The sequence below is a fragment of the Lactuca virosa genome, chromosome 7 (assembly GCF_052849685.1).
Source record: "Lactuca virosa cultivar CGN04683 chromosome 7, Lactuca_virosa_CGN04683_v6, whole genome shotgun sequence".
NCBI classification, from domain to species: Eukaryota; Viridiplantae; Streptophyta; class Magnoliopsida; order Asterales; family Asteraceae; genus Lactuca; species Lactuca virosa.
Window position 1 is genome coordinate 76,457,254 of NC_136432.1, and position 59,344 is coordinate 76,516,597.

General features: G+C 37.3%; 6 protein-coding genes across 6 annotated transcripts in view; 4 read left to right on the plus strand and 2 right to left on the minus strand.

The window, feature by feature from the left end:
- The first annotated feature begins 13,080 nt into the window (after nucleotides 1-13,080).
- LOC145125574 (uncharacterized) lies at nucleotides 13,081-16,271 on the plus strand. The gene is made up of 7 exons (XM_079061017.1): nucleotides 13,081-13,573; nucleotides 13,876-14,382; nucleotides 14,461-14,568; nucleotides 14,685-14,780; nucleotides 14,888-14,923; nucleotides 15,052-15,449; nucleotides 15,534-16,271. Exons 1-7 carry the CDS (start codon nucleotides 13,084-13,086, stop codon nucleotides 16,122-16,124), a joined length of 2,226 nt encoding a protein of 741 aa, XP_078917143.1. The 5' UTR covers nucleotides 13,081-13,083; the 3' UTR covers nucleotides 16,125-16,271.
- An 11,033-nt stretch (nucleotides 16,272-27,304) lies between these two features.
- LOC145126792 (uncharacterized) lies at nucleotides 27,305-30,045 on the minus strand. Its single transcript, XM_079062091.1, has 3 exons — nucleotides 28,227-30,045; nucleotides 27,931-28,109; nucleotides 27,305-27,562 (listed from the first exon to the last, which is right to left on the minus strand). The coding sequence occupies exons 1-3, from the start codon at nucleotides 30,043-30,045 to the stop codon at nucleotides 27,305-27,307; spliced, it is 2,256 nt and encodes a 751-aa protein (XP_078918217.1).
- A 7,177-nt stretch (nucleotides 30,046-37,222) lies between these two features.
- On the plus strand, nucleotides 37,223-40,586 carry LOC145125691 (uncharacterized). The gene is made up of 7 exons (XM_079061115.1): nucleotides 37,223-37,721; nucleotides 38,079-38,600; nucleotides 38,679-38,789; nucleotides 38,924-38,992; nucleotides 39,085-39,132; nucleotides 39,243-39,675; nucleotides 39,785-40,586. The coding sequence occupies exons 1-6, from the start codon at nucleotides 37,241-37,243 to the stop codon at nucleotides 39,590-39,592; spliced, it is 1,581 nt and encodes a 526-aa protein (XP_078917241.1). The 5' UTR covers nucleotides 37,223-37,240; the 3' UTR covers nucleotides 39,593-39,675; nucleotides 39,785-40,586.
- Nucleotides 40,587-42,243: 1,657 nt separating this feature from the next.
- On the plus strand, nucleotides 42,244-42,975 carry LOC145126793 (uncharacterized). Its single transcript, XM_079062093.1, has one exon. The coding sequence runs from the start codon at nucleotides 42,244-42,246 to the stop codon at nucleotides 42,973-42,975; it is 732 nt and encodes a 243-aa protein (XP_078918219.1).
- Nucleotides 42,976-57,609: 14,634 nt separating this feature from the next.
- On the minus strand, nucleotides 57,610-58,095 carry LOC145126794 (uncharacterized). Its single transcript, XM_079062094.1, has one exon. The coding sequence runs from the start codon at nucleotides 58,093-58,095 to the stop codon at nucleotides 57,610-57,612; it is 486 nt and encodes a 161-aa protein (XP_078918220.1).
- A 164-nt stretch (nucleotides 58,096-58,259) lies between these two features.
- LOC145126795 (uncharacterized) overlaps nucleotides 58,260-59,344 on the plus strand; it is a 1,475-nt gene continuing 390 nt past the window's right edge. The window contains exons 1-3 of the mRNA XM_079062095.1: nucleotides 58,260-58,316; nucleotides 58,511-58,921; nucleotides 59,025-59,344. The exon at nucleotides 59,025-59,344 is cut by the window's right edge and continues 202 nt beyond it. Coding sequence (XP_078918221.1) covers nucleotides 58,260-58,316; nucleotides 58,511-58,921; nucleotides 59,025-59,344 — 788 coding nt within the window. The remainder of the gene's footprint in view (nucleotides 58,317-58,510; nucleotides 58,922-59,024) is intronic.

The window sequence follows — 59,344 nt, forward strand, 5'->3', positions numbered from 1 at the left end:
AAATAATTATAATTTAATTAAAATGATTTATTTAGGAAATAATAATTTTATTATTTTCTAAATAATTTAATTTAATTAAATGTATTTTTAATAAAATCAAAATAAAAATAATATATAAAAATCATGTTTTTTTAAAATAAAAATAAAAAGAATTTAAATTAATTAATGAGGTTTAATTAAAATAGATTATTGGGAATTAATTATTTAATTTCTAAAAAAATTATATTAATTAAATTAATTTAATTTAATTTAATTCACAAAAAGAAAAAAAAAATATAAAAGGAAAATTTTTGGAATGAGCCCAAACCCGGAGCCCAAACCCAGAAACCCAAAAGCTCGCGACCCAGATCCGGAGATCCGAGCCCGATCCGGAGACCGCCCCGCAATCCAGATGCTCTCACAGTGAAACCCGGCTCCGACCCGGGTTGGATCCGCGCTTTTATCCGCACGTGACGTCATCAATGACGTCGTCCGATCCATATCCGCTTTGATCCGGCTCCGACCCGCCCCATTGCCGCCCCGTTTCTACTCACAGAAGATCCGCGTCTCGACCCAACTCGGACCCGATCTGGACCCGCGAAAAATGGCCCTAAACGACGCCGTTTTGATGCCAGCTCCAAGTGATTGTGCCATGTGCTGAACCTACGGGTTTTCCTATCTTTTAAACACTTTCCAACCAATTTTAACCACTTTTTCACCACTTTTCCTATTTTAAACTCAAATTCTTTCCAACAAAAACCAAATAATTCCATCTTTTTAATTCTTTTGAATTCTTTTTCATAAGATTTAGATTGGATCTTAGGTCCAATCTAAAAGCTTAATATTCCTAGCTTTATTTCATTCTTTTTGATATTTAATTTTCCAAAAATTCACTATAAATACCACCTCAAAATCACCATTTCAAACACACCTCTTACCTCTAAGACACCTCTTACCTCTAAGACACCTCTTACATTCTTACACACCCTCTTATACCTCTTATACCAACCTACTTTCATACCACCACCTTCTTTAGGAAATTTCTATATTTTTTTGGAAGCATTTTAGTCTTCCAAATTCTTTTCTTTTTCCAAGAATTCAAGCCATCAAAGATTCAAGACTTTTCAAGATTCAAGATCAAGACATCAAGAATTCAAGAATACAAATATGAGTTTGTATAAGTCTACAATGCGCGGCTAAATCCTCTCGTGATCGCAACCGGGAGTAGGTTTTAATTCTTACTTATTGTATTATTTTTGGGTGTGAACATTTGAATTTGTTGAATATTATTTGTGGATTTTGTTTATGTTTTTAACATTATAAAATCGTTACACTTATTTTATTCATTTATCAATTAATTATTCCAAGTTTAAAATAATTTTAAGTGATCTCCCCACCGTGCCAAATCATCCAATAGCGGTGTGTAGGACGGAGGGTGCGGTTACACTTATTTTCTATTTTGGACTTAGACTTTAATTGAATCGACTATGAAAAATTAATAACACTCATTTCTAATTCATATAATTATTAATTCTGAAACCGGAAGCGATCATTTTTTTTAATTGAATTAAAATCATATATTTTTTGTTTGTCATCATATTTATAAATCTCAAATTAATCATTATTTCTTTATCGTTAAATCAAAATAGTAACTAAACTATTAACCATAAGCTCCTCTGGATCCGACCCTTACTTACCACTCGCTAGATTAGTGGAAATAAGGTTTATTTTTGACGCGACAACGACCGCTCGTCAAAGAACAAGATGCCTTAAACTACAAAAAGGCATTGTTTCCTCTTTGGACAAGAGAAACGCTCATCAAAGAGGCAATAGAGTTTCCAAGCGTATACTGGCTGGAACCTGTCGCTTCTTTTGATTGTGAAAATTCAAGGGAATTGCAGTTCGACATGCCTATAACACGAAAGGCATTTACATTTCATTGCTTTGATTCGACTGTTCAGGTTCCTTTCCCTCATCCTAAAGTTGATCGCGAACTTATCGATTTTTATTTGAAGTTCGGTCAGCCTCAGTACCTGACATGGAGTGCACAGAAGATTATTACTGTCAAGGTGCTGAAACCTTCATCTGCCGGGAAGTTTATCAATGTCAGTTTCAAAATAACCCGAGGTTCAGGAAACTCGGTTTCGGTTATATCCCTGGCAGATCTTCCAAATTTGAATGCTCATGATTGGATCTTGTTGTTTAACATTCTGCTCACCAATCCGAAAGAATATGAGCCGATCCTGGATCATTTGAAGAGGATGTTGGCCTCCTATATCCATGAAGTAGCTGCAATGGATCAGGAGATAGCTAAAGTTATGAATAAGAAACCCACAGTAAAGCCAACAGCAAAACCTGGAGATGTGAATAAAATGAAGATGGGCAAATTGATTCTACACATCTTACAGTAATGTTCACAAGAGACAAAGCCAATCGTTTTCTTTTCGCTCTTGTTGACAAACATCTGTTCTCAACAGACTGCTTAGAGCATATTATTAGTATCATCCATCGGTGCAAGCAGAACTCTGAGGCAGATAAGAAGAACTTCACGGACATGTTTCAGTGGTATATCACGTTTCGTCATACTCTTTTGGCCATCATACCGAAGGTGTTCAAGACCATCAAGAAGTCTTCTATAACTCAACCGAACTGAGATTTCGGCTCCATTGACGCAAAGGGGGAGATTGTTGGGTATTGTTATGTTGCGTCATGGGCTTAGTTTTGTATACCCGGATTGGGCCTGTCCATCCGTGATTATTATAGGGTTTAGCTATAAATAGTGCATACATGTATGCCTTAGAAACTAATGTGATTATAGTGATTATTGCTTTGTAACCCTAAACACCTCTACAGTCGAAGTTCTTAATCGAGCTCTTCTGAGGTGTTAAAGTTTAATCATTCGACATCAGTTAAACCATTCCTGTGTTCTTCATTACGTCTTTAATTGTTTATCTGCTTAGAATCTATCGATCCTATTAGAACTTTGTTCTAACACTTTGGCTGATCGTACACATCGCTTGATTATTTTCAAAAACACTTTGAAAATAGTTTTTAAAACATTTTTCCTTAGTTTGAGACTAGATTCACACGAGTGTTTCTCCAATTCACTCAAACCAAGGCTCTGATACCAACTTGTAACATCCATAAAAATCACAATAAATTTAAACTTTAAAATTCAATCTAAATTCATAAAATGTTTACAAAATAGTTTTCAAAACATTTTCCAACATCAGAGTCTCCCAAAATCATAAGTCATAAACAAGAGGATGTGCACGGTCACGCCTTTACCTTTTTGTGGTCATCCGAAGTACCTGAAACATAACCCAAAACTGTAAGCCAACGCTTACCGAGTTATCCCAAGTACCACCACATAAACATAATAACAATCAACATGTATACATAGCCTTCAGCCTGACTGGAACGCCGTACTAACCTACAGACTATCTGGAATGCTCACAGAACCTTTAGCATGACCGGAATGCCTCACCGGGCCTTCAACTTATCTGGACTGTTCTCTGGGCCTTCGGCCTGACTGGTACGCCTCTCAGGCCTGCAGTCGATATGATATGCCCTGGGTCTCTTGGCCTTTAGTCTACACTGGTCCACCTCAACCCAACCACACACAACATGTCGACATATACATAACAGATAAACATACACATAACCAGTCAACAAACAATTAGCCAGATCTTACAGATCACTCAACATAACATCATCCTATATACCAGGATACCGATCTAACAGATCACCACAGTACGATAAGATACTATCACATAGCAAGATATCTAATCCAATGGACAGGCCTTGGTGCCTTCGACCCGTTAGTACAATGAGGAAAACTCACCTCTCAAAATGGACAAAAGTGTTGGATTAGGTGTCTAAGCCCATAACTATAATTGGTATGTACTTGAATTGATAGTAGCACAGTCCTTTTGGGTTGCCCTCAACCTAGCAACTGGACAAGGAAATTATGAAAGGAGAGATATTAATTTATAAGATTAATAAATTAATATATATATAAATGATTTATTAATATGTTAATGGATTAATATATTAATTAGAAATCATTATGTTTAATTAATTGTTAGCCAGAAATTAATCAGAATTGATTTTGGGGTTAAAAGAATTAATTATAAAGTGCAGGGACTAGTTTGCAATTAACTGATAGTTGAATGGAAGGATCCAGAACTCCCTTGGAAGGGGGTGGACGAAAACCCTAGGGGAAACCCTAGAGAATTCGTCCAAGGGGTCCAAGATAAGGCATTGGGTCTTGCTTAGGCCCTAAGCAAAGGATAACTAGGGTTTTCCCTAAACCCTAGTTCCCTCAACTATTTAAGGAGCCTCCTGGCTCACATTTTAGGGTACTCATTCTTTGGAAGAATACCTTGGCCGAAATTGCATACTCCCTCCCCTCTCTCTTCTTCTACTTTCCTTCTTGCTAGTCATTGGGTGTGATTCCATTAGAGGCATTACATTTATGGTGCTAAGCTTCCAAGAAGATCAAGATCAAGATCAAGAGGATTATCAATTGTTTGCTATAACAATTGAAAGGTATGTAAACCCTAAACCCTAGTTTGTTAATTTTGAAATTAGCCTCTCTCCTCTAGGGTTCTTATTTTTCAATTCAAAGTTGTATGTTCAATAGTTAAAACATAGATCCAAAGTAGGTTGCATGTGAACTTAGGAATTGTTTTCTAGTTTATTTGTTTTACCTAAAACCCATCAAAAAGTTGAGGAGGTCTCGATTCCGAATCTCAGCTCTAACCATCACCTATTCCAACCAAATGACCAATCTCAATCAAAATCCCAAAATTCCCAAAATACCCTTAAGTCAAACTTGGTCAAAGTCAAACTGGTTAAACCAACTGAGTCAACCCAGCCGAGTCAACCCAATCGAGTCAACTCAGTCGAGTCATCACAGAGTGAGTACGTGGGGCGTACTCCCTTGGTATGCTGGGCGTACTTGCATGTTGACCACCATCGGGGTGGTTAACCACATACGCAGGGCGTACTCCAGGTATGCGGGGCGTACTCCTAGCAGTCCAAAACTCTTATTAAGTTCTTAATCTCTTAAGCACTCACGTCCATTTTTCAGATCCATGGCTAAAATACCCTCAGGAGTCATAAAGTTTCCAAATTTATAACTTTAAATTTCCATTAAGTTCTTAAGTCAACTTCTTAATCCATTAAGACCTTCTAAACGATGCATGGAGCAAAACCAACCACTAGGAATCCGTTTTATGACTCAAGACCATCCCAACGGTCTAAAAGACAGCTTAATGGGTCAAGAACATGCTATGTTGATGAATCATCATTTTGGGACCAAAAAGTGACTTAAAAGAGCAAAACCTAGATCTACAAGATGGAGTGGTAAAGATGCAAGCTTTATACCTTCAAGATGTTGCAAACCAAGAAGAAATCCCAGATCCAAAGTCCTCTCAACTCCAAGATCTTGTCACCACCTTCTTCTCACTTCAAAACCACTCCAAAACTCTCTTAAAGGCTCAAAATTTGCTCTCTCTTGATCTAGAGTTGCTTGAAGGTTGAAATCATAGAAGTAGGCTGGATAAGAAGAGGATATGAGTCCATAAGGTTGCATAAATATGAGCTAAAGCCCTAAAATTAGGGTTTGCATGCATTCCACGTACGCCCTGCATACGAAGTGTACGCCTAGTGTACTATGGCGCCCCTTAGTACGCTTAATGTACACAGGTATGCACAACATACTCATCCAGTTCCCAATCTTTTACCAAAATGCCACTATGGGACCTTTTTCCACTCTTTCTTAACTTAGGAACCAAAAATGTAATATAATAAAATTATATAGAGTCCAAAATTAGAAGTACCTCATCATCGAGATGTTACATCTCTCTTTTGGAAAGAACATTAGGTGTTGTAGAATTGTCATGTTTGTTATGAAAGTTGGTGGGTCGATAAAAACACAAAGGGCAAGAAACTTGCTCATAAGGTGTTACGATACTTTCCCTTGACTCCTAGACTACGTTGTTTGTACTTTTCCGGATACATAGCTAAAAATATGATTTGGCATAATATCGGGTGGTCCAAAGATGGTTTGATGCATTATACCATTGATGGATTTTCATGGAAAGATTTTGATAATAAGTACCCTAACTTCACAAACGAACCTAGAAACGTTCACCTAGGGCTTGCATCTGACGGGTTTAATCGATTAGGTAACATGAGTACGACTTATCACATGGCCGGTTGTACTCACCACATACAATCTGCCACCATGTCTATGTATGCAAGAGTCGTCATTTATGTTGATCTTGTTGATTCCTGTTCCTAAATCACCCAGTAAGGACATGATGTCTTCCTTAGGCCGTTGGTGGAAGAGCTTAAGAGTTTATGGTATATAGGAGTACGGACTAAAAACGCAGTAACAAACACAATCTTCACAATGAAAGAGATGTTGTTATGTACAATAAATGATTTTCCCGCTCGCAGCAGTCTATCAGGTTGGAGCAGACAAGGATACAAAGCATGCCCAACGTGCAACAAAGACACTTTTTCATTTCGTGTATGAAACAAAGTCGTATATGTCGGGCATCGTCGCTTCCTTGATGAAAACCATCCATGGAGAAAGAGTTTGGACTTTAACGGGCAACATAAAACAAGCACTGCTCCAAAACATTTTAGTGAATAAGATAAACAACGTCAACATGATTGTATATTGAGTCGTCTACCGGGAAAACTTCCTGCATTCGGAGGTATTACGATAGAGGTTCGAGCTGAATCCAAACGAAGCATATTCTTCGAACTCGACTATTGGTCTTCTCTACAACTGAAAACACAACATAGATTTTATGAATGTCGAGAAGAATATGGGCAAGAGTTTCTTGGGTACTTCTAATGAACAAAAAGTCTAAAGACACATAAAATGAACGAGACGACTTAGAAAGGATACTAAAAATTTGGAAAACGCAATGGTTATGAAAGAAGGGTGACAAGTTCCGTAAACCCCATGCAAAGTACTCATTTCACTCCCTCTGATCGAAACTATTTTGTTAGTTTATAAAAGATGTGAAATTTCAGGATGGATTTGGATCTAACATTGGCAAAAACATGACAAATGACAATACAAACATTACTGGCCTGAAAGCTAATGACTATCATATTCCTATGTGATGTTTGATACCGATTGGATTTATAGGGTTTTTGGCCAAAAATACTTACACACAATTAGTAGAGTTTTGTACGTTTTTAAGCAAGTTCGCTCCAGAATACTAAAGGTGGAGGATATGAGGAAAGCGAAGGCTGACGTTATTTCCATCTTGTGCAAGTTAGAATTGATCTATCCTCCAGCTTTATTTGATATTATGGTTAATTTCTTTTGCATTTACCTAATGAAACGCTTTGCGTAGGCCCAATATATATGAGGTAGATGTATCCGTTTGAAAGGTCTATGAAAAAACTAAAAAACTATTACATGAATAGGGCGAGGCTAGAAGGTTCTACAACTGAAGGTTATGTTGTCGAAGAAGCTTTAACATTCTGTTCAATGTACCTTCAAGAAATTGACACTAAATTCAATCGCCCTGAAAGAAACGCGAATGTCATTGTTGGAAAACAAAGTTTTGGGTGTTTGAGTCTAAATGTCGACTGACTAGCGCAAAACAAATCAAACATATTTCTCCTACGAAAAAACTTTACATCGAATGGCTTTTACTAAATTCAATCGATACGTGTGAAGAAATAGATACATGTGGAGAAATCAAACATTATATGAAGTAAGTGTTCCCATCTTGATCTTTTCATTAATTTTTTAAATGTTTTTTCCCCTTACTAAATCTATATCTTTCTGTCATTAATGTAGCGAATTCAAGTCAACACAACCCCATTATAAAAACCAAATTTCCAGATTGGTTTCTCAAGATGGTAGTATAACACACATGTATGTTTGATCAATAACAAATAAAGATTATATAACACATGTTAATCTATATTTGGTAGGTCTTTTGGATGCAAACAAAAAATTCTCCAGATTTGACAAAGAGTTGTATGCTCTTTCAATGGATGAGTGGTTAAATGCCTCTACTTACTCTTCTTGCATAGTAATTGGTGATAAGTTTATGGTAGTTGGTCGTGACGCCCAACACACAACATAAAACTCTGAGGTTTTAGTGGTGGAAGTAAATAAAGAGATTTATTATGGTCAATTAAAAAAGATTATCGAGTTGTATTATCAATGTGGTTTTTTAAATGTACTATTTCGTTGCAAGTGGTTCGATACATCAATGGGGGTTATATATGAAAATAATTTCACCAGTGTCAATCTATATTTGGGATCTACCTTTGAACGATGCCCGTGTCGAAAACATTTACAATGGATCTGTCCAAAGTCTTGAGAATGGCTTACATGAAAATTTGGACGTTGTTCATAATAACTCTTCATCTAATTTTACAATTGAAATCGAGTTCTACCAATATGTTGAAAATGATCCTACTTATGATGTTGAGGGCGAGAATGAAATTGAAGTTAATCCACCAACGGGTATTGTAAATGATTTGTCTGAGGGTGAAACTGAGTATGACGAGAATGATCCTAATTATGACACTGAAACATCTTGTAACACTTGTGTTCCGAGGTATTTTCATTTTTAGCTTGGTGTATTAATTATTTTGCAATTTCGGTCCTTACACGGGGCGTAGCTTGCATCTACTCAAGGTGTAGCTAAGAGGCTTGGGTGTGGGCATTGCATGCAGTACGCAGGGTGTATATCTGTTGAGCTCAAACCCTATTTTTTTAGGGTTAAGACCCTATTTAAAGGCCTTATGACCCTTAAGGCCTCCTTTATCATCAGCCTCCACTCCCTCTTTTTGTCATTTCGAAAACCTAATCCTTGAGATCTTGTTTTGGACCTTTAGAATGTTCTTGCAGCATTGTGGAAGAAGTAGAAGTACATCATTGAGGATTGGTGGACTTGGAGCTTGAAGATCTAGAACTTTCATCACCTTTGCAAGCTTCTGGAGGTATAAAGTTCTCACCTTTATGGTTCTATGATTAGATCTAGGTTAGAGCCTTGATTTGCAAGATTTTGGTCCCATGGTTTTGGTTCTTGTGAGTAAAAGCTACTCCAGAGTTGAAGTTTGTCACTTGATGTTGTTTCTGAGGATCTTGTGTCATAAAAATGAAGTCTTTGTTGCTATTTCTCACTCATACAAGAGTTTGAGGTTATTAAAGAGTGTTATGAACCTAGGGTTTGGTTTTGGGCTCTATAAACCATGAAAAAGCTTAAAGTTGACAACTTTATCAGTCAAGACCTTCCCAAGATTAAAATCTGTAAGTTGGACATTTGGTCGTTAGGTATTAAGAGCATAAAAGTGGAATTTGACATCAGTGGGGTTACACATGGGTTTTGCGCCGTTTCCTTTTTAGTGGTAACTCAATTTGTAGGGCGTAATGATGGGATACACATGACGTACTCTCAGAAGTGCACTTGGTCCATTTTTAGTCAGGTCTAGTTTGGAAAGGGTAGAATGAACTTTTACCCTTAGTGAGAGAGAATATGATTTGGACCTTGATTATGGGATTATTACCCATATTATTAATTAGGGCGGTTTTTGGATATGTTTAGTGTGAGGAGACCTTGTAGCAGCAATGCATGTGTGATTCAGTTATCTTCTGATTGAGGTAAGTCTCCTCATAGTATTTGCGGGTTGAAGGCGCCAATGCCAGCCCATTGGATTATGTTTATAGTATGCTAGTTGTCTTTGTGACTCTTGCATGTATTTGTTTGTATGTTTGGGCGGGGCCCACTATATGTGTTGGGCGGGGCCTATCACATGTTATTAACAGATCTGTACCGGCCGGGGCCCAATGGATGTCAGGCCGGGCCCGATGTATGTATGGTATGTGGTATTTTCAGGAAACTCACTAAGCTTTGTGCTTAGAGTTTATGATTATGGTTTCAGGTACCTCTGGTTCAAAGGGAAAGGGTCTGACATGATCGCACAACATCCACCAGTGTTCTGTATTCTATGATTTTGATTTGTATTCTGATAACTATTTTCTACATTGTCAAACTTGATTGGTTTTTGAAATGAATTATTGATGGTTTTGGTTGACTTAAAAATAAAAAAATTTACTAAGTATTTTTGGGACGTTACAAGTTGGTATGAGAGGCTTGGTTTGAGGGATTCAGGTACACTCTTGGGTGTGTCTGAGCTCAAACTGAGGAATTGGTAAAAAAGAAAAGATTTTCCAAAAGTTTTTTTTATAAAAGAAGAGGTGTGATGCGTGCAATCGGCCGAGCTCAAGTATGTATTTCCCAGAATACCGATACATGTTTATCCGTTTCGGTATGTGTATATGTGTATAGTATGCTAGAGCATGGCTAAGGATCTGCTCAGAATTCTATGATGGAATGCTAGGAGAGATGGCTTTGTATGCCTACTGTATGAGCCTCTGCATGCTAGTATAAATTATAGATGATATGATAGATTGGCATGATTAGGTAGTGCACTGGTTAGAACTCGATGCTTGAATGTTGCTTGCTTTGTGCTTTTAGGAACCACCGTTAATGCCAGTAACTATCAAGTTAATATGCTAGGTTACATGTTACAGAAATTAGATAATTTTAGCATGTTACGTTTTGTAATAATAAAATGAGGCTCACGGTGTACTTATAGTGTAGTGTACTTTGATAAGTAAATTCCATAGAAAAATCATTTGCTAAATAACTTTTTTAATTAATATTCCTTGCTTGAGACTTTTATTATAAATGGATCATTGTTGGATTACTTCTTTTAGAACTGATGTCAGGATTACTTTGGGAGGATGCAATCTTTGTACAATTTTTTTACATCCTTCTTATTTTGATAAATAAGAAGCAAACAACTTTAATTTCCTTTATAAAGAAAATGAGTAAGGTTTTGATGCTTAAAAATCAGGATTTTGGTGTTTTATTGCACCAACTTTTGGGTTGCTATAACACATACATGGTTGGTAATTTTTAATAACAGTCCATTCTATTAAGAAAAACACACTTTAAAAAAAATTACACCCTTCTTATTTTGATAAATCTTCTAAAACGATATAGTTATCCCTAAATTTGGCATGAAATAATAACTTCTCAAAAATTAGTTTATTCCTAAAATAGCAAACAATTTTAATTTCCTTTAGAAATGTAACTCCTTAATTTATAGTTACATGTTTTATATCTATGCATTCTATTCATCAATTGCCTAATTTTAAACTAAATATTTCTAAACCATCAGTGGGACAAAACTAAACAATAATTTTTTTATAGTGTTTGACATGGATAGAACATGGAAAAAAAGAAAATGGACATTTTAATTTGACCAAGCGAAATGAGAATTTGTTAATTTTTAGTCTCACTCACGATGAAACACAGCTCATCCCATCTTCATTTTAACAACAATATCTTCTTCAAGTGGAAATGGGTCTCCATCTCCTACCCCTCTCACTCCAACAACCACTTCCCTACCCTTTCTCTCCCTCTCAGCTCTGGCAACCTTCTACTCCTTTCTCATCTATGTCTCCCCAAAATTTGTCCTGATATTGATATTCACTGATCTCATTCTCATCAATATCAACAAATAAAGGTAGCATCTAAGGACATTGGACACGAGAAGAGAGAATTATTAAATAAATCTTGCCATATAAGAAAACTTATTGGCAAGCTCATGGATAGAGGAAGATGCTAAATAACTTTTTTTAAATGAGGCTTAGGGTGTACTTATATTGCACTTCGATAAATAAATTTCATAGTGAGTTCATTTGACAAATAACATTTTTAATTAATATTATTTGCTTGAAACTTTTATTATATGTGTGGATTACTTCTTTTAGAACAGATGCAAGGATTACTTGGGGAAGATGCAATCTTTAAGTGGATTTGGTGGGCACCACAAATCAGCTACATCTTTCTATTTAAGATATGAAAGAAGATGGTAGGAAATATTGACAGAAACAAAAAAACATAGAAAGAAAAAAAAAGTTAGATTTAGTATTTACACCAGCAGCAATTATATACAGATATTGTATCTACAAGAGACTAATGTTTATTCACAGTGAAAAAAAATGATTTCAGGTCGGTATAAATGAGACTTTAGTGGTACTCCATGTACAATTAGTGTTAATTTTTAATTATAAAAGCAAACACATAAGGACTTATTGTCAATGGAGGGATAGTGAATTAGTGATGAAACTAAATACAAGGATTTAATGCTTTCTCTTATTATAAACCTTATTTTACAAACTTAAAACATATATTGGCACTACAGTTTCATCCCAAAAATTTTCTGCTGAAACAGTTTTTATATATAGTTTAATGTATGAGTATGTATTGTGAAGATTGTCCAGCCTGGTGCAACATGCTGAAAGGGAGTCGAAATGGCATAAAAATGCACAGTTACTTACACAGATGCCAACAAATGATATTTTAAATCTATAACTAATAACTGAATATTACATTGGATCGTAATTTCTTTGTAGTAGATGAAAGCATGTATCTAAATTTTATTATATCTGAAATGAACTAGTTATTTTGGGTTAATCTAGTGTCTAATTTTGTACATTTAAACAGTCAATAAAAGAACTACAACCGACTGAAATAGTCTGTTTTTTTAACAATCAATTAACATGTTTATACAAAGACTGATCTTTTATCTGCACCTATACTACCACTTATGTACTCCACAGTAGAACTCGAGTCAACCAAACAATAAAATATGCTACTTAATTATCCCAGAAAGAGGTTTTGTTATGATTCCCTTTGCCTATGAATGTATGAAGGACTAAGTAGACACACTGATTGTGGAATGGAAGCATATGCAAAGATGGGTTTCACTTGTTCTTTATTTTTCTTTCGTAATAAATATATAACCCTCACGGTACTTGCATTATATTTTGATAAATAAGTTTAATTGTAAAATCGTTTAGTAAATAACTTCTGATATTATAATATTCTTGGCTTGAAACTTTAATATTTGAGGGAAATTACTTGGAGAGGATTCAATCCTAAAGTGGTTTTTGTGGGCACCACAAATCCACTCCATGTTTCTATTTAAATATGTAGGAGATGGAAGCAGAAAAACTGAAAAAGAAATCATATAAAGATGGAACACTCAAGCTATAGCTCTAATCCACACGTCACACTGGAAGTCAGCGAAGAAAACCCATACATATACCCATACCCATACCCATCCCATGTTTGTGCCCCCAATTTTCTTACCTTGAAGCTGAGTGATAGGGATGAGTATGGTATTTGGAAAACACAGATGCTATGTCTGTTAGAGAGTCATGATATGCTTGGTTTCATTGATGGAACACTCGTAAGCCCTTATGAAGCCAGTAGTAGTAGTAGTAGTGTTTCTGGGAAAGAGAAAGTGGTTGACTATCAGACTCATCACAAGCTGTGGAGAAGATCTGATGCCCTTGTGAAGGGTTGGATTCTTGGTTCCCTCTCTAAAGAAACACTTGGGTATGTTCTGGAACGTCTCACAGGAAAACTCTATCAAGAAGATTTCAGTGCAAAAAATGTTTGGGATGAACTGCAGACTATGTACGGTGTTGCTGTTCTTCCACAACTTCCTCCTTTTGGTGAAGGTAAAGTCTATCTCTTGTTTGCTAATGTATCGGTTTATTTGGGTTAGTTAGATAAACTAAAGCATACCCACTACTTATACATTAAAATATGTATAACTTTTACTATATAGTCACAAAAAAGTTGAGTCGACCAAGCACTTGTTCAAACAAGATACAAAGTATACAAAACGGATAAAAGCATAGATAAAAACAAGCTTTTTTTTATCATCCTCCATTAAAATCCGTAATAATGTTTAGATTAGACTAAATCACATCAGATATTTTTCTATATTCTGAGTTTTTTACATTCATAACTAATATAGATACACTTCAAGATCAAGACAGAGCAAAGGATCTCGAGAGATTGTACGGTTATACTCAAAAAGGATATTGGAATGAGATCGAAGACATATTGAGGCAGGAAAGGGTTACAGTGATGGACAAAATCACGAATAATGGCAACACCACGCTCCATGTAGCAGTCGGCACTTCCAAGGACGGGAAATTCTTTGAGAAATTGTTGGAAAGAATACCGCAGAAGACACAACTATTGGATGTGAGAAATTCAGATGGAAGCACGCTGCTTCATGTCGCTGCCATTATTGGCAACACTAAAGCTGCCGACATCTTGGTGGGAATAAACCCAGATTTGTTGTTGGCCAAGGATAACAAGGGTCAGACACCACTGGCCTTGGCTCTTTCTAATATGCATACAGAGACAGCCCAACATCTGCTGCAACACGTCAATACCGATATACAGAAGAATGCTCTGTTTTCTGGCACAACTAGTGATGAGCTTCTAGTTAGTGTTATTTCCTCTAAAGATTTTCGTAAGTGTGCACTCTCAGTAAAAAAAAACAATCCACCCACATAATAACTACGGCTGACTTTGGAATATATATATGTAGGCTTTGCAAGAGAACTGTTGAAGTATTACACAACATTGCATTCTGATACTGTGCTATTGGCTATAGCTCAAAATTTCCCCAAACTCAACAAATTTAAAAAATATATAGGTTTGTTGTTTTTTATTTTTTTTTATTTTCATTCTGCATATATGTTCCTTTACACTGTCAAACTATTTATAACGCTTCTCTACCAAACTTCCTACACACCCCTTTTTATATTGAAGGGTCCTATGATCTACATGAGAAGGTATACAAATTCTGCAAAACTTTTAATGGCGGAGGTACATCATGGGTTTCCAGGTTCATAATCACCCGATGCGGTAGGTCATGAGTTTATCTTTTCTTAAACTCTTAATTAAGTTGTTCATTGATTGCACATTCTGTTACTAAACGATCATTCTAACAAACCTTCTATGGCGTAATGCAGTGCGTGTGCCTTTCCCCCAAATTTTTATGATGTTAGGTAAGATGACCACAAGTACACTCATTGGATTAAAAAAATTGAAGAGAGGGAAAAAGAATTCAATTTTTTTTATTTTAAAATTTAGATGCTCATTTGGATCTATGTTTCTGTGTCTCCATTCATTATAGAGAGGGTTGGAATTCATAAAGATGCAATGAAACTGTTGCGGGATGTAATTATGTTGATTAGGGAGAAAAATCACCCCAGCTCTTACCATCAGTATTACACGAATCCAATTCTTGAAGCCACTAGACAAGATTTACATGAGTTTGTAGAAGTTATTGTCTTTTGGCTCCCTAATGCAATTTTGAGTGCCACCGAAGGTGGTCACAACATTATCCAGTATGCTGTAATAAATTGCTCAGGAAAGGTTTACAACCTACTTTGCCAAATGAACGAACATAGGAACATATATCGGACAATGAAAGACTCTTCTGGGAATAACCTCTTGCACTTGGCTGCAAGATTGGCACCTTCCAACCCAGGGGCAGCTTTTCAAATACAACGTGAACTGCAATGGTTTGAGGTATGAATCTCGATTATTCAAAATTGGAATACCTGATAGTTAACGACCATAACCATTTATCAAATATGTGTAACAACTTTGCAGTTAGTGAAAAGATTCATTTGTCCTCTAAGCATCACGCAAAAGAACTCTTTGAACGAAACACCACAAACAATATTTACTAGAGAACACAAAGAGTTGATGATTGAGGCAGAAAAATGGATGAAGTCCACTGCGAAGTCGTACACGATTACAGCTGCATTAATCATCACCATTATGTTTGCGGCAGGTATTACAGTGCCAGGAGGAAGCAATCAGGACACCGGGATACCAATTTTTACCAACAACATCACCTTTACAGTATTTGCAATATCAGATGCCATTTCATTATCTGCAGCTTTTACATCAATGTTAATATTTTTGTCGATTCTCACTGCACCTTTCTCTGAAAAAGACTTTCTCCTAGAGTTACCTTTCAAGTTACAGGCTGGTTTGTCCACCCTGTTCATCTCAACAACAGCCATGATGGTAGCTTTTGGTGCAACGTTGTACCTTGTGTTTGGCCAAAGGAACACATGGATTCTTATTCCAATAACGGTCTTGGCATACCAACCAATCTCTTCTTTTGCGAACCTGCAGTTCCCTGTCATCTTAGATTTTATTAGTACCGCACGAGGTTATCAAGGTATTTTGTAAGCAAAAAGATTTTCATTTTTATGAACACTTTTTGCCTGATAGTAGAATGATGAATAAATATAGGTGGAAAGTGGTACAAAAGAATGTAGTCATTTAACTTTGTAAAATGATAGTTATTTGAGGTATTTAGGTTGGAGAAACAGTGATTGCTGGGTTATAGCTTGCATATATAATTAAATATCGGAATGATTGTGAACAGGTACTGTATCAGCCCTGTTTTGAAAACAGGTACTGTTTCCAAAAAATATATATACTTAATTAATGTCCCTGTTTTCAGAAAAATATATGTATATATTTGCGTATTAAGAAACTTAAAGAAGTCTAAAGCTTGTATAGAGTTACATGCACGATAGAGGACAGACAATTACAGAGAACATTTAAGAAATGTTTGTCATGGGAAAATGTTAGGAACTAATAAAAAAAAGGATTGAAACTATGTAAGCAAGAACAAAAGTAGCTTACTAGATGCTTACTTCATACCAAAGGTTTTTTAGTCTGCGGTACCAGGTGTTGCCCTTTTTTCTTGAGGTTGAGGGTTTAAATCCCGTCCCGAACATAGGTGGTATTAGGGGTAGTTTAGCAGGAGTATGTAATATTTTCCGTTAACAAAAATAAATATATAAATAAATAAATGCTTACTTCATGCTTACTGTGATATATATTATATATGTATAGTAGCCTTTGTATGTATTTAGCCCATTCGTTTTTCAACCCATATGACCCTTTTATATTGTATTCAATCAATGTGAATGCAATAATCTCATTATTGGAAAATATTTCGTCCACTATGCTATCAAACTAATTCATATCCAACCCTACCCTCTTCCTCACGATCATCTTCACGCCGATCCTCTTCTATTATCAGTTGGAACTTGTTCCTTCTTCTTTTTAACTCCATTTTTCTTTCTGATCTACCATCACTATGATTGGTTCAGGCAAAGCTTCGTCATGAACAAACCAAATGTAATATCCCAAAATTTTGAGATAAACATTTCATTTTTTATTCTACCAAAACATTAATTATAGTTAAAGTCAACATGCAACATCCTTTTTCTAAATATTCAAAAGTACTTTATAAGAAAACAGTTATCAGAGTAAAATCTCAAAATCATCATAGAGTGGAAACATGGGTGGATGCGCTGCAATCAAGCTGGGCCCTTTCCTTTCAAACTGAAAGTATCTAAAATAAAAATTGAAAATCGTAAGCACGAAGCTTAGTGAGTTCCCCAAAATACCACATATGAATCAAACATACTATACAAACATAATGCCAAATATATCTTCGTGCTGGCCTGCCCCCTCAGTCTATTTCAACCGGATACTATCAAGCATATTTAGGTATTGGCCTACCCCTTCCGTCTATTTCAGCCGGACACTGCCAACCATATTTGGGTGTTGGCCTACCCCTTCGGTCTATTTCAACCGGATACTGCCAAACATATTTGGGTACTGGCCTACATCTTCGGTCTATATCAACCAGGCACCGGGTCTATTCACCCCTACTACTACCACATAATATCATAATAGTTGGCCGGCCTTGGTGACTTTGACCCACGGCTACTTCAAAGGAAGACTCATCTCAAACTGTCGAATATCTTAGATAAAAGCTCAGACTGCCGATTTGGAAAACCCCCCACGCCTAGCACCAACAAATAATACCAAATTAATAATTGGTCCACAACCCATAGCTAAGATCCAAGTCCGATTGTTCAACACTTAGGGTAAAAGTCCATTTTACCCTTTCGTCACTTGGCCCAAAATCTGAGGCCCACCAATAGCAACAACAGCCCATTATGGCCCAACTTCCTAATTGGCCGAAAACCCATCTTGGACCTAATCCAAGGAGGCCCAAACTCCTAAAAGATACCCAAATCTCCAAATGGGCCCATGCATCAAAAAGGCCCACATACAAAAAACTAGGGCCCAACAAGGCTCAAAACCCTAAAAACCACATCTGACGTCGTGACCAGCTTTGGTCACGTCGTGAGAACTCACTCAATAAAATTCCAACTTATCACGACTCAACATAGTTAACTCAGTCAAGGGAAAGTCAACAGGGCTGCCCTCATGTCGTGAGAAGCCTTTCTCACATCGTGAGCCCTAAACAGATGACCAGAAACGGGACCAGATGTGGTGGTTGTCGAGGCCAACAAAAATAAATACCCTAAATATTACACGCTAAAATAGTGTATAGTGGTAAAGGGATCGTATCCACGGAGATTGGTTCAATTTTATGACTCTATGATAATCTTGTTGTACAAACACTTGTGAAACTAAAATGAAATAAAATTGGCGGATTTTTGATAATTTGAGATATTTAAAAGAGAACTAGAATTACACTAAGATTTAAATAAACAATTTCAATAAAAATAAAGTTTGATGTAAAATCAATAAGAGAAAGATGGTTGACTTTGGACTTTCATTACTTGAACATTTGGTTAATTAATCATGAGAATACCAAGGTGCAATACTTGTGTTTATAATTTAACTTGGCTATAGCAATTTATAAGCATAACTTGCCTCAACTCTTCTTTTGTATTAAAATGACTAGAAAAGCTCATAGTACATTTCCTAAATCAAAGTCACGAAACTAATGAAGCATGTAGTTTTGTGAAAATCAATTAGCATTAAGTTTTAAGAGTTACCAAATCCAAAGAGTAATCAATTGCTTTCATTACCACTATGGAGAAAATATTTTCTTAGTCTAAATGAAATGAAAACAAACATTTAAACTAATTGTTGCTTGTTAAATTGAAGACCCATTACTTAGCCAAGAATTTAACCAACAAAAATAACATTCATATATCAATATTCATGACTAAAGATATGTAAACATCAAGGAAATTTTCATAGAAAATATAATCATAAACATTAAACAAAAGTTCATGGTGTTCTTCAAAATTACCAAAACATTCAAACAATTACATCAAAGCCAACCAAATGAAAGTCTTAGCCAAGCATGGCTAAGATAAAAGAAATGCAAAAGAGTTTAGAAATACCAAACATTATTCAAAGTGATAGATGGAAGAAAGAAACACCAATCTTCAAACCTTCTTCTAGAGTGTCACCTTTTGTATCTAGGTATGTAAGTGTTCAAGTGTCAAGTGTGTTCTCTTCCATTGTCCTCCCTTTCTTTTATAGTAAGAGGAATGATTATTTGAGGGATGGGCATGAAAAGTATCCCCACTTTCCAGCTAAAAAGACCATTTTCCGGATTCAAAAAGCCACCAAAAGATACCCACTAAGCATCCAATAATAGAGTCAACAAGTCAAAACCCGGATTCAATCCAGCTCATTTCACGCGGGCCGCGGGCTTTCTTACGCGGGCCGCGTGACATTGATGGGTATTTTGGGCTCCTTCATGTATTGGGCTCCCACAGCTAGACTATTGGCCCAGTTCGAGTCTAATCAACTTCTAGCCCATTTTTCTTCAAGTTCTCTTCAATTTGAGCCCAATTTGACTTTTCCAAATCACTCGAGGCTTCCACAAACTCCCGATCATCGATCCTCCATAGCCATCAAGCACTAAATCCCCATTGCCCTTCAAGCCCAATCGCTTTCCAAAAGATCCTGCTCCGCTAGTCTCCTTAAAATCTGCATTTATACTCACGAAACTAGAAAGTACCCGAACGTGGTCATAAAATAACAAAAAGGAAAATATGCATGGAAATTAATTAAAATGCGAATGAAATATGCTAAAATAAACTATAAAAAGAAGTAAATAAAATGAAGCTATCAAATCACCCCAAGGTGAAACCTTACTTCTCCTCAAGTAAGACAAGACTAAAATGAACTCGGGATGAACTATCCTAAGGAAAATAAAAAGAATGGATAGAACCGCGGAACCTGATCAACGTTAGTCAACATGGTCAGAATTGATCTTGCTGCTATCTCACAACTTTTTCATCCGATGACAATGGGACCATAAACCACAGCTAGGACAACTCCTTTAGGTGAGTAAGGAGGGATGAGCAGTCGCAGCCCAATGGAACATGCATACAATGAAGAACATCTGTAGTAGGGAGAAAACAGCTGGATGGGCTCGTGTGGAGCTCTTCTTTTAAGTGTACACTCTGATCTCACGTCTTTCGGCTACTCTCATGTGTAATTGGGTTTAATCGTTCGGGCACCGTTGTAGGAATCGGTTCACTTAGTGTTGGCCCAAACCTCCTGTAGTATCTGACTCGACAGTCTCCCTAACATCACCAATTTGCGAAGAAACAACTCGATCTATATACAATAAAACAAGCCTATACAAATGAATATCAAACGCCGGGTGACCAAAATGTTGGAAAATTTGTTCAATAATTGAACCGGTCACCTATTTAAGATAGTTGCAGCTGGAAATTCGCATGCTATTCTTTTTCTCTTTTTTTTTAAACACATTGAAGGTAATGTATTAACAATCGAAATTTTTAACAAGAAAACCCTTTGACTCAAAATTTGGTTCCCAAAAGTGTGTAAATGGAACCGAAAGGGTAGTAATATAATCTGAATGGTCTAAGTGTGAAAATGACCATGTGTGGAGCATAAAGATGTAATGTAAGCTCCTTTTCAAACTTGCAATTTTTCAAAAGTAATGAAAATGTCCATATGCGGACTAAAAGACTCTCTAAAATCCTAAGAAAATTGCAAAAAGATATGGTGATGTAAAGAGACCGGATATGGATTCTACTAGGGAACAAGCACCAATGCTTCATCCTAACAGTTCAAACATGATCAAGTGTGATCCTCTCAGCGGTAGTGACCGCAAGGCTAAGAACATCCATTGCTATAGTATATCCTACAGTTGTTAGTATTGTATGCATAATTCTTCATGAAAACTACCTGGCCATGATCACTTACCCCTTTAAGCTTCCAACATCTGATCCCAAGTATGAAGTCCTAAACTGCAGCTGGTGGTCCCGATTCGATGGGTGAGATATCAACAAGATCCTGGACCAATAATGATACAATAACTATGAACCTGTTCCATGGCATCCAAGGAGGTGAGAATAAACAGACAACAAAAAATGCATGAATGTTAATGCTCTAAGGTAAATGTTATGCAAAAATAGAAAGTAGAAAAGAAGAAAATAAAATCTTTTTGGAATTTTATAAAAATAAATAAAAAAAAATGAATGCAAATTAGCTTAAAACTAAAATGAAATGCAACCTAAAAAAATGCATGAAAAAGTAAAAGCATAGGGAAATGCCCCACCCCAAACTTAAGAACAAGCATTGTCCTCAATGCTTAAGGAAAGGGCGGAAATGACCTAAATTGGAGGGTCGGGCGGCGGGAAATGCCCGTGGCGATAGTGGTAGTCCCACATATCCTGGACCTGGCGGGAAGTAGGTGGGAATGACTGCTCCAGCCGATCGACACGGGTTGCCACATCTTGGATGGCTCTGGTGTTCTCCTGCGTCTGGGTGTCGATGCGCTGCACCGTGGAGAACATTGAGGCGAATTGTTCAAAGAACGTAGGGGGAAATATTGTGGGACTTCGTGTCCCCCCTGCTGCTGTGGCTGGAATTGAGGCTCGGCAAAATGCTGTGGAGGTTGAAATTGGTCATCTTCATCATCCACAGGAGGAGGGTAGTCGGGTGGAATGACCTATTGTTCGGGGTCGGTTGGTTCGAAAGACCCTATATACTCGTGCGGAAGAATGAGGTATGGTTGATTGTCAAGAATCCACATGGGACCAACTACCGAATCTCGGATGAGTTGCATTCGGCGAAGTGCGTTGCCGTCAAGGCTAGATGGGCCGTGAGCCTTCTCAAATGGGAGAGTAGAGAGATGAAGTTGAAGCGGGGGCCGTAAAGCAATAAGGGTGATCAATCCCCCAATGAAAATGTCTCCTTTGTCCATTGTCATTAGGTTATAACATTTGGTGAAGAAAAAGGAGGCAAAATCCGGCCGTGGGCCATTCTCACGAGTCATGCACCAAAGAAAGAATAATTCCGCCTTTGAGATTTGTCCCACTTCGGCGCGGGCAAAAATGGTGCATGTGAGTACTCGATGCGCTAGGCGCAAACATGGGTGAATTATGGATGAGGCCTTTGAGGAAGACGATGAATATTGCGGCTCGTTTGTAATTTGCTGCCAAAAGTAATGCTCATTGAAGTTCTCAGGCCATGGTTGTTGTTGGTAATATAGGTTGTCCACGGGAGTGCCCATCAGGGCGTTCACGACCCGATGCGGTAGTGATCGTCTCTCGCCGAGCATTTGGAAGGTGACGTTTTCGCTATCGTCTCCGGGATTGAATGTGGCGAGAAATTCCAAGGTAGGTTCAACATAGGTTGCTGCGCGGTTATAGAGGAATTGACCCCACCCGATGTTGTTAAACAAAGCTTGGACTTTGGTCGTTTGACTGAGTTTTTGAGCTGTTGACTGCTTTGACTTTTGTTGACCAAGGGGTTTAATGGGTTGACCAACATTGACCGGGTTTGACCTCTCTTGACCAAAGATTAAAACACCTCCAACACTCTTCTTCTTCATTCTAAACCTAAGAAACTCCACCATTTTCTCTCTAGAAGCTCAAGAACTCCATAACCCACTTCCCACAAAAATCAATTTTCCCGGAGTTCTATCGGTCGGAATCTCGTGAAACCACCGCCATTCTTCACCATTTTTCATCCTCTACAAACCCCACCCAAAATCCGGTCCGATCTGTAGCCGGAATTCCGGGCGCCACCACCACCCACCACCACCTTCTTTCGCGTTTTCCGGCCAACTCCGGCCACCATTGGAGATTCCGAGCACAAGGTTTTGTTTCTCTAATCAAGGCTTTCTAACCATTCCAACCTTTTCCCAAAAAAAAAAAATAATAAAATAAAATAAAACTCACGAAGAATTTCTGACCAATTCGGGGTGCCGCCACTATAGTCGCTGAAAAGTCATCTTGAAGCTCGTTTGTGGGGATTGATTTAGCAATTAAAGCATCATATACAAAGACAAGCTTGGAGTGTGTCTTGGAGAATCTCTTTGGTGGCTCTAATTCCGCTTCCACCATTAATCCCGAGTCTAAGAAAATTGGGTACTTTCACTCCTTTATCTTGATTATTTGCATTAGTTGTTGGAATTGTGTGGTATTTGGTGACATTTGAAGATTATTGTTGATAAAAATTTGTCCCGAGTAAATGTCTAAACGTGCCAAAACGGGGACGGGAGCTACTTCCTCAAAAGGTGGATCAAAAGGAAAATCCAAGGATCCCCCGTTTCGTTTGTTGAATCGTGAGGACCGAAAGACATATGACTTTCTCGTTTCCAACAAACGTCAAGTCAAGTCAACAAAATTCCTCCATAGGGAATCTTTTGATAGTCTTGGGGTGCTCGACGGAGTCCAAGCTTTGTTTAACAACATCGGGTGGGGTCAATTCCTCTATAACCGCGCAGCAACCTATGTTGAACCTACCTTGGAATTTCTCGCCACATTCAATCCCGGAGACGATAGCGAAAACGTCACAATCAAAATGCTCGGCGAGAGACGATCACTACCGCATCGGGTCGTAAACGCCCTGATGGGCACTCCCGTGGACAACCTATATTACCAACAACAACCATGGCTTGGGAACTTCAATGAGCATTACTTTTGGCAGCAAATTACAAACGAGCCGCAATATTCATCGTCTTCCTCAAAGGCGTCATCCATAATTCACCCATGTTTGCGCCTAGCGCATCGAGTACTCACATGCACCATTTTTGCCCGCGCCGAAGTGGGACAAATCTCAAAGGCGGAATTATTCTTTCTTTGGTGCATGACTCGTGAGAATGGCCCACGGCCGGATTTTGCCTCTTTTTTCTTCACCAAATGTTATAACCTAACGACAATGGACAAAAGAGACATTTTCATTGGGGGATTGATCACCCTTATTGCTTCACGGCCCCCGCTTCAACTTCATCTCTCTACTCTCCCATTTGAGAAGGCTCCCGGCCCATCTAGCCTTGACGGCAACGCACTTCGCCGAATGCAACTCATCCGGGATTCGGTAGTTGGTCCCATGTGGATTCTTGACAATCAACCATACCTCATTCTTCCGCACGAGTATATAGGGTCTTTCGAACCAACCGACCCCGAACAATGGGTCATTCCACCCGACTACCTCCGCGTCTATCTGCTCGGATTGTGCTCGAAACCTTCTGATCCAGGCGCGGGTGCTGCTCGGGCCGCGGGTGCTGAACGAGGTGGATTTTTTTTCGTCTACGCAGGCCGCATGCTTTCCTTCATTTACCTTACGCGGGCCGCGGGTCCTTCATAGGTCAATTTTTTTTTTTTTAATATATGGAAGCACATTGCTTTCCAATGGTGCCTTTCTTTAACGTCTTTGGCGAGACGTGCTTCCCTCTTGATTTCAGTATACCGGGGCATCCAATTGGATGACATCTAAGACATTTGCGTTAAAACCTTCATAGAAAGGTTTCAATCGATGCCCATTGACTTTAAAGATTCAACAAACGAAACGGGGGATCCTTGGATTTTCCTTTTGATCCACCTTTTGAGGAAGTAGCTCCCGTCCCCGTTTTGGCACGTTTAGACATTTACTCGGGACAAATTTTTATCAACAATAATCTTCAAATGTCACCAAATACCACACAATTCCAACAACTAATGCAAATAATGAAGATAAAGGAGTGAAAGTACCCAATTTTCTTAGACCCAGGATTAATGGTGGAAGCGGAATTAGAGCCACCAAAGAGATTCTCCAAGACACACCCCAAGCTTGTCTTTGTATATGATGCTTTAATCGCTAAAACAATCCCCACAAACGAGCTTTAAGATGACTTTTCAGCGACTATAGTGGCGGCACCCCGAATTGGTCGGAAATTCTTCGTGAGTTTTTTTTTGGGAAAAGGTTGGAATGGTTAGAAAGCCCTTGATTAGAGAAACAAAACCTTGTGCTCGGAATCTCCAATGGTGGTCGGAGTTGGCCGGAAAACGCGAAAGAAGGTGGTGGTGGGTGGTGGTGGCGCCCGGAATTCCGGCCACAGATCGGACCGGATTTTGGGTGGGGTTTGTAGAGGATGAAAATTGGTGAAGAATGGCGGTGGTTTCATGAGATTCCGACCGGTAGAACTCCGGGAAAATTGATTTTTGTGGGAAGTGGGTTATGGAGTTCTTGAGCTTCTAGAGAGAAAATGGTGGAGTTTCTTAGGTTTAGAATGAAGAAGAAGAGTGTTGGAGGTGTTTTAATCTTTGGTCAAGAGAGGTCAAACCCGGTCAATGTTGGTCAACCCATTAAACCCCTTGGTCAACAAAAGTCAAAGCAGTCAACAGCTCAAAAACTCAGTCAAACGACCAACACGCGGGCAGGGCGCGGGCCGCGTGCTGGCCGCGTCTATCTGCTCGGATTGTGCTCGAAACCTTCTGATCCAGGAGCGGGTGCTGCTCGGGCCGCGGGCTGGCCACGGGTACTGAACGAGGTGGATTTTTTTTCGTCTACGCGGGCCGCATGCTTTCCTTCATTAACCTTACGCGGGCCGCGGGTCCTTCATAGGTCAAAATTTTTTATTTATTTATTTATTTTTATTTTTATTTTTATTTTTATTTTTTATATATATGGAAGCACATTGCTTTCCAATGGTGCCTTTCTTTAACGTCTTTGGCGAGACGTGCTTCCCTCTTGATTTCAGTATACCGGGGCATCCAATTGGATGACATCTAAGACATTTGCGTTAAAACCTTCATAGAAAGGTTTCAATCGATGCCCATTGACTTTAAAGATTTGCCCCGTCTTTTCGCTCTGAATTTCTACCGCTCCATGATCAAATGTTTTTATCACAACAAAAGGTCCAATCCATCTTGACCTTAGCTTGCCTGGAAATAACTTCAATCTTGAATGGTATAGTAGGACCCTATGCCCCGGTTCAAAATGCTTCCGGGTGATGGACTTGTCGTGGAAGAGCTTCGTCTTCTCCTTATAAATCCTTGTGTTTTCATAGGAGTCGTTTCTCAATTCTTCCAGCTCTTGGAGTTGAAGCTTCCTATGTCTCCCCGCTTCATCAATATTGAAATTACATTGCTTGACCGCCCAAAATGCACGGTGCTCCAATTCGACGGGAAGATGACACGGCTTTCCAAAAACCAACCTAAACGGGGACATTCCTATCGGGGTCTTGTAAGCAGTCCGATAGGCCCATAAGGCATCAACAAGCCTCAAACTCCAATCTTTCCTTGTCGGATTCACTGTTTTCTCTAAAATACTCTTCACCTCACGATTTGAGATTTCCGCTTGACCGTTCGTTTGAGGGTGGTAGGCGGTAGAGACACGATGGGTCACTTTGTACTTTTTTAGCAAGGCCTCCATCATCTTATTGCAAAAATGCGTCCCTCGATCACTAATCAAAGCCCTGGGCACACCAAATCTAACAAAAACATTAGATTTTAAAAACTCGATAACCATTTTGGCATCGTCCGATCTTGTGGCTTTGGCTTCAACCCATTTAGAAACATAGTCAACCGCGAGCAAAATATAAATGTTGCCAAATGAGACGGTAAATGGGCCCATGAAATCAATCCCCCATATGTCAAAAATTTCACAAACAAGGATTGGATTTTGGGGCATTTGATTCTTTTGCGAAATGTTTCCCGTCCTTTGGCACCGTTCACAACTTTTGCAAAACAAGTAACAATCGCATGACATGGTTAGCCAAAATAATCCACATTCAAGGATCTTTCTTAAAGTTCGGTTAGGTCCGAAGTGTCCCCCACAAGTAAATTCATGACAGAATTGCAAAATGGATTGGTGCTCTTGTTGGGGTACACATCGCCTAATGATTTGATCGGGACAATGTTTCCACAGATAAGGTTCATCCCACACATAGTATTTTGCATCACTTTTCAGCTTGTCTTTTTGAGCACGTGTGAATGTGTCGGGATACCTCTTCGTGACCAAAAAGTTAACGACATCGGCATACCAAGGAATAGATTGAGTGAGGGAAAAGAGATGCTCATCTGGAAACTCGTCCCGCAACGGAAGAGGAGTTTCATTTGTGATGATCCGGCTTAAGTGGTCGGCAACAAGGTTCTCACATCCTTTCTTGTCTCGGATCTCCAAATCAAATTCTTGCAATAATAAGATCCACCGGATGAGTCTTGGCTTTGCGTCTTTCTTTGTCATTAAGTACTTGAGAGCCGCATGATCCGAATACACTATGACTTTGGTGCCAAGTAGATATTGCCGAAACTTCTCCAAAGCGAACACTATGGCCAAAGCTCCTTCTCCGTGGTAGAGTAATTGCTTTGAGAATTGTCTAGTGTTCTTGATGCATAGTAGATCACGTGGGAGGCCCTCCCACTCTTTTGACCCAAAACGGCGCCTATCGCGTAGTTGCTTGCATCGCACATGATCTCAAAAGGGAGATCCCAATTTGGTGCTTGCATGATGGGGGCGGATGTAAGCAACTCTTTGAGCTTTCCAAAAGCTTCTTTGCACGCCTCATTGAACTCGAAATCAACCTCCTTTTGCAAGAGTTGGCACATTGGTCTTGTTATCTTTGAAAAGTCCTTGATGAATCGTCGGTAGAAACCTGCATGGCCCAAAAAGGAACGAACTTCACGAACACAAGTTGGGTAAGGTAAGCTTTGAATAATATCGATCTTGGCCTTATCTACCTCAATTCCTTTTTAGACACAATGTGACCCAAAATGAGACCTTGACTCACCATGAAATGACATTTCTCAAAGTTTAAAACCAAATTTGTTTCAATGCATCTTTTCAAAATTTTGGTAAGATTGTTCAAACATTCTGGAAATTAGTTTCCATATACCGTAAAGTCATCCATAAAAACCTCAATTATGTTTTCGACATATTCGAAAAAGATACTAACCATGCAACGTTGGAAAGTGGTCGGGGCGTTACACAATCCGAATGGCATTCTACGGTATGCGAAAGTGCCAAATGGACATGTAAAAGTTGTCTTTTCTTGATCTTCCGGTGCCACCGGGATTTGGTGAAAACCGGAGTACCCGTCTAGACAACAATAATGAGATTTCCCGACCAACCTTTCTAACATTTGGTCAATGAAAGGTAATGGAAAATGATCTTTTCTTGTGCTTGCATTGAGTTTGTGGTAGTCAATACATACTCTCCACCCGTTTTGCACACGGGTGGGGACCATCATACTTTTGTCGTTCTCGACCACTGTGATTCCCGTCTTCTTCGGCACGACTTGAACTGGGCTCACCCATTTGCTATCCGATATTGGATAGATTATTCCCGCATCTAGGAGCTTTAAAATCTCTTTCTTGACCACTTCCATCATTGGCGGATTCAACCTTCTTTGCGCGTCTCTACTCGGCTTACATTCATCCTCCATTAAGATTTTGTGCATACAAGTGGAGGGACTCAAACCTTTGATATCTGCGATCGTCCAACCCATTGCCTTTTTATGTTCCTTCAATACCTTGAGGAGCTGTTCTTCTTCACATGGTGTTAGGTGAGTTGAAATGATGACTGGAAGAGTCTCGTTGTTTCCCAAGTACACATACTTCAAATGTTGAGGAAGTACCTTCAATTCTAATTCTGGCGGTTGGACAAGGGAGGGTGGAAATCTTGTGTGAATTTGAGGTAATTCAATTTGCTTCACACTAAATTGGGTGGTCTTCTTGATCTCTAAATTGTTGACTAATCTTTCAATTTCGGGGTCTAGCGAGTAGAGTTTCAACTTCTCGGCTAATTTCGCATAATCAAACCCCTTGCTCAAAACCATCTCCAACATGTCATCATTAGACAGTTCGAACAATTCTTGGGTTAATGGTTCGACAACATCTATAAAGCACAAAGATGAAACATCACTAGGATACCTCATAGCATCATAAATGTTAAAACTTATTGTTTCACCATCAAACTCCATTGTTAAGCTTCCCGCATACACATCAATCTTTGTTCTTGCTGTCTTCAAAAATGGTCTCCCAAGTAAAATTAGGCCTGACTTTGAGGACACTTGTTCATCTAGATCAATCACATAGAAATCCGCCGGGAAGACCAATTGGTTTACTTGCACTAGGACGTCCTCCAAAACACCTCTAGGAAAGACACTTGATTTGTCTGCAAGAGAGATTATGACACCGGTTTCGCTTAAGGGTCCGACATTCAATGATTCATACATTGAATAGGGCATGACATTGATAGAGGCACCAAGATCAAGCATAGCACTACTAAAAGTGATATCTCCAATCTTGCAAGGGACCGTGAACATTCCAGGATCCTTACACTTGGGTGGAAGCTTCCTTTGTAAAACTGCAGATGCATTCTCGTTCATCGAGATTTTCTCATTTCCTTTCAACTTTCTCTTGTTGGTGCAAAGCTCCTTCAAGAACTTTGCATATCTAGGAATTTGTTTGATTACATCGAGTAAAGGAATGTTTACTTCTACCTTTTTGAAGGTGTCCAAAATCTCTTTCTCCTCCATATTTTTCTTTGAAGTTGCAAGTCGGGAGGGAAATGGCGGTTGAGTGGCTATGGGTGTTATTAGAGGGGTAATCTTCTTTGGAACTTCAGATTGTGCATCGTTCTTGGCTATAGGTTCTTCATCGGGAATAACTTCTATTTCTTCCTCTTTATCTCTTGGCTTCTTCTTTGAACTATTCTCTCCGGTTTGTTTGCCACTTCTCAAGGTCACCACATTGACATTCGGGTTCTTTTCGATTTGAGAAGGTAATTTCCCACGAGACTCCAACTTGCTTATGGATGTAACTATATCTCCCATTTGTGCTTCAAGGTTGGAGATACTAGTACTTGTCTCTTTTTGGAATTGTTGGGTACTAGTGGCTAGGGATTTGACAATGTCTTCGAGAGACATTCCGGAGCTACTTGGTTGAGATTGAGAATGTTGTTGATGATGATGTGGAGGGTGCGGTTTGGGTTGATAGCGTGGTTGTTGATGTTGGTAATGAGGTTGAGGTGGTGGATAGGATGGTCTAACCAATGCATTTTGAGGCATTGGTCTTGGGTTGTAGCTCATGTTGGGATTTGGCTTCCAACTTGAATTATATGCATTTTGGTAACCGGATGGCTTGTCGTGGTAGTTTTGGAACTCCCCCGTGGCATTTACATGCTCCGCATCTTCTTGAAGGATGGGACACATATCCGTAGGATGTCCCATTGTTGCACATATTCCACAAACCATCACTTGTGGGGTTTGTCCCATGGCTAGCTTTTGGACGACGGAAGTTAGATCTTTGATTTGAGACTCAAGACTTGATGTTCCCACTTCATTGACTTTGTGTTGTGTATCTCTTTTCATGTCTTGGCGCGGGCCAAAATGTTGACAATTTGCGGCTATGGTGCTAAAAAGTTGTCTTGTTTGTTGTAGAGTTTTACTAAAAACATCACCACCACTTGAGGCATCAACTAGTCTTCTCTCCATTGGCAACAATCCCTCATAGAAGTGTTGAATGAGGAGTTGTTCCGGAATTTGGTGTTGTGGGCAACTATAGCACAAGTTGTTGAACCTCTCCCAATAATCATGAAAAGTCTCACTTTGACCTTGGCGGATTCCACAAATCTCATTTCTAAGACTTGAGACTCTTGAAGCGGGATAGAACTTATCAAGAAAAACTCTTGCCATATCGGTCCATGAGTTGATTGACCCCGGTGGAAGATAGAATAACCAATCTTTTGCTCTATCGGCCAATGAAAAGGGGAATGCCCTTAGCTTGATTTGGTCATCGGTTGACCCTTGTGGCTTCATACTAGTGCAAATAATGTGGAACATCTTCAAGTGCTTATGTGGGTCTTCGTTTTCCAACCCACGAAAAGTCGGGAGGTGATGGACTAAACTTGACTTCAATTCCGAACCTCCTTCCAAAACCGGGTAATTGATGTCGGTTGGAGTTTGTGTAACATCGGTCTCCATCATTTGCCTCAAAGTTCTTTCGGGAACTTCTCCTTCGTCCGTCATTGCGATTGGTTCAATAATGAGTGGATTTTGTTGTAGAGGTGGTGTTTCGAGAATTTCTTGGCGAGGGTCGGGACTAGAATCGGGTTCTATATCACTTAATGAAACGGCTTCAACCTCCGGGTCCCCTTGGGGGTTAGAAGTTTGACCACGTTCAACTCGTTTTTCCTTCGCCAAACGCCTTGCTTCTTTTTCAATTTCCGGGTTGTAAATCAAGTTACCTGTACGTTGAGATCTGGGCATAGAGAAATAAATTGGTTAAATATAAACCAATCCCCGGCAACGGCACCAAAATTTGGTGGTTGTCGAGGCCAACAAAAATAAATACCCTAAATATTACACGCTAAAATAGTGTATAGTGGTAAAGGGATCGTATCCACGGAGATTGGTTCAATTTTATGACTCTCTGATAATCTTGTTGTACAAACACTTGTGAAACTAAAATGAAATAAAATTGGGGGATTTTTGATAATTTGAGATATTTAAAAGAGAACTAGAATTACACTAAGATTTAAATAAACAATTTCAATAAAAATAAAGTTTGATGTAAAATCAATAAGAGAAAGATGGTTGACTTTGGACTTTCATTACTTGAACATTTGATTAATTAATCATGAGAATACCAAGGTGCAATACTTGTGTTTATAATTTAACTTGGCTATAGCAATTTATAAGCATAACTTGCCTCAACTCTTCTTTTGTATTAAAATGACTAGAAAAGCTCATAGTACATTTCCTAAATCAAAGTTACGAAACTAATGAAGCATGTAGTTTTGTGAAAATCAATTAGCATTAAGTTTTAAGAGTTACCAAATCCAAAGAGTAATCAATTGCTTTCATTACCACTATGGAGAAAATATTTTCTTAGTCTAAATGAAATGAAAACAAACATTTAAACTAATTGTTGCTTGTTAAATTGAAGACCCATTACTTAGCCAAGAATTTAACCAACAAAAATAACATTCATATATCAATATTCATGACTAAAGATATGTAAACATCAAGGAAATTTTCATAGAAAATATAATCATAAACATTAAACAAAAGTTCATGGTGTTCTTCAAAATTACCAAAACATTCAAGCAATTACATCAAAGCCAACCAAATGAAAGTATTAGCCAAGCATGGCTAAGATAAAAGAAATGCAAAAGAGTTTAGAAATACCAAACATTATTCAAAGTGATAGATGGAAGAAAGGAACACCAATCTTCAAACCTTCTTCTAGAGTGTCACCTTTTGTATCTAGGTATGTAAGTGTTCAAGTGTCAAGTGTGTTCTCTTCCATTGTCCTCCCTCTCTTTTATAGTAAGAGGAATGATTATTTGAGGGATGGGCATGAAAAGTATCCCCACTTTCCAGCTAAAAAGACCATTTTTCGGATTCAAAAAGCCACCAAAAGATACCTACTAAGCATCCAATAATAGAGTCAACAAGTCAAAACCCGGATTCAATCCAGCTCATTTCACGCGGGCCGCGGGCTTTCTTACGCGGGTCGCGTGACATTGACGGGTATTTTGGGCTCCTTCATGTATTGGGCTCCCACAGCTAGACCATTAGCCCAGTTCGAGTCTAATCAACTTCTAGCCCATTTTTCTTCAAGTTCTCTTCAATTTGAGCACAATTTGACTTTTCCAAATCACTCGAGGCTTCCACAAACTCCCAATCATCGATCCTCCATAGCCATCAAGCACTAAATCCCCATTGCCCTTCAAGCCCAATCGCTTTCCAAAAGATCCCGCTCCGCTAGTCTCCTTAAAATCTGCATTTATACTCACGAAACTAGAAAGTACCCGAAAGTGGTCATAAAATAACAAAAAGGAAAATATACATGGAAATTAATTAAAATGCGAATGAAATATGCTAAAATAAACTATAAAAAGAAGTAAATAAAATGAAGCTATCAAGACGCTTCTCACGTTGTGAGAACAGGCTGAGGCTAAAAAATCAACCTTTAAGTCCTTAATCCATTAAGCCTTCAATCCTACTTCATCCAGAAGCTAACAAGGGCTCTAAAGGCCAATAAAAACGATTACTTGATGGACATGCATGGCCCAAGCATGTCCTAAACGATTACTTTATGGATTCCAAGCATGCAATCCATCATAAACATGCAAAAAGGAGCTTAGAACTTAGATCTAGCAATTTGAGCTCATAAATATTGGATCTTCGACACTTACAATGATCTAAAATGTGCACAAGATGATGATGATGATGAAGCCCTTGTTGAACCAACACTCTAGAACCTCGTCTTCTTCTTCTAGCCACCAAAACACTAAAATTGATCCAAAATCACAAAGATTGATTAGGTTAGGGTTTTATGAGCTAGAGGAAGGTGGAGGATGAGAAATGAACCCTAAAACTGAGTTACGGAGGCTTAAATATGCGGGAAACCCTAAAACTTCGTAGGCTTAGGCTGCAGCGATCCTCACGTCCTGAGCTCATTCCCGGATAGAATCTTCATGCGTCCCTCCTCACCTCGTGAGCGTCCATGCCTCACGTCATGAGGACCCCTTTTTCTCCAAAATCCAACCTTTTGACCCTCCGAAACCTAACTCGATTCATCCAAGGAAACAGATGTTAAAACTCTCCCCCACTTAAATTAGATTTCGTCCTCGAAATCACTCCTTACCACCTCCCAGCCACACCGGACAACTAGGACACCTCTACCACTACCCTTGAAGAATAAGCATTACTACTATGCCCGAAAATCGAAATTGTAAACCCTGTCTGGTCCTGACAGACAGCCCATGGCGAAACACTGACATTACAATTTCACTTTGTAATCCAACTGATCATAACACTTCTATTCTCTGATTATCTTGTTGTTTCCACTGAAAACAGAATCACTGGTCGATCCTTGCTGCTGAAACTTTGCATTTGATAGAAAGCTTAGATAATCCTTCAAGTAAAAGACTCATCCCGAAGTTAACGAATCTAGGAACACAATGAGAAGCAAGAGACACTCTGGGAGTTAAACATTCTAGTGTTGAACAAGACACTGATTCCTTAATTGTCGAACCGATACGTTGCTTCTCTAATTCTGAAGTCCTATAACTTGCTAGACCTACTCACAGGTAAAACCATTCCAAAGCATAATCACAAGGGCCTTTTCTACCATTCGAACTGAAAACATCTCGTTTTGGCCCTGAACCTTCCAACTGATAAACCGTTACACAGATTTGTAAATCCATAACCTTCTAAGTTAAGATCTAGCATATATATATATATATATATATATATATATATATATATATATATATATATATACCATCAACTTCCAACACGATTCTCAACCAAAAATCACCTCACACCTGGTCCATCCACCAGGTTTCTGAGAGTCCAACTGATAAGGCTACCCAATCCTATGCATAACCCTTTGCCACTCACTTGACCACATAGACATCCCACTAAAACCAAGATCCAAAACCTTGACCCAACCGGTCTCTACCAGGTCTCACCTGTACTGCCATAAACATGTGGGCCTTGCCCACGGGTCTCACCTAGTCTATACCAACGAACGGCCCATGCCCGCGAGTCTCACCCCATCGAGAGCTACACAGGCATAACCTCGCCCCAGACCCCAATGGTCCTCTTCCTATAACGGAGAGATGATCTCCGACCCCACTGTCTGCCTTGCCAATGTGTTTTTTTTTTTGGACAGACAGATACTTATAAAAAATGTTATTAAAAGCCTTAACTAGTATTAAGAGTAGTCCCAAGTCCTAACACATACATTTTGAAGAGAAATTTTAAATCAACTTTTAAGCATTAAGCAAGAAATAGCAATGTAATTTCAAACACTAAGCAAAAAAAGCCAACTACTTGGATGTTTAAAAGTGTGTTCCTGTTTCTTGCTTATTGTTTTAAGGGTACATTGCTATTTTTTAATTATTTTTTAGAGGGAAGCACTTATTCAACTCGGTTAGGTTCTTGTCATCTAACTGTACGAACTCAAGTGTCAAACTTGTTACGTTAGCACTGGCATTGGTTTCAAAAGGTCCACAGAAAGCCATGCATTGTTCACCTCTAATTCGTTGATGCAGGTCTTAATCTTCATGAAGCATATTACTACTACATATATGATAAAATATGTACTCACTACTCCACAATAAATTAAATTTCAGTCAAGCAAATTAAGATTTTACCCTTTTTGACTCGTTACCCAACACATGAAACACACCAAAATTGATTTATTTGAAATTTATATAATTCAAATGTCAGTTTCGGAGCTTGACCAACAGAAGAGGCATATACAAAGATGAGTTCACTTGTTCTTTTATTTTATTTTGTAATAGTAAAATGAGGCTCCCAGTACTTATATGCATTTTAGTATATACATTTCATAGTAAAATCATTTGGTAAGTGACTTTTGTAATTACTATTCTTTGCTTGAAATTTTTATTATATGAGGGAATTACTTCTTTTAGAACAGATGTGGGTATTACTTGGGGAGGATGAAATCTTTAAGTGGCTTTTGTGGGCACCACAAATCAGCTCATCTTTCTATTTATGATATGTAAGAGAAAATGGTAGGAATATTGAGAGAAACAAAAAAAGTTAAGAGTTAGTATTTACTCCAGCAAGCAAGTATTGATGCTGTATATACACCAGGCTAGTAGCTTGCAATGAACACAAGATAATGAGAAAAACGATATGAAGTTGGTATAAATTAAACTTTAATTGTACTCCATGTACAATTAAAGTTTATTTTTTAAATATAAAACACATAAGAACTACTGTCCATGGAGGGAGAGTGATAAGTCTAAATACAAAAAATCATGCTTCTCTCCTATATAAAACTTAAAATTACTAACCCAAAACTTATATTGGCACTACAGTTTCATTCCAAAAGTTTGTTGCTGAAACTGTTCTTATATAGTTTGGTTATCAAATAGTTTTTCTCTGTAAGAGAGGACTGATTCCTATCAATCTATAGCAACAGATTAATACTGAAACAGTTCATACACATAATTTGGTGTATGAGTATGTATTATGAAGATTGTCCAGCCTTGTGTAACATACGAACATGATGAAAGGAAGGCCAAATGCCATAAAAATGTAGTCACTTACAAAGATGCCAACAAATGATATTTTAAATATATAACTAATAACCGCCCAGTATTAGTGTATTACATTTGTATAGTAATTTCTTCTAAGTAGATAAAAACATGTATCTAAATTTTATTATATCTAAAATGAACTAGTTCTTTTGGGTGGATCTAGTGTCTAATTTTGTCCATTTAAACAATCAACAAAAACCACAGGGCTTCTAGCCCAGTGGTATCAGGTGTTGTCTTCCTTTGAGGTTGAGTGTTCAAATCTCGTCTGGAACATAGCTACAATTAGGAGCAGTTTAGGATTATATTAGAGTTGTTGTTTCAAAGACTGATCTTATCTGTACCTTATATATCAGTAAGAACTCACTCGAGTCAACCAATTAAACAATAAAATATGTTCCTTACTCTATAAAGATTAAAGAGTTCTTGTTATAATTCCCTTTGCCTATGACTGTATGAAGGACTAAGAACACAGACGGGTGACAAAAATGGAAGGGATGGACTTCACTTGTTCTTTATTTTTATTTTGTAATAAATAGATAACCTTCACGGTATACTTGCATTACATTTTGATGAATAAATTTAATAGTAAAATCGTTTAGTAAATAACTTTTGCAATTATAATATTCTTTGCTTGAATCTTTAATATTTAAGGGAATACTTGTGGAGGATACAATCCTAAAGTGGCATTTGTGGGCACCACAAATCCACTCCATGTCTCCTATTTAAATATCTAAGAGATGGAAGCAGGAGGATTGAAGATAGGAAAAAATTAAAAAACATACAAAGATGGCAAGCTCAAGCTCAAGCTCTAATCAACATGTCACATTGGATGTTGGAGAAGAATACACATACCCATATCCATCAAATCCTGCTGCAGCAGGCTTTATTAGTGTGAAGCTGAGTGGTAGGGACAAATACGGTGTTTGGAAAACACAGATGCTATGTCTCTTAAAGAGTCATGGTATGTTTGGATTCGTTGATGGAACACTTGTAAATAACTTTTGCAATTATAATATTCTTTGCTTGAATCTTTAATATTTAAGGGAATACTTGTGGAGGATACAATCCTAAAGTGGCATTTGTGGGCACCACAAATCCACTCCATGTCTCCTATTTAAATATCTAAGAGATGGAAGCAGGAGGATTGAAGATAGGAAAAAATTAAAAAACATACAAAGATGGCAAGCTCAAGCTCAAGCTCTAATCAACATGTCACATTGGATGTTGGAGAAGAATACACATACCCATATCCATCAAATCCTGCTGCAGCAGGCTTTATTAGTGTGAAGCTGAGTGGTAGGGACAAATACGGTGTTTGGAAAACACAGATGCTATGTCTCTTAAAGAGTCATGGTATGTTTGGATTCGTTGATGGAACACTTGTAAGCCCTCAAACAAGTAGTAGTGTTTACAGGAGGGAGAAAGTGTGTGACCATAACAGTCTTTGGCTGTGGACAAGATCAGATGCTCTTGTGAAAGGTTGGATTCTTGGTTCCCTCTCGGAACAAACACTCATGGATGTTGTGGATCGTCTTACAGAAAAACTTCATTTAGATAGAAATGCAGCAGAAGATTTCAGTGCAAAAGATGTATGGGATGAACTGCAGACTATGTATGCTCCTCCTGCTGTTGTTCCACAACTGCCTCCTGTTGTTGAAGGTACGTACAATCTATCTCTTGTTTGCTAATCTAATCAATCGTTTATTTTTGTTTATCTTTTAGATATACCCAAGCATACTACTAGTAAATTAAATATGTATAGCTTTTACTGTATATATAGTCACTAAAAAGTTGAGTCGACCAAGTATTTATTTAAACAAACAAGGTAAAAGAGATACAGAGTATGACAAAACATATAAACATGTACATGAACAAGGTTTTTTCTTTGTTTTTACTTAATTTCCTTCTTTAGAATCCCCAATATTTGGATTAGAGATTAGATTACACCATCAGAGCACATACTTTGTATCTATCTTTTTCTTTTTTTACCTTCATAACAAAAGTATGCATATATAGATACACTACAAGGTGAAGATGAAGAAGACAGAGCATTGAATCTCCAACGATTGTACAAATATGCTCAAGAAGAATATTGGGATGTGGTTGAAGGGATTTTGAGTCATGGAAGGGTTACCGTGACAGACAAAATCACGAATAATGGCAACACCGTGCTCCATGTAGCAGTCGGTATTTCCAAGAACCCGGAATTGTTAGAGAAATTGTTGGAAAGGATACCCGAGAACACACAATTAATGGAACTGAGAAATTCAGATGGAAGCACACTGCTTCATGTCGCAGCCATTATTGGCAACACCCAAGCTGCTGACATCTTGGTGGCAAGAAACCCAGAGTTGTTGTTGGCCGAGGACAACGAGGGTCAGACACCACTAGCCTTGGCTCTTTCTAATATGCACACCGACACAGCCCGACATCTGTTGCAACATATCAATAATACTGATGACATACAGAAGGATGCCCTGTTTTCTGGCAAAACTGGTGATGAGCTTCTAGTTAGTGTTATTTCCTCTAAAGATTTCCGTAAGTGTTACTGGTTAGTAAAAAACCTACCCATCCGCTTAATTGATAGATCTGACTTTGGACTATGTGTGTGTGTAGGCTTTGCCAGAAAACTATTGAAGCATTACACAACATTGCATTCTGATGCTGTGCTTATGGCTATAGCTCAAAATTTCCCAAGCCAAGTCAATATGTTTGAAAGATATAAAGGTTTGTTGCTTTTTTTTTATCTTAATTAATCTGCGTGTTCCTTTACATTGTCATTTTTTATAACGCGTCTCTAACAAACTTCCTGCACACCACTTTTTATATTGTATGGACTGATCAATTACTTGAAAGAGCAGCCTGCATTTACAGAATTGACAGATCTTCCCCATGGGTTGATAGTTTGATAATCAGCGTAATCATTCTTGGTAAGTCATGAGTTTATCTTTTCTTAAACTTTTAACTTGTTGGTTGCACATTCTATTATTAATCCTAACAAACATCCCATCGCTTGATGCAGTGACTTACCTCATCCTTATGCTTTTGCTGTTTATCCCTGGGATGTTAGGTAAGATGATCAACAAGTACCGTCACTGTATTACAATAAAACAAAAGAGAGAAAAAAAAAGATCTATTTCTTTATTTTGAGATACTCATTTGGATCTATATATATTGCAGTGTGGTTATCAATTAAAGAGAGAGTTGAAACTCATGAAGATGCTATGAGACTGTTGTATAGGGCATCTGATTTGATAAAGGAAAAGAATCACCCCAGCTCTTACCATCACTATTACAAAAATCCGATTCTTGAAGCCACTAGACAAAATGCAAATTCGTTTGTAGAATATATAGTGTTTCTCTTCCCAAATGCAATTTTGAGTGCCAACGAAGACGGTCACAACATTATTCAGTATGCTGTGATAAATCGCTCAGAAAAAGTTTACAACCTCCTTTATCAGATGAGTGAACATAGGAATATATATATGGAACAGTTAGAGATTCTTATGGGAATAACCTGTTGCATCTAGCTGCAAGATTGGCACCTAACAACAAACTGAATCTTATATTGGCGGCAGCTTTACAAATACAACGTGAACTGCAATGGTTTAAGGTATGAATCTCGATGATTCAAAATTGACATACCTCATATTAAAAGACGTGCCATAAGTTTTATCAAGCATGTGTAACAATTAACATATAAACATATTGTAATCTTGTAGGAAGTGGAAAAATTCATCTGTCCTCTAAGCGTAATACAAAAGAACTCTTTCAATGAAACACCACAAATGGTATTTAGTAGATAACACAAGGAGTTGGTGATTGAGGGAGAAAAATGGATGAAGTCCACTGCGGAGTCCTACACGATTACAGCTGCATTAATCATCACCGTTGTGTTTGCGGCAGCTATTACAGTGCCAGGAGGAAACGATCAGAATAAGGGGATACCAATTTTTACCAATCACACCGCTTTCACAGTATTTGCAATATCAGATGCCATATCATTATTTGCAGTTGTTACATCATTGTTAATGTTTTTTGTCGATTCTCACTGCACGTTTTGCTGAACAAGACTTTCTCTTTAAGTTGCCTACAAAGTTGATAATTGGTTTGGCGACCTTGTTCATCTCAACCACAGCCATGATAGTAGCTTTTGCTGCAACATTGTACCTTGTATTTGGCCAAAGCAACTCGAGGATTCTTATTCCAATAGCTGTCTTGACATGCCTACCAATCACCTCTTTTGTTACCCTACAGTTCCCTCTTGTCATAGATTTGATTAGTGCTACATATGGCCGTAGTATTTTTGGTAAGAAAAGTGACTATCCTTTTTATTAATTATTTTTCTTTGATTATAAAATGGCAGACCAGATAGATGTGAAAAGTGGTAAAAAATGTAGTCATTTGAATTTGTAGTATTTAAGTTATTTGATGTATTAGGCTGGAGAAATATTGATTGGGTGACTACGTATCAGAATTATTCTCAGAATTGGGAATTGCATGTACCATTTCCACTTTCCATCACCATACCACTACTACCACAAGAATGTTCATAAACAAAAAGTATGCACAAAATAGGATCATTTTATAGCTGAGTGACATACTTATTGGTTAAAATGTTCTTCATCCTCAATAACAATACATCCCTGAGGACCAATGATGTATTTTTAAAAAACTATGTTGCTATTTTTGTCCAAAGAAAATGCATAAAATTAATGGATTAAATAATAATGTTTAAAAGTATGTTGCTCTTTCTTCCAAAAGGTGTCGAGAAGATGATCATAAAAATTATTTTAAAATATATCCAAAATTGGTATAAAACAACATTGCTATTTCTTGCTTAAGGTTTAAAAGTACTTTGCTATTTCTTCCAAATGGTGTGCTGTGTGCATGTGCTCATAAACATATGTTGTACCCTAGAATTTAGAACAGATTGAAATGGTTTTGAATCGTATGAGTGATTGGAAATCAAAAGATCGACTCTCTAATTGAAGACGTTCCAAGATAATGACCGATTCAACCTAAATCGCTCACGATTTCCGTTCTGATCGATACGTACTGAAACGAACTACAAAGCGCGCCAAATTGCTATCGGTAAGAGAATCGGATCACTTTCCAAACGCGCCAAATAGATGTCCAGTTAGGGCCAATTGATAATCAATCAGTATTTGGGATCGCTAATTTTGTGTTCGGATAGCTATTTGATACACGGTTTGAAAGCCGAACTTGTAATTGGAGGGAATATATCGACCCTTGGAAAAACGCAATGTGTCGACCTCGATTTCTATTCTATCTGAGACAGAGCATTAACATGTACATATATACACCACACATATGCATGGCGAATTTCATCAATCATCATCCAATTTCTATTCATCTGTCCTACTCTTTTTCAATTTGTAATCTGTTTTTTATTTTATGTTTCTGTTTTGAACTTTCGATAACTAAGTGGTGTTCCCGTTTCTGTTTTGGTCATCAAGAACTTTTCTGGTTGGGAGTTTTCATAATTTATGTTGTTTGTAATTTTGTTTCTGTTTGTAATCAACTGAAAGTTCCTGTAATCCTGTTTTTAAATCAAGCAATCAACTCCAAGGTTACTGTTTCTGTTGGATTAATCGGTTAATAGGAAACTTTCCTTATTATAAGATTTCTTTATATTTAGTTTAAATAAGGTATTTTCGGAAACTTGATATGAACGTTGTTTTAGGTTTTGTGTTTGTTTAGGGTTCAATTATGTCTAGCATAAACAGGGTACAAGTTTGAGATGTTTAAAAAAAAGTTTTGTATTCTCGTTTAATTAGAAAAAGCTTAGTACTCAAACAATTTTCTATTGTTCTGTTCTTTCTTCTTTTAGCTGCATACTTGTTTGCTTTTTGTTTATAAGTAAAGCAAGTTCCAAACCTAAGTAATCTTACACATGGTATCAGAGTGGTTTCGTTGTAGGGGGTGTGATTCGAGGTTGATAACAAACAACCCCAGTTTCTCTTAATCGGGCTTGTGAGAGACTAACCGGAGGCGCGGAATAAAGCGACGGGAAGACGTCAAAGCGGGTGGCTTTGATACGGTTCATTTTGCGGGTGACGAAAGACGGTAAAGATGGTCGTGACATTGTCTTGTTGTCTGGTGGAAGAGTGCTCTCAGAAAAATCTTGATTAAAGAGGCCGGGGTTAAGGAGAAAAGGATGTTGTTGGTTAAAGAAGGAGGTTCGATGACATATCAAGTTCTGGTTTTGACTCCAACGAATTATCCGTTGTGGGCGGTCAAATTCAAATCAATTATGGATGCACACGGCATATGGGAGATGGTCGAACCGAATGCATTAGGTGAAACATCGGATCAAAAGAAGTCAAAACAAGCTCTTGCTTTTTTGTTTCAAGCGATACCCGAAGACATGGTGTTGCAAATGGTGAGTTACACCGACCGAAAGCAAGTATGGGGTGGGCTAAAAACACCGTATTTGGGTTTGGATCGGGTGAAAACGGCTCGATTTGCAACGTTAAAAAGAGAGCTTGAAAGTTTGTGCATGAAGGAGGGTGAAACGGTCGATGATTTTGTGACAAAATTATCCGGTTTAGCTTCAAAAGCACGGAGTCTTGGTTACGAGCTTGAAGAAGTTGATTTGGTGAAAAGGTTACTTGATTCGACACCTAAGTCGTTTCTTCAAATCGTGGCTTCAATAGAGCAATGTTTCGAGTTGGATTCAATGTTATTCGATGAAGCGGTTGGTAGATTGAAGGCATACGAGAAGCCTATAAGAGGAACCGAGAAAGTGGAGGACACTCAAGGTGGATTATTGTTGGCTAGTGAGGAGAAATCACATGTTTGTAAGCATTGTGGCAATGGACGTTCATATCGGGATGACTGTGGACGTGACCGGGGAAGAGGTCGGGGGTCCGGGAAGTCGAGATGGTAATTTACGTGTCTGGGATAAAAGTCACGTTAGATGTTACATGTGGTGAGCTTGGTCACTATAAAAATGAGTGTCATAAATGGGAAAATGAAGAAGCGGTTCTAATCGAAGAGGAACCGGGAGTGTTTTGAACGAGTGGCATGATCAAACCGATTAAGGGGGTGATTGTTGGATTAATCGGTTAATAGGAAACTTTCCTTATTATAAGATTTTTTATATCTAGTTTAAATAAGGTATTTTAGGAAACTTGATATAGACGTTGTTTTAGTTTTTGTGTTTGTTTAGGATTCAGTTATGTCTAGTATAAGTAGGGTACAAGTTTCAGATTTTAAAAAAAAAAAGTTTTGTATTCTCGTTTAATTAGAAAAAGCTTAGTACTCAAGCAATTTTCTATTGTTCTGTTCTTTCTTCTTTTAGCTGTATACTTGTTTCCTTTTTGTTTATAAGTGAAGCAAGTTCCAAACCTAAGTAATCTTACAGTTTGGTTGGCAACATCTTTATTCCATTCCATTCCATGATGGAATGAGTGATTGCATTACATGATCTTGTTACCTAAGTCCTAACTAAAAGTTCCTGATTAATCTTTTCTTTTTAAAATGCATAGGAGTCCCGAGTGTGATGGAAATAAAGTTCTTATTTCCCAGCAGGTACATTTTGAACAGAAATTTTAAACCAACTTTAAAACATTAAGCAAGAAAAACCGGCTACTTGGATGTTTAAAACTGTGTAGCTATTTTTTGCTTATTGTTTTAAGAATACATTGCTATTTCTTAATTATTGTTTAAAGTTTGTCTAAAATTCAAAAAGCAGTTGTTGGGGCTTGTTACCGTAAATTTGGATAGATAAAATAGGAAAAATTATGTGTCTTTTTCCAGGACAGAAAATAATTCAGGGGTTTTTACGAATATAACAGAGTTAAATATTTTTCATCGATGCAGGTCTTAATCTTCTTGAAGCATATTCCTACTGCATATATGATTAAATATGCATTCACAACTCCACAATAAATTAAAATTTCAGTCAACCAAATGAAGATTTAATTCTTTTTGACCTGTGTCAACACACCAATATTGGGTTTTATTCGAAATTTCTAAGTGGTGAGAGCTTGACCTACATACAGATAACACATATACAAAGATGGGTTCACTTGTTCTTTTATTTTATTTGGTAATAATGAAATGAGGCTCCGGGTACTTATATGTAATCTAATAAACACATTTCTGCATTTCATAGTAAAATCATTTGGTATGTAACTTTTGTAATTAAATATTCTTTGATTGAAACTTTTATTATGTGTGGGGATTACTTCTTTTAGAACAATGTGGGGTTAACTTGGGCAGGATGCAATCTTTAAGTGGATTTTGTGGGCACCACAAATCAGCTACATCTTTCTTTTTAAGATGTGTAAGAAGATGGTAGGATAGGAATATTCACGGAAACAAAAAAAGGTTAAGAGTTAGTATTTATACCAGCAGGCAAGTACTGATGCTGTATCTACACCAGGCTAGTAGTTTGCAATGATGACTCTATTGGAACACCAGATAATGAAAAAAAAAGATATGAAGTTGGTATAAACCAAACTTTAATGGTACTCCATGTACAATTAAAGATTATTTTTAAATATAAAACACATAAGAATTAGTGTCCATGAAGGGAGGGTGATAAGTCTAATTACAAGAAATTAATGCTTCTCTCCTATTTTAAAACTTAAAATCACTAACCCAAAAGTTATGTTGGCACTACCGTTTCATCCCAGAAGTTTGTTGCTGAAACTGTTCTTATGTATAGTTTGGTTTATCAATTTTTTTTCTTTAAAAGAGGACTGATTCCTATCAATGTATAGCCATAGATTAATACTGAAAAAGTTCTTATATATAGTTTGGTGTATGAGTATGTGTTGTGATGATTGTCCAGCCTTGTGTGTAACATGGTGAAAGGGAAATGCCATAAAAAAATGCACATGCAGTTACTTACAAAGATGCCAATAAATGATATTTGAAATATATAACTAATAAGTGGCCAATATTATTTTTGAATAGTAATTTCTTTTAAGTAGATGAAAGGATGTATCTAAATTTTATCATATATAAAATGAACTAGTTATGTTGGGTTGATCTTGTCTAATTTTTTCCATTTAAATAATCAACAATGACCAAAGCGCTTTACCCCAATGATATCACGTGTTATTTTCCCTTAAGGTTGTCGGTTCAAAAAATATGTGAAATTAAGAATAGTTTGGGACTGGTCTTATTTGCAGTTTATATATCTGTAAGAACTCAAGTCAACCAAAAAATAAAATATGTTCCTTACAATATAAAGAGTTCTTGTTATGATTCTCTTTGCCTATGAATGTAAGAAGGACTAAGAAAATAGACTAGTGATTGAAGGGAAGCATATGCAAAGATAGATTTCACTTGTTTTTTAATTTCTTTTGTATGTATTAAATTTTGATAAATAAGTTATAAAATAAAACTGTTTAGTAAATAACTTTTCCAATTATAATATTCTTTGCTTGAAATTTTACTATCAGAGGGAATTACGTGGGGAGGATTCAATCCTCAAGTGGCTTTTGTGGGCACCACAAATCCACTCCATGTTTCTATTTAAATAACTAAGAGATGGAAGCAAGAGGACTTAAAAAAAAACAAAGATGGCAAACTCAAAGTCTAGCTCTAATCCACATGTCACATTGGAAGTTAGAGAAGAAAACCCATACCCATACCCATCACATGTTTGTGCTCCCAATTTTGTTACCTTTAAGCTGAGTGATAGGGATGAGTATGGTATTTGGAAAACACAGATGCTATGCATGTTAGAGAGTCATAGTGTGTCAGGTTTCATAGATGGAACACTCGTAAGCCCTGATGAAGCCAGTAGTAGTAGTAATGTTTCCGGGAAAGAGAAATGACCATCAGACTCATCAGAAGCTGTGGAGAAGATCAGATGCCCTAGTGAAAGGTTGGGTTCTTGGTTCCCTCTCTAAAGAAACACTCGGGCAGGTTGTGAATCGTCTGATCAGAGGAAAACTCCATCAAGATGATTTCAGTGCAAAAGATGTTTGGGATGAACTGCAGACTATTTTCGCTCCTGTTGTTGTTCCAAAACTGCATGTTGTTGAAGGTACAATCCATCTCTTGTTTATTTGGGTTGGTGATTTAGATAAAGTAAAGCATACCACTACTTATACAGTAAAATATGTCTATTTCTTTTACTGTATAGTCGCTATAAAGTTGAGTCGACCAACCACTTGTTTACACAAAATACAAAGTACACAAAATGTATAAAAGTGTACATACAAATTAACAAGGTTTTTTTTCCATCATCCTCTAAAATGTTTAAAAGTGCACATATTTTGTATCTCGTAGTTTTTCTCTTGATAACAAAATTATGCAAATGTAGATACACTAGAAGATAAAGACAGAGCATTGGATCTCCGGAGATTCTGCCATTCTACTCAACAAGGAGTTTTGCAGTGGATCGAAGAAATATTGAGGGAGGGAAGGGTTACTGTGATAGACAAAATCACGAATAATGGCAACACTGCGCTTCATGTAGCATTCGGTAGTTCCAAGAAGCTGGAATTCCTAGAGAAATTGTTGGAAAAGATACTGGAGAACACACAACTCATGGATCTAAGAAATTCAGATGGAAGCACGCTGCTTCATGTTGCTGCTATTACTGGCAACACAGAAGCTGTTGGCATATTGGTGGCAAGAAACCCAGAGTTGTTGTTCGCTAAAGACAACAAGGATCTGACACCACTAGCCTTGGCTCTTTCTAATATGCACAAAGAAACAGCCCGACATCTGCTCCAACACATCAATAATACTAATGATGATGCTCAGAAGGATGCTCTGTTTTCTGGCACAACTGGTGATGGCCTTCTAGTTACTGCTATTTCCTCCAAAGATTTCCGTAAGTGTCAACTGGACTCAAATTCCATCAGTAAAAAACCTTCCAAGTTAATTGATACGGCTGACTTTTGAATATATGTAGACCTTGCAAGAGATATGTTGGAGCATTACAAATCATTGCATAGTGATGCTGTGCTGATGTCTATAGCTCAAAATTTCGCACGCAAAGTCAAAGTATTTGAAAGATATGCAGGTTTGTTGTTTTTCTATCTTAACTGATCTGTATGTTCCTTTACGTTGTCAAATTATTTATAATTCTTCTCTAACAAACTTCCTGCAAACCACTTTTTATATTGAAGGGACTGATAAATTACTTGAGAGAGCAGAAAGTTTTCCTCCATGGGTTTTGATGTGGATAATCCTCCCATTCGTTTGTGGTAGGTCATGTGTTTTTCTTTTCTTAAACTTTAAAGTTGCTGGTGGCACATTCTATTATAAATTAACCCCATCATTCTAACAAACATTGTATCACATAATGCAGTGGCTGACTACGTCATTATGCTATTCCTGAAAATGCTTATGAAGTTAGGTAAGATGATCAACAAGTATCTCATTGAATTACTAAAAACAAAAAGAGAGAAAAAAGGGCTATTTCTTTATTTGAGATACTCATTTGGATCTATGTTGCAGTGTTTCCATTCATTAAAGAGAGACTTCGAATTCATTTACATGCTATGTACCTGTTGAGGGAAGTATGTGTTGGTTTAAACTTCTTAAACAATGATAATTTGCTTGCTTTAATCTGCTATTATGAATCAAAACAAAGCAGGAAGAAAGCAAAACAAACAAAGAAGGACAATAGACAGCAAGGGAAAAAAACGTGCTGGGAAAAAATATGGAGCAAGGAGAAAACTTTTTTAATGCTTAAGGCTCAAGTTCTTCATCAAAGAAAAAAGTAAATAATTACACCTATATATAGGAAACAAAAAAACGTGACCTCTACTTTTCCTAGACTTGTTGACCAAGCAAAACTTCCTAATTCCTAATTAGACTTATATACAAACTTTCAATATTCTGAATTACATTTACATTCTCCCCTGTAATTCAGAAACTCTTATCTCTTCAACTCCAAGCAACTTTCTCATGCTTTCAAACTTCACTTTGTTCATAGGCTTGGTCAAGATGTCAGCTTTCTACTCATTAGTATTCACATGCTTTACTATAACATTGCCTCTTTCTATATGATCACGAATGAAGTGATATCTTGTATCAATATGTTTACTTCTTCCATGAAAGACTGGATTTTTCATCAAATCCAAAGCTGACTTTGTTAAGATTTATGGAGTCATGAACAAATTGACAAGTTCCTAAGAGTTCAAGGGCCATAAATGAAACTTGGAAATTAAAACAATTGAATTGTTGAATGGACGGTGGAATCAATTGTTTAATATTTATTGTCACTATCTCTAATGTGAACGCAACAATTGAACATTTGAATTGGACGCGAACTTTCGGTGGAATAATCAATGGACGGCTAAAGAAAAATCTACGCATTTTTCAATCTTTGCGGCAATCTTGTGCATATTGCGGCTCACAAATATACCTATATATATGCATGTATGTTTTGCATATTTTGTGTGCAAAAACTTGAGAGAACATCAAATGTAGAGTGTCAAGCCAATTGTAATCTTGTGAGTTTTAATAAAATTCTCTAGTTGCAGCCCGTGGACGTAGGATTTGCACCGAATCCGAACCACGTAAAATCCTTGTGTTCTTTATTGCTTTATTTTCTCGTTTCGTTTGTGAGTGTGTGATAGTGTTTCCGTTGCGTGTACCCTGTCTCGATTCCTAACAGACTTGTTATCCACATTCAATTCAAATGTGTCACACCCCCAAACCAAGGATGGCGGAAATGTCCGGGGGTGGAGGACTTCATGTATAGTATCATAACAACAATTGTAATAGTAATTCAAGCAAACACAACCAACATATATATAATTGAAAAAGTTACATCATTGTATGAATTACATGTTTACGAATCAATTACAATATGTTGACAAAATATGAAATAGTAGACGCCTTAGAGTCCCATCCTCAAAAGCACTTGGTTACCTGTTTAATGATTTCCTGAGAATACAAGTTGTTTGAAAAAGTGTCAACACAAAGGTTGGTGAGTTCATAAGCTTTTGTTTGGTATTATTAAAAGCCTTTCGTTTGTAAAATTAGTAGTTGTTTTAGAAAAATCCAATATTTTCCTTAAAATGTATATGTAGTCTTAAATCCAAAGACCGAAATGTATAAGTAACTTTTCTTACTTATAATAAATAATGTAAGTTTAAATCGACATAAACTCGTTTAATTTTAATGAAGTTCCCGTAAATTCTAATATTCATTAATACTTTATGTGAGTTTATTAAAGCCTTTTCTTGTAAAAGTAGTGTTCGTTCCAGAAAATCCAATACATACATTTAAAAAGGGTACATTTATACAAAGGATATTTTCATTAAGCAAGGTACGGCCATACGGTACCAAGTTTTCATAACACGTAATTCCGTTAATGACTTTATGAAACATTACATAACACATACATTTAAAAAGGGTACATTTATACAAAGGATATTTTCCTTAATGTGTAAATGTAGTCTTAAAACCCAAAGACCGAAATGTACAAGTAGTGTTCGTTCCTTATAGTAAAACAATGCAAGTTTAAATCGACATAAACTCGTTTGATTTTAGTGAAATCCCCGTAAATTCTATGTTTGTTTATATTTAATGTGAGTTTATGAAAGCCTTTTCTTGTAAAAGTAGTGTTCGTTCCAGAAAATCCAATATTTTCCATAATGTGTAAATGTAGTCTTAAAACCCAAAGACCGAAATGTACAAGTAGTGTTCGTTCCTTATAGTAAAACAATGCAAGTTTAAATCGACATAAACTCGTTTGATTTTAGTGAAATCCCCGTAAATTCTATGTTTGTTAATACCACATGTGAGTTATTATAACCATGCTATGACCTAGTTGGCCTGAAACGACGTTCTTCAGGCGTCGGAAATGTTATGACATTTGTCACCCCAGACCTGTCGGTCTAGCTGTTGCATGCAGCTAAGGTGTGGGTTTGTCAGACCCAATATAGATCTATACACAAGTATCACGCTCTCCCTCGAGGAGACTCTGGTTATAATACATGACTTATTTGTAAATTGAATCGAATGTCTCACATAAGTCATTAACGAATTTACGTGTAGTGTAATGAAAACTTGGTACCGTATGGCCGTACCTTGCTTAATGAAAATATCCTTTGTATAAATGTACCCTTTTTAAATGTATGTGTTATGTAATGTTTCATAAAGTCATTAACGGAATTACGTGTTATGAAAACTTGGTACCGTATGGCCGTACCTTGCTTAATGAAAATATCCTTTGTATAAATGTACCCTTTTTAAATGTATGTATTATGTAATGTATCATAAACTATACCTATTATAGTTTATCAACCAAGGGTAGTACGTAGTAATGTATGCAAACTATATTCAAAATAGTTTATTAAATGTTTGAATGTATCGGTTGTATTTTGATTATAATCACTTGTTATTCTTTATATTTTATATGTCCAAATCCATTTGTAAACTGATGTGTGTCTAAATATTAAGATAAAATGTCATATATTGCAATAACATATAATCACATAAAGATATACACCTTGCTCAACATGTTACAAGGTGAAATGAAATTGACAGCAACTTTTTGTTGTATACAGTTTCTGTTACTGTTCTTAGAAAATTTATAGAAAAATCATCAAAGCTCTAAATCCAAATCCGCAAATTCTGAGAGTTTGGAATATGAGTCTAGTTTGTTAGTAAATTTTATCATGATTTTTAGTGATCTCTAACAGAGGTGAAAATGTTCATAATCACAGACTGGTCCGGGTTTGCCTCTGAAATGATAGGCAGTTTTGTAAAAATCACCATAAATTGTAGAAAAATCATATGGAGATGTGCAAGTAGCCATTTTAAAGCTAAGAGTTTGAACTACTTGCACCTGGAACAGTTTTGAAAACTAAAATATTTAAGTTGACCAAAACAGTCCGTGATCGAAGTTCATCTTTTTTGATGTAATCTGATAGAAAACGTTTAATTGTGTTCTTGATGATTTTACTTGTATTCCCCCCTTAAAACTTACGAAAAACATGTAAATGTAGGGGTATGAACTCACCTTATGTGAGTTCATAAGCTTTTGTTTGGTATTATTAAAAGCCTTTCGTTTGTAAAAGTAGTATTTGTTTTAGAAAAATCCAATATTTTCCTTAAAATGTATATGTAGTCTTAAATCCAAAGACCGAAATGTATAAGTAACTTTTCTTACTTATAATAAATAATGTAAGTTTAAATCGACATAAACTCGTTTAATTTTAATGAAGTTCCCGTAAATTCCAATATTCATTAATAGTTTATGTGAGTTTATTAAAGCATTTTCTTGTAAAAGTAGTGTTCGTTCCAGAAAATCCAATATTTTCCTTAATGTGTAAATGTAGTCTTAAAACCCAAAGACCGAAATGTACAAGTAGTGTTCGTTCCTTATAGTAAAACAATGCAAGTTTAAATCGACATAAACTCGTTTGATTTTAGTGAAATCCCCGTAAATTCTATGTTTGTTTATATTTAATGTGAGTTTATGAAAGCCTTTTCTTATAAAAGTAGTGTTCGTTCTAGAAAATCCAATATTTTCCTTAATGTGTAAATGTAGTCTTAAAACCCAAAGACCGAAATGTACAAGTAGTGTTCGTTCCTTATAGTAAAACAATGCAAGTTTAAATCGACATAAACTCGTTTGATTTTAGTGAAATCCCCATAAATTCTATGCTTGTTAATACCACATGTGAGTTATTATAACCATGCTATGACCTAGTTGGCCTGAAACGACGTTCTTCAGGCGTCGGAAATGTTATGACATTTGTCACCCCAGACCTGTCGGTCTAGCTGTTGCATGCAGCTAAGGTGTGGGTTTGTCAGACCCAATATAGATCTATACACAAGTATCACGCTCTCCCTCGAGGAGACTCTGGTTATAATACAGGACTTATTTGTAAATTGAATCGAATGTCTCACAGAATTCATTAACGAATTTACGTGTAGTGTAATGAAAACTTGGTACCGTATGGCCGTACCTTGCTTAATGAAAATATCCTTTGTATAAATGTACCCTTTTTAAATGTATGTGTTATGTAATGTTTCATAAAGTCATTAACGGAATTACGTGTTATGAAAACTTGGTACCGTATGGCCGTACCTTGCTTAATGAAAATATCCTTTGTATAAATGTACCCTTTTTAAATGTATGTGTTATGTAATGTATCATAAACTATACCTATTATAGTTTATCAACCAAGGGTAGTACGTAGTAATGTATGCAAACTATATTCAAAATAGTTTATTAAATGTTTGAATGTATCGGTTGTATTTTGATTATAATCACTTGTTATTCTTTATATTTTATATGTCCAAATCCATTTGTAAACTGATGTGTGTCTAAATATTAAGATAAAATGTCATATATTGCAATAACATATAATCACATAAAGATATACACCTTGCTCAACATGTTACAAGGTGAAATGAAATTGACAGCAACTTTTTGTTGTATACAGTTTCTGTTACTGTTCTTAGAAAATTTATAGAAAAATCATCAAAGCTCTAAATCCAAATCCGCAAATTCTGAGAGTTTGGAATATGAGTCTAGTTTGTTAGTAAATTTTATCATGATTTTTAGTGATCTCTAACAGAGGTGAAAATGTTCATAATCACAGACTGGTCCGGGTTTGCCTCTGAAATGATAGGCAGTTTTGTAAAAATCACCATAAATTGTAGAAAAATCATATGGAGATGTGCAAGTAGCCATTTTAAAGCTAAGAGTTTGAACTACTTGCACCTGGAACAGTTTTGAAAACTAAAATATTTAAGTTGACCAAAACAGTCCGTGATCGAAGTTCATCTTTTTTGATGTAATCTGATAGAAAACGTTTAATTGTGTTCTTGATGATTTTACTTGTATTCCCCCCTTAAAACTTACGAAAAACATGTAAATGTAGGGGTATGAACTCACCTTATGTGGTTTCAGTAGATGAAAGTGAGAGAGAGGAAGTGTTCAACCCAAGAACACTAAGAAGATGTCTTGATGATTCGAGAATCTAACACCGAATAAGATGGAATTTGTGTAAGATATCAATGATTTGAGTAAAATGGAGTGTAATAATTATATGAATGATGAAGATACTTACTAATTGAAGAAAGAAATCCCTGGAGAAAGCCTTGAAGTTCTTGAAGTTGAGAGAAAAGATGAGAGAATTTTGGAGAGTGTTCTTTGGTTGCTAAGTGTAGAATGAAAGAAGTTAATGAGAATGAGGAGAGATGACCAATTCTCCAGCTCTTAGAACGTGGGAAGAGCTGGAGATTGGGTGTAAAGGTCCACCAAGGTGACAAGGGGTAGTGGGAAAGAGTGGCTGATCATAGAGTGAGGTGGTGGTGGTTTGCTTTTGTCATAAAATAAGGAAAAGCAAATATTCCCTCAATAATTAGTTCAACCACCAATTCTTTTAATATATTTTTATAAAAACCCTGGAGATTTATATATTTTGGGTCCTTAGTTTATAAAATAAAGTTTTGGGTGAAAATCCCACGTTAAAATAATGAAAAACGGAGTTAAAACGAAGTCGTAGTCGAAAAACCGGTAAAAAGGGGCCGTCTGCGAGACCTCTCGCATGGGCTGTCTGAGAGGCTTCTCATGCGAGGCTTCTGTCCTGAGAGGCTTCTAATGAGAGGCTTCAGTCCTGAGAGGCTTCTCATGAGAGGCTTCGGTCCTGAGAGGCTTCGGTCCTCAGAGGCTTCGGTCCTGAGAGGCTTCTCATGAGAGTTTTCGCTTCTAATAGGAGGGTTTTGGTTCCTTAAGGTTATTTTACCCGTTTTTACCCCGTTTCAAGTGGTTTTTGACCCGGTTAAGGGTCGGGATGGCCCGAATGATTACAAAAAGTTAAAGTAATTTTTGAGAGAGATTTGGGAGAGATTTGGGAGAGATTTCAAATAGAAAGAGATAGAGTGAAAACGATTTAGAGAGGTTTCGTTTGTGATTAATTTGAGTGTCCGGCTTCACAACGCAAGGTTCGTAAACCCCGTTAAACCGTGTTTTAGTGTCGTACACACTCCCGATGAGTGTGCAATAATTTTTTTATCGTTTTGGTTCAATGTTTACTGCATTTGAGACTTAGGAAATTCAACACACGAACTTTCCAAATAATGTTTCTCTCATTAAAATATTGCATTGTACAGTAATTACATAGTGTAAACCCTAATATACAAGGGTTAATTGAATCGATTGGTTTTGACTTGTTGACTTTGTTTGACTTTGACTTGACTCAATTTTGACGGTTGTCACAAAATGGACCAAGTTTTCTTCCGGTCAACACACCAAGCAACCTACTTATCCAAATGCCTTGACATGTTGCATTATCAGCTGCCATAAATTCTGCTTCACATGATGACAATGCAACACACTTTTGCTTTTGTGAACTCCAAGTAACAAGACGGTTGTCTAAGTAAAACGCCATTCCACTTGTACTTTTTCTATCTTCAACATCTCTTGCTAGATCACTATCAGTGTATCCAATCACGCAATTCTTTCCACCTTTCGTATATGATAAACCATAGTCCACAGTTCCTTTTACATACCTTAGTATGTGCTTCACAGCTACTTGATGTTGCTTGGTTGGTTTCTCCATGAAACGACTCACAATGCCTACAGAATAAGCTATGTCGGGTCGTGTGTGAGTAAGATATCTTAGCCCTCCTATGATGCTTCGATATGAGGTAGGGTCCACGAGTTCACCTTCTTCATCCTTAGTCAATTGTAGCTTTGACTCCATGGGGTACCTGCAAGGATTACAATCAAACATCCCGGCCTTCTTTAGGATGGTGTTAGCATAATTCGTTTGTCTCAATGTGAGACCATTTTTATGTTGATTAACCTCGATGCCTAAATAGTAAGTTAGCATCCCAAGGTCACTCATTTCAAACTCCTTGCTCATTTGTTGTTTGAACTTGATTATCTCATCCTTGTGACTTCCGGTGACAATTAGATCATCAACATAGACACCAATTATTAGTATGCTCCCCTTGTTTTTCTTTGTGTAAACTGCATACTCTTGTGGACACCTTTCAAACCCCATCTCTTTCATGCATTGGTTTAAGCGAAAATTCCAAGCTCGTGGAGCTTGGCGCAAACCATACAAAGCTTTTGCTAATTTGTACACCATTTTTGGTTTATCTTTCTTCACGAATCCCTCCGGTTGTGTCACATAAACTTCTTCTTCTAGATTGCCATTTAAGAAAGCTGATTTTACATCAAGGTGATGTACATTCCATTGATTTGAAGCAGCAAGAGCAAGTATGATTCGAATGGTTTCCAAACGAGCAACTGGTGCGAACATTTCATCAAAATCTATGCCTTGTTTTTGTACGTAGCCTTTAGCGACTAGCCTTGCTTTATATTTTAATATTTTTCCATTCGGGTCTCGTTTGATCTTGTACACCCCCTTTAAGCCAATGGGTCTTCTATCCTTTGGCAACTCAACTAAACTCCATGTTTTATTTTTCTCAATTGCACTTAACTCACTTTTCATAGCTTCCATCCATTCTTCACTTTCACTTGCACTTGAGAAATTTACCGGTTCTTCTTCGTCTTGTAAAAACATAAGTTCATCACTTTCTTCGTAAATATCGGCCAAACTACGATATCTTTGTGGAGCTTCACTTTCGGATGAACTATCAAGTGATGATTGAGGTGTAACCGGGCTATCGTCTGGTGTATATTCTTCATTAAAATCTGGATGGATATCTTCTTCCTGTTCAGCTTCAATATCAAGCATGATATCAAAGGTGAATGTTCCATTTGTCATGGCTTTGAACTTTGTTGTAGGTCCCCACTCCCACTTAGCATCTTCTTCGAAAATTACATCTCTTCCCACTCAAATTGCTCCGGTTTCCGGATCAAGTAGCCGATAACCTTTTGTACCTTTTTCAACTCCCAAGTGTACTAGCTTCTTACTTCTATCATCTAGTTTTTTAGATGTGTGCCGACTATTTTTGCATAAGCAACACACCCAAAAACTCTCATATGATCAATGTTTGGCTTTCGACCGGTCCATAGCTCGTAAGGTGTTGACTCTTTTAAGGCTTTTGTGGTTATACGATTTAGGATGTAGACTGAGTGACTTACGGCTTCACCCCATAGGACTTTTGGAACATTCATCCCTTTTAGATTGCTTCTCGCCATCTCTACTACTGTTCGGTTGCGTCTTTCTACAACACCGTTTTGTTGAGGGGAATATGGTGTTGTATAGTGGCGTTTCAACCCGGTTTCTTCACAATATGTAGTGAATTGTGTTGATAAAAATTCACCACCCCGGTCGGTTCGAAATTTTTTTAATTTTAAACCCGTTTCAACTTCAACTTGTGCTCTAAATTTCTTAAAAGCAATTAAAGCGTCATCCTTGTTTTTCAACATATAAACCCACATAACTCGTGTATAGTCATCGACAAGTAACATAAAATATCTATTTCCAGCTGGTGTTGGTGGTGTGATCGGACCACAAAGATCTCCATGCACGAGTTCTAGTCGTTCTTTAGCTCTAAATTTGGTGTGCTTTGGATAGGATTTTCGAGCTTGCTTGGAGATTAAGCAAGCTTCACACAAGCTTGTAGGAATTTCAATTCTGGGTAAGCCTTCCACCATACTTGTATCAGCCATGTGTTTTAGTGCATTGAAGTTAACATGTCCAAACCGCTTGTGCCATAGCCAAGATGCCTCGCCTTGTTCTGCAAGTAAGCACTTTGAGACTTCTTCTTCAAGTATGGCCTTGTACAAACGATTGCTTGATTGTTGAACCTTCAATAATAGTTTTCCTTGTGGATCATGAATCCATAAATATAATCCAAGCATCACAATCCGATCTCCATGTTGAGCTAATTGTCCCAAACTAATAATGTTGCTACATAACCTTGGTATATAGTATACCTCTTTCAACAATCTACTTTCACCATTCTTGCATTTGAACATGATTGAACCCTTCCCCTCTATTCGAACTCTAGATCCATCACCAAATTTCACATAACCTCTAGTAGACAGATCAAGTGTTCGGAATTTGCTTTTTTCGCCAGTCATGTGGTTGCTTGCTCCATTGTCGAGATACCACACTTTTGATTGGGTTGGAGTTTGTTCACTTGATCTTAGCTTGGGATTAACTTTTTCCTCATTCAAGTAAACTTCATCGTTTACTTGGGCTGCAAGCAGAAGTGCCGGCTCATGATCATTCTGTCCTTGAGGTAGGTTAGCTTCATGATTCCTCTCACGACGTGGGTTCTTACACTCAGCAGCGTAATGACCAAACTCTTGACAATTATAACATTGAACTTTTGATTTGTCACGAGGTTGATACGATTCATTCTTTCCTTTGTTTTGTTGATTACCACCACCTCGTCCTTTGTTGGAGTTGTTGTAACCACTTTTTCCTTGTCCTCGTCCTTTTCCACCTCGATTATTGTTATAATTGTTTTTGCGTTGTTTTGAACGATCTTCATTATTTTTCTTCTTTGCTCGTTCCGTCCACTCTTCATGCGTTAACAATAGCTTCTTCTCCTCGGGTTCTTTATGAACCCCAATACGAATCTCATGAGCTTTTAATCTTCCGACCACCTCTTCAAATGTCATCTCGTCTAGATCTCCAAATTGTTCAATTTTTTATGCAAGTTGAACAAATTTGGAAGGCACGGCTCGTAACAACTTTTTTACTATGTAGGATTCTTGAACGGTTTCACCAAGAGCACGAATATTGCTCACAATACCTCCAAGTTTTGTAGAAAAATCGTTCACGGTCTCTGATTCACTCATGTTCATCATCTCAAATTCAGCTTTGAGAGTTTGAACTTTGGCTGTTTTGACTCGATCTGCTCCCAAGTACATCGTCTTGAGTGTTTCCCAAGCTTCCTTTGCCGTTTGCTTCTCCGCAATCGTCAATAGAACCTCCTCCGGACTTGCTTGGTAGATGGCAGCCATCGCCATCTTGTCTCTCTTTGCACCCACCGGATTTTGTGGGTTCTTCGGCTCTATGGCTTCCCACACCTCTTGAGCTTGCATATAAATCTTCATCTTTATCGACCATGCTGCGTAATTCGTCTTAGACAGCATTGGGTATTGAAGAGTAACCGATCCTTCTTTGTTCGACATCGCACCAGATTCGCTCTGATACCAAATGTTGGTTTAAACTTCTTAAACAATGATAATTTGCTTGCTTTAATCTGCTATTATGAATTAAAACAAAGCAGGAAGAAAGCAAAACAAACAAAGAAGGACAATAGACAGCAAGGGAAAAAAACGTGCTGGGAAAAAATATGGAGCAAGGAGAAAACTTTTTTAATGCTTGGTCAACAAGTCTAGGAAAAGTAGAGGTCACGTTTTTTTGTTTCCTATATATAGGTGTAATTATTTACTTTTTTCTTTGATGAAGAACTTGAGCCTTAAGCATTAAAAAAGTTTTCTCCTTGCTCCATATTTTTTCCCAGCACGTTTTTTCCCTTGCTGTCTATTGTCCTTCTTTGTTTGTTTTGCTTTCTTCCTGCTTTGTTTTGATTCATAATAGCAGATTAAAGCAAGCAAATTATCATTGTTTAAGAAGTTTAAACCAACAGTATGTGACTTGATAAAGCAAACAAATCACTCCAGCTCTTACCATCACTATTATACGAATCCGATTCTTGAAGCCACGAGACAAAATGCATACGAGGTTGTAGAAGAAATTGTGAATTTGTTCCCAAATGCAATTTGGAGTACTAACGAAGATGGGCACAACTTTATTCTGTATGCTGCAATAAATCGTTCGGAAAAAGTTTACAACCTACTTTATCAGATGAGTGAACATAAGAATATATATCGGACACTCGACTCTTCGGGGAATAACCTGTTGCATCTAGCTGCAAGATTGGAACCATCCAACAAATTAAATCTTATATCGGGTGCAGCTTTACAGATACAACGAGAACTACAATGGTTTAAGGTATGAACCTCGATGATTCAAAATTGACATAGCTGATATTAAAAGACGTGCCATAAGTATTCATCAACCATGTGTAACATACTAACATATTGTAATCTTGTAGGAAGTGGAAAGATTCATTTGTCCTCTAAGCATCATGCAAAAGAACTCTTTCAATGAAACACCACAAACGGTATTTACTAGAGAACACAAGGAGTTGGTGATTGAAGGAGAAAAATGGATGAAGTCCACTGCAGAGTCCTACACGATCACAGCTGCATTAATCATTACCATTGTGTTTGCAGCAGCAATTATAGTGCCAGGAGGAAGCAATCAGGACACTGGGATACCAGTTTTTACCAATAGCACCGCCTTCACAGTATTTGCAATATCAGATGCCATATCATTGTTCGCAGCTGTTACTTCATTGTTAATGTTTTTGTC

Coding starts and splice junctions, on each gene's coding strand:
- LOC145125574 (XM_079061017.1), top strand. CDS start 13,084: ATGGAACACTCAAGCTATAGCTCTAATCCACACGTCACACTGGAAGTC. Junction 14,569..14,684: donor CAAATTTAAAAAATATATAG/GTTTGTTGTTTT, acceptor TTTATATTGAAG/GGTCCTATGATCTACATGAG. Junction 14,781..14,887: donor GTTCATAATCACCCGATGCG/GTAGGTCATGAG, acceptor GGCGTAATGCAG/TGCGTGTGCCTTTCCCCCAA.
- LOC145126792 (XM_079062091.1), bottom strand. CDS start 30,045: ATGCCTCAAAATGCATTGGTTAGACCATCCTATCCACCACCTCAACCT. Junction 28,110..28,226: donor AGTGGTCGAGAACGACAAAA/GTATGATGGTCC, acceptor ACCAAATGTTAG/AAAGGTTGGTCGGGAAATCT. Junction 27,563..27,930: donor CCACTTTCCAACGTTGCATG/GTTAGTATCTTT, acceptor CTCTTGCAAAAG/GAGGTTGATTTCGAGTTCAA.
- LOC145125691 (XM_079061115.1), top strand. CDS start 37,241: ATGGCAAGCTCAAGCTCAAGCTCTAATCAACATGTCACATTGGATGTT. Junction 38,993..39,084: donor AATCAGCGTAATCATTCTTG/GTAAGTCATGAG, acceptor CGCTTGATGCAG/TGACTTACCTCATCCTTATG. Junction 39,133..39,242: donor GTTTATCCCTGGGATGTTAG/GTAAGATGATCA, acceptor TATATATTGCAG/TGTGGTTATCAATTAAAGAG.
- LOC145126793 (XM_079062093.1), top strand. CDS start 42,244: ATGTTGTTGGTTAAAGAAGGAGGTTCGATGACATATCAAGTTCTGGTT.
- LOC145126794 (XM_079062094.1), bottom strand. CDS start 58,095: ATGTCGAACAAAGAAGGATCGGTTACTCTTCAATACCCAATGCTGTCT.